The 56914-nt window shown below is 38.8% G+C and overlaps 1 protein-coding gene across 1 annotated transcript; it reads right to left on the bottom strand.

Moving 5' to 3' along the window:
• Positions 1-8118: 8118 nt before the first annotated feature.
• NINJ1 (ninjurin 1) lies at positions 8119-30095 on the bottom strand. The gene is made up of 4 exons (XM_032211026.1): positions 29289-30095; positions 19009-19240; positions 11100-11255; positions 8119-8647 (listed from the first exon to the last, which is right to left on the bottom strand). The coding sequence occupies exons 1-3, from the start codon at positions 29385-29387 to the stop codon at positions 11104-11106; spliced, it is 483 nt and encodes a 160-aa protein (XP_032066917.1). The 5' UTR covers positions 29388-30095; the 3' UTR covers positions 8119-8647; positions 11100-11103.
• Between the last annotated feature and the right edge of the window lie 26819 nt (positions 30096-56914).

Here is a 56914-nt window from a genome sequence, read left to right as displayed (position 1 = left end):
TGAGACAGCAGTGCCAAAAAAAACAATGCAGTCCTAGGCTGCATCAACAGAGGGAGAGTATCAAGGTCATGTGAAGTGTTAGTACTGCTTCATACTGTTAGTAGAATCACATTTGGAATACCTTGTCCGCTTTTGGTGACGATGATACAAAAAAAGTTATTGAGACTCTAGAAAAGTGCAGGGAGGAGTAACAAAGATGATTAGGGGGCCGCTGGAGGCTAAAGCATGATGAACAGTTGTGGGAATGAGAATGCTAGTCTAACAAATGGAAGGACTAGGGGTGACTTGATAGAAGTCTTCCAATATTTAAGGAGCTGTCACAGAGAAAAGAGAATCAACCTATTCTCCAAAGCACCTGAGGGCAGGGAAAAAAGAAATGGATGGAAGATTATCAAGGAGAAATGCAACCTAGAACTAAGGACAAATTTCCTGACAATGAGAACAATCAGTGGAATGGTTTAGGGAAGACCTTCTCTGGGAGATGTTGAGGCTGCCCTTTATGAACATTTCCCCTCTTTTTCTTGTAATATTGCTAAATTTCTCTTGCTTCAAACAAAACAGTGACAGCAGGGACATGCAGCTTAAACTGTTTCTCCAACATCACGCTCTGGTCTTCTGCAGGTGGATCAGTGCAAATACTGATATGGCAATAAAGCTTAACTGACCAAACAAAAGTTCCTGAGGTCCTTTCTCAATGGTAGCAGCTCATTTTGGAAGAATCTGTGTCAAAATTAATTCTTTGAATGTGTAATAGCAGTAGCAATAGCACTTAGACTTATATACTGCTTTACAGCGCTTTACAGCCCTCTCTCTAAGTGGTTTGCAGAGTCAGCATATTGTCCCCAACAATCTGGGTCCTCATTTTACCCAACCTCAGAAGGATGGAAGATGGAGTCAGTCTTGAACCTGGTGAGATTTGAACTTCCAAATTGCAGGCAGCTGGTAGTCAGCAGAAGTGGCCTATAGTACTGCACTCTAATCACTGTGTCACCATAGCTCCTATTATAGCAGGGGTGTCAAACCTGTGGCCTGTGGGCCAGATGCATCATGTGCTGGCCCCGCCCCTACCTGGTTTAGCAAAGGGAGGGGAAAATCCGGATACGTCTCGTGACGCCACCGTGATGACATGAGTTTGACACCCCTGTAATAAAGCAAAGATGGCATGGCTTTGGCTCTGAACCCACCTGGCTTTGTTGAAATGTTTATTTTTACCAACAAACTTTCTTTTAAAGGCAGCATCATGACGTTTTTCACACAGTACAGGGAACTCCCAACTAGCAAGCATGGCAGATATATAGAAGCATCTTGCAGAGTTTTCAATCTCAGGAGCATCTTTTAGCTCTGAATGATGGGGGTGGTTAATTATGCATTGAAAGATTCAAAATAGAGCATTTCCTGATCTCACAACTCATGTGTGTGAATCACAGGGACCATAACGAATAGCAATTAAATGGTTTCCAACAGCATGGAGTATTTCTTTTCCCAACATAACCCATGCAAAATGTTGCTTAAGATGTGAGCAAGGACACAGTACAGCAGACATTTGTGAGTGAGTTGTTCAAGGATATGATTTTAATTACTACTCTTTTCTAAGGAAAAAATACTTCTGTCAAAAAATCAGATTTCTCAGCTTAGTCATTTTTAGAGTGCATTTAGCTCCAAGCTAATAGCATAATGTAAATACCTTTACCCATACAATGGATTTTTCTTTCAGTAAATTATAGAAGGTCATGTGCTTCAGGGAATTAAAATCAGCTTGTGATAGACTAACACTATAAAACAGTACTTGAGGCTGTGGGCCAATAAAGATAGAAGTTGTCAACCAATAGTCTGCTCTCATTTTAATTCACCCACTTATAAAGAGCTGAGTAAGCATTATAATGAGTGTGGTCCCAAGGTGCCTAATAAAAGCTTAGGATATTTCATTATTCATGATTTGTTCTCTACTGAAACGTCTGTCAGCATGGAGTAAAACTTAATGTGTATCAGGAAATACACATTATTTAAATACATTTGGTCATCTGACATTTAGTTGTAAAGGCCCAATAGTAGGAGGTTTAAAATCTCCTACTATTGGCAGTCTATTCTTTAATGTGCTGCTCCAGGAACAAAAAGCCCGGCGTTTGAATGGGTTATAAATCATTTTCAAACAAAAGTCAGAGCAATGGCTTTGTCCTACGAAATCCTGAATGACTTGAGAGGCGAATGCCTATTGGATTCCTTTGCCCATATGAGCTTCCTTGACACATCAGGACTCTGCAACACAGAGAGGACAACACCCCACAGTGTAGATCACTGCATGGATTCATGAAATCTATTCAAATCTCTATTGCATGTGGCCCCAGTGGTTCCTAACTTGATTCCCCAAATTTCCAACAGAGATATTTTTATCCCTTCTTATTTGGCTTTTAAGGGGAGGCGGTGGCTCAATGGCTAAGACGCTGAGCTTATCAATCAGAAAGGTCAGCAGTTCAGAGGTTCAAATCCCTAGTGCCGTGTTCCTTTCGGTGCGCCTTCAGCATTTAGTCACACTGGCCACATGTCCACCGAGACGTCTTTGGACAGCGCTAGCTCTTCGGCATTGAAACGGAAATGAGCACCTCCCCCTAGAACGACTAGCACATATGTGCGAGGGGAACCTTTACCTTTTTATTTGGCTTTTGGCCACTCTTGGAAAAAATCACTCCCAATGGGCACAGCAGAAAAAGTAAAATACACTGGTCCCCCTCCTCTTTGCAAAAGCCCACTTTAGATGGGAGAACTCACATTCAGGATCTGCTCCTTGAAAACTGATTTTCCCAGGATGCAATGGTCTCTGCCGGTTGATTGCACTCACAACTCAGCTGTTTCCTCCCCCCCCCTTAACTCTTGTTGTATCTAAAGTTTGCTTGAAATATAACTTCTCCTATTCCAGGGAGGTGGGGGGGGGGAAGAGGGTTGAAAAGGAAGAGATGGCACTGTCAGCCTCTGCTTTGCTGCTGCTTTGGCTGCCATTGAAACGGGGAGGGGGGGCATGTTATTAGGGAGGGGACTAACTGTTGTGCTGGAGGAAGATTCTGGAGTTTGAACTGTCCACCTTACTGCGCATGCGGAGGAGGTTTCCCGCCAAGGCCAACGGCACCGGCATTCCATCCTGGTGATGCCTTTCGAAGTTATCTCACACCTGACACTTGGGAGAATTATGATTGGACTGTAATTAGGATGCCAAGGGGAGGGGAATGAATCATACAATATATTATTCGCTTTCGCGCCTAAATAATCAGACTTCGCTTTGCTACGCTTCTGTTCATTTATAATTAGTAAAAGTACATTTGATTTCTATCAATGGAGTCTTGTGGTTTTCTTTCCTGATTATCCAATGAAGAAGTGCTGACAGGCACCCACAGCGGGGATTCAACTGCCATGTGTTTGTGACCATCATTCTGGCTTTCTTGACTCCCACCCTTCTTGCAGACACCTCTGCCAAACTCCCCGATTCTTGAAGTTTCCGTCACAATCCTGAAAGGTATACACTAGTTATATTCTCTGGAGATGAAGAAGGAGTTGAACTGTGGGACATTTTCAACTTGTCCATAACTGAAAAGCTGTTACAATCATGTGTGTGTTTCTTCCCAATGAGCAGCATGATGCACGCTTCTAAGAAGTCATAATTATTTTTTTAACTGCGAAATCTGTTTGTGGGAAAGGGAACAGAGGTTATATACCCTGTTGCAAGGCACAGACAGAACGACCCTGCTTTATTTTGAGTATAAAGAGTGCTCCTTGATTCAATTCTTTCCTGCTATTCAAACTTGGAGTGTTACTAGCATCAAATGGCCAAGGAAAAGGAAATGAAAATCACTGAATGGGAAACTTTGCTTCAAAGTGGAAAAAAAAATAAACATGTGACAGAGGAAAAGGGTAAGAGAACGGAGTGAACACAATCCCAAGTTGAAAAGAGCTGAGTAAATAAAATGCTTGGGAGAAAAACCAAAGGATGTACAAGAAAATAAGGGTCTGACTGTGCCTACAGGCTTAGAGACTCTTAAGTTTCAATCTTATTATCTGGGAGTGAAGTCCACCTGGGAAAATGGGGCCTCTGTCTAAATCAGAGGTAGTCAACCTTTTTATACTTACCGCCCACTTTTGTATATCTGTTAGTAGTAAAATTTTCTAACCTTCCACGGGTTCCATAGTAATGGTGATTTTATGAAAATCTAATGAAAATGTTTTTAAATAATGCTATGAAATTTTTTTAAAAAGTCAATTAAATTTTAAAAAAAGGAAAGTGCTTCAGTATTGGACAAAACCCCTACCGCCCACCATGAAAGCTGGAACGCCCACTAGTGGGCGGTAGGGACCAGGTTGACTACCACTGGTCTAAATGCACAAAGGACTGCATGGTGCTTCCAGGCAGATTGCCTCTGATGCTGCCTGTCTTAATGAGTAGAAGGTGCTGTAGTGGGACAACTCCAGTTGCAAATGGAGGATAATCCTCAAAATGTGCTGATTGGATAGGGGATAATTCCTTGATTGGAAGCACCCACAAAGGATCCAGTTAAAATCATGATTTTCAAGAGAGCTATACAATTAAAAGAACTTTGGTACTCATTCAACTCCTGCCCTCTTTATTTCTCATGCACTATGTTATGTTTCTACATTGGATTACTTCATGGCTTTTAAAGATTGAGTTTATTGAATAAATCAATTCATACAACAGAAGTAGTGTGCTTATATGTTGGTTGAAGGCCAGAGAGAAATCTAGATACAAATTCACCCTCAGCCATGAAAGCTCACAGGGTAACATTGGGCCTCTTCCCCCCACTGCCATTTATTATCTATCTCAAACTTGAGTTCCTGCAAGAAAGGCAGAATATATTGTAGGGGGAGGAAGGGAGGGAGGGATCATGCCTGACTGAACCATATTATAGAATCCAAAACAGGTGTGGGTTTCAACCGGTTTGCGGCAGTCCCTGCGAACCGGTTGGTCGGCGAACCCGGAAGTAACTAACTTCCGGGAACGGCGAAGGGCCCACCCGTCCGCCCTCCTTACCCAGTTTTGATGAGTTCTGCACTTCCACACATGCGCAGGACGCATACAGCGCCTGCGCGATCCTCCAGGAGCAGCTGGAGCATTGCACAGACGCTAGTACGCATGCGTACACCGCGCGTGTGCACGAGGACGCCGCCAGCCTCGTTCCAACCGAACTGGTTGGAACAAGGCGAGAAACCCACCCCTGATCCAAAATGATCATGAATAGAAGAGCATGTAGTCCAACCGCTCATGGTTGCAACATGTCATAATCTTCCTCTAGTCTTGCTTCACAAAAACCTTAAAAGGATTGCTGGGGAATGGTGAAATCAAGCGGTACATGTAAAGTAAATCTAAAAGATAAAGCATAGAAGCATAAGCCTTTTGCATCTCAACATTGGCTGAGATGGACTATCCAAGTGATGAAACAACTGGTTTAGATTGTCTAAGGCTTTGCAGCAATTTAAGAGAGGCATATAAAGTTTTTTCAATGACAGTATATTACTTATTTGTTGTGTTTAAACCTGTTGCCTTTCCGATAAGTGTGCTCCTGTGTTACAGAGCATTTCCTTGGGGAGGAAGCCAATTAAAACCAGTCAAATCCCTGTGCCTAGATGTGTACCACTAAACTAATAAAGCGAAGATAGACAGCTGATGTTATCCTTATGATGTACACCAGGATTTGCTTTACAGGCTTCAAATGAATCATGATCAGTGGTGCCTAAATAAAAAACACTGTGCACTATTATCAAAACTCTTTATTGACCAGCAATGAAAAGAAAATGAATGAAAACAGTGCAATGCAGTAACAATCTAAGTACAGGATTCTACTATGAATAGGAAAATCAGAATCATGACAAGTTGTGTCTCTAGTACGGTTTTTTATAAGATATTTATGATGTTCTGTAATCCAAACCATGCACAGGATGCCAGATTGAGACCAGCTAATTTAGATTTATCAGTTTCAATGACAGGGCTTGGATTGCATAGTCATGGTTACCTTTATATCTTCATTTTTTTTTACCACACTCCCATCCTCACAGCTGTGCCTAGTTTACCCCATTTCTTACACCAAGCAAACAAATCAGTATGCTGTAAAAATCTGTGACATAAAATACAGCATCTGAAATGGTAAAGGAAATGGCTGCTATCCTGTGTCTATAATAATATCTTATATACTATATATTTAATGAATTAAAATAAAAAAAATAAAACATTAGTAACATTATATCTGTAGGTAAAAATAGAACGCAGTTTATGCCCACAAATGATAAATTATAAAAAATGTTCACTATATTTTTTAAAGGAAAAAATGTAGTATATATAATATATAACATTCTATAAAAGTTTGATTTACTGGCTTGGTTTCATTAAATACACTTTTTAAAAAATTATTGTTTCTTATGTAGATTGACTTTAAAAAAGCTAATGAGATAATGAGAAAAATTTGATATAATCAAAATTTGGTTCTCATCTTGTGCATAGGATGAACCTTTCTATTTCTACTTTACAGTTTTAAAGTTGGCAGTGCAGGCCAGAGAAAAATGCACTGTGGCTTTTGAATTGTGTTGGAAAGATCTATGAAGAAGTATACACTCTTGAGATGCATTCTAGAATGAGTCTTGGTCATTGAAGCAGGAAAAATGGGGGAAACCTTGGCATTTCTCTATTCAAGTGTTGACAAGCCATTTTTAATATAAAAAAGATAGACCTATCAAGATTTTGCAGTGAGACGTAATCCTTATTAAAGCAGAAAATATTCACCATGGATGGTCCATGTTGTGAAATTTATTTATTCATTAAATTTATATGCCACCCATCTCGCTATCAAGAGGGACTGAGCAAAATGAGCAGAGAGAGATATTTCTCACTGACATTGTGCACAAAAGGAATAAAAAAAGGTGCAGCACCATTTTGGGATTCTTTCAGAATGACTGGACCACAAAAGGAATAAGAGATATACTTTTTATATCCCTGTTCTTCACAAGTGTCATGGTGAAAAGTTGGCAGATGTTTAAGACACTCAAAATGGTGTAGCATATGGAAGAAGGAAAGAATTGAGAATAACATTGCTATTCTGTCACACACAACAACACATGTATTTGATTGTTCCCTTACATCATTCCTTAATTTATGGTAAAGTAGATGGAACTCAAACACATACACATACAAAAAACCCCAACCCCCTAGCAATTGTGGGAAATTACATTTTGGAATGCAGCTCGGAGTTTTGCTCTGTTTTAGTCAGGCAAGCAAATTGTTCTGATCAAGTACTATATAAAGATAAACTCTCTTAAACAATTGATCAAAAGCTATAATAAACAGTAATTCCAGAGGCAACAAATAAACAAAACTATATCGGGGGTGTCAAATTTGATTTCTTTGAGGGATGCATTAGGGTTGTGTTTGACCTCAGGGGGCCAGGGTGGAGGTGGCCAGCTCGACATTACTGGCCCAAGCATTCTGCCAGCAAAAACAGGCTCCCAAGGTCTGTTTTCGGCTGTCTTGGCTTCCTGCAACCCTCTGCCAGCAAAAACGGCTGTTTTCTGTTTTCACTGGCACAACACTGCAGTCTGGTCCTTTGCTGTTTCGAGGGTGGCACCACGGACCAGATCTAAGCACCCTGTGGGCCGGATCTGAGTCCCTGCCCTTCAGTTTGACACCCCTGATCTATATTATAAGGCCTTTATACAAAGTTGTGATGTGCTTCACACAGTAAGTTCATGCATCATGCTAGACTATAGTTGACTTAACCATAATCTATTGAATAACGGCTGGGTTCGCAAAACGTTCTCAGCCATAAACCATGGTTTACAAACCATAAGGCGTGGCTTCACACATCACAGTTGTTCTAAGCAGATGAGAGTATCAATGAAATAATACAAAATTGTAATAAATATATATATATATATATATATATATATATATATATATATATATATATATATATATATATATATATATATATATATATAATATCTTTGGAACAATTTGAATGACTATCAGTGACCATTAGTTAAAGGGAAGTGGTCTTTGACCAAAAAAAATTTGTTTGTCCCAAAATTACCATCACTTTCTGCATTGATTGCATTCATTTTCTTCTTATCCATTGCACCCTACCAGATATAATTATTCATACGAAATTATATAAATAATGAACAATTTGGGTTTTATATCTACATAATTCATTGAGATTTGAAAGTTTTGTAGACAAAATTACTGTTTAATGCTGAAATGCACATGGGTCTTTCACTACCTATGCAAAGTCCATGCTTTCATATATAGATGCTCTCATTCTTGGTTCAGCATTTCTGTGAAGGCATGAGGACTGAGTTTCAATGGTCATAAGAAAGTCTCCGGGATTTACACTGTGGTTTTTCCTGAAGCAATACTATTAGGTTTATGTGGAAAGTTCAGTGCAAGCATCTTTGGTTGCAACTCTTTACGCTACAAATAAAAATCAGTTTTCCTCCAAATGGCAGCCCATCATTTTTATAAGATCAAGAACATATATAAAATGGCCTTTCTGATAAATAATCCAACTCATAGAAAGACATCCTTGTTGAGTTTCTTCATCCAAGCGAAACTGGCACAAAATACAGATACTGTCTTCAGAATTTTAAAGAATGTTGGCCTCTGGGAGGAAAAAAATGAAAAATGAAAAACCAGTTAAAAGGACCAAATTCAGTTTGCTTATTTTCATTTAAAGTAGCCCCTTTAATTCCTTTTCCCCATTTCATCACAGAATATTCAGACCAATTTCTATAGGGAAAATGACATAAAATAAATCTACAACAATAGTTGCCTTGTACATACTTAATTATAAGAATCACTGTTTGATAGAAATGCATGGCTTTAAGCTTAATTGTTTGGGTCTTTGAAGCAAAAATGAACTGAACCGATCAGTATTCATAAGGGGGAAAAATGTCATGGAAAATAATGGAGGTGTCCATAAGAGCGTTTGATGCTGATTATTTTTCATATTCCACCCTTTTTCTATCTCATGAGCAATGTGGCACTTGGTGGCCTAAACTATTTCTCCCAACTGATTCTATATTATGACTGCATTTTCAATATAATGCTAGAAAGTTAGCATGAGTAAGCTTTGGGTTCATAAACTTCCTTCTTATCTACACATCAAGTCTAATGGAGATAAGAAACTTTGCATTCATTTTCAACCAACTGAGATTTGAACAAATCTGAACAAACCATTGAACCATGAACAAATCTTCAACAAACTATTGAACAAACAATGATTTGCATTAGCTGTGGTCTGGGGAAATTAGCCAATTTCAGTTGATTCCAGCTTATTTGTTAATGCTATCAATCTACCTACTTATCCATCAAAACTCATTTAAAATTGAGATTAAAAAGCAGAGACAGAATAACATAGTTGGAAGGAACCCTGGAGATCTTCTGAAATAAGATCAATGTTAAGTACCAACTCAGTGTCCCGGTGCGATAGCTTCTATAATCACTCTGCCATAACCAAAAAGGCTGTTTCCCTTTTATTTTCACATGGAACATAAAAAGTATTTTCTGTGTATCTTAATATTTGGCTAGACATAAACAGAAAGATGTACTTTCTGAAATATTGACTAACTGTAGTTGTCCCACGGTTTTACCATGTGCAATTAAATTAAGTATAATTAATTAAAAATGGAAAAATAGTTTACTGAACATGAAGAGGAAAAATTTCTGATCTTCATGAAGAGGAGTTTCAAAGGAGAGTAATGCATCATCATTCACTCTGTGTGTGTCTCTCTCTGTCTGTTTCTCCCTCCCTTCCTCCCTCCCCATCTCTGTCACTCTGTGTATGTGTGTCTGTCTCTCATTCTCTCTGTGTGTGTCTCTCTGTCTGTCTGTCTCACCCTCCCTCCCTCCCTCCCTCCCTCCCACATCTGTCAGTGTGTGTGTGGGTATGTGTCTCATTCACTCTCTCTGTATGTCTCTCTCTGTCTGTCCGTCTCTCTCTGTGCCTCTCTCTGTCTGTCTGTGTGTCTCTCTGTCTCTCCCCTCCCTCCCCCATCTCTGTCAGTGTGTGTGTGTGTGTGCATCCGTGTGTCTGTCTGTCTCTCTCTCTCACTCACACACACAGACACATATACTGTGGTCACCTTTAATCACAGGTTAAAAGTATCTGGCAGCGGCGTTTTTCCCTGGGAGAAATTCTACGAGGCTGTAATTTACAGGGTGTGCGCATGCCAGGCACCTATGTTTTCAATAGTGTGGAGCACAGCGAGACTCTTCATGGCTGGGGATGACTCTGGAGCCCATCCGGGAAGACGTGGAACATGAGGGGGACCCCTCTCCCCGCGGATGGGCTCTGGACCCCACACATCTTTCACAGCCATCTCGTTTCCAATTGGGGGATCCATGCAGAGGATTTCTCCCCTCCCAATTGGAAATGAGGCCATGCCCGCCCCCTGCCCGGCCCGCCTGATGAAGCGGCAGCGCATTGCTGGGCGATGGGCATGGCGGAGGAGGGTGCGGCGCTGCCCCCTTGCCTCTGGGGCTCTTCTCGCGGGACATGCTGGCTGGCACTGCTTCAGATGCCCCAGCCACCGGCTCCTCCATGCGCAGCCCGGCTCCCAGCACCGCGGGTACCTCATACATTGTCCGTCTTCGGCAGCACGGATGGGCTTCGGACCCCACACATCTTTCACAGCTGCCTCGTTTCCAATTGGGGGGATCCATGCAGAGGATTTCCCCCCCAACTGGAAACGAGGTGGCTGTGAAAGACAAGGCAGCGCTTTGCCAGAGTGAGAACACTTTTCTGCCATTATGAAGTCTCTGAGGGGGTAATTGTATGGGACGTGCACATGCACCTCTGTTTTCTATGCCGTGGAGCTGTGGCGACACTCTGCGTGGCTGGTGATGACTCCGGAGCCCATCTGCGGGGGGTTTCGAGGAACCCGAGGTGGACTTTAAAGTTTAGAGGTCCGATGGTCTTAGCGACCCCTGTGAAAAGTTCATTCAACCCCCAAAGGGGTCACGACCCACAAGTTGAGAACCACTGCTCTACAAGAACAGACTTTTTTCAGATTAAAGCCACTACTGTTTTAGGATACTTTAAACTGGAGCTTACCTTTCTATGCTTTCTGTTCTGGGATAGACGGCTTCTGAACTCCAAAAGCAGTGATAAATATATTGACAACTACTATAACAAACACCAGTCCAGTGGCAAGGTTATTGAGAAAGTCCAGCCTGGCATGTTTTGCAGGATTATTAAGGTCATATTTAACTAGAAGGAAAGAACAGTGACAGAGATTATATTCTCACTAATGAGCAATTACTTTTGGAAATGAAGAAGTCAGTGTGAGGAATTAACATTTCAAAATTGCATGCCAAAGAAATTTTTAATTAAAAAGACGTGCAAAAAATTATTATATGAGCATGAGGATCCTTTTTAACCTAAAAAAAGGGGGATTTCCACATAGTAATAGATATACTTGGTATATGGTAGACTATGGTATACTATTATCAGACTATGGTATACTATTATGAGCCAAGGTGGCGCGGTGGTTAAATGCAGCACTGCAGGCTGACTGCTAGATCAGCAGTTCAGTGGTTCAAATCTCACCGGCTCAGGGTTGACTCAGCCTTCCATCCTTCCGAGGTGGGTAAAATGAGGACCCGGATTGTTGTTGGGGGCAATATGCTGACTCTGTAAACCGCTTAGAGAGGGCTGAAAGCCCTATGAAGCGGTATATAAGTCTACTGTTATTGCTATTATTATTATCACATGGTAATCGTTATTTTTCAATCAACCTGCTGATTGAAATAAAATACAAGAAACACTGAATTCAGTAGCCATAAGAAACATCATTAAGTGAACTGCATTTATCAATCAGAACAATATCTTTACACAATTGAAAAACAATATTACCAGTGGTGGGTTCCTACCAGTTTGGCTGAACTGGTAGTCATTTGGCGGCCTGGGTCGCTGAAACTGGCAGCGACCCAGGCTTGCCATGTCCCCGAACCAGTTCTCCAGGTGGCGCCATGGGCACCACCATCTTGTTTTTGGCTGCTGTGCATGTACAGAACAATTTTTATTGCAATGTGCATACATGTATTCATGAGCAAACCAGCAGTAGTGCCTGCCAGAACCGAACCCTGAGTATTACATATATGAATACTTATTCAGTCTATTATTATTTTCCTGTCCAGAAGTGGAAAACTCTTTGGCAGTCCTCTAATCCAACACTTCCTTTTCACTCCTTCCTACTCAGACTTATTCAAAGAAGGATGAAGAAAAGATGCCAGGATGTCTGCATGCAATATACACTTAAAGAACAAATCAATCACACCCTCCAGGCCAACATCTTCAATTCTTTGGCCATATATACTGCTGACAACCCTGAAATAAATTGATTTGTTTTAAAGGACCAAACCTCCCTCCACTTATTTTCTGGTTTCAGAAGTGAACTTCTTTGTGGATAGTCAAGGAAACAATCTGCCAGGCTCTACTATCATCAACTCCTTTAAAGATGAAGGTAAAGGCTCCCCTTGCACATATGTGCTAGTAATTCCTGACTCTAGGGGGCGGTGCTCATCTCCGTTTCAAAGCCAAAGAGTCAGCACTGTCTGAAGACGTTTCCGTGGTAATGTAGCCGGTATGACTAAATGCCTAAGGCGCACAGAATGCTGTTACCTTCCCACCAAAGGTGGTCCCTATTGTTTTTCTACTTGTACTTTTACATGCTTTCAAACTGCTAGGTTGGACGAAGCTGGGACAAGTAACGGGAGCTCACTCTGTTACGCGGTGCTAGGGATTTGAACCGACAAACTGCTGACCTTTCTGATCAACAAGATCAGCATCTTAGCCACTGAACCACCGTGTCCCACTCATCAACTCCTTTACTCAACTGTATTTTCCCAGGACTGTCCTGCCATGGAGCAAACCCAGAAAACAGTGCAGCTTAAAAGGTGCCAACAGGTACAATGAGTGCCCCCCCCACTAAACCCACCCCAAGCAACTTTCCCCCTTCAGATGTGAATCACAAATCCCAGGATTATGCAGACTTTCAGAGCCACTTCACTAGACAATGTCTAGGTTTCCCTCCCTCTGAAGAGTGTTTTATTTCCCCTCCTCTTTTGACGGTTTGCTATGCTGTTATAATATGCCACACTTTGTTGTTAATATTATTCCTATAATAGTATGTTGAGAATTTCTGCCTCTATTGAATGAATATTCCACGTTTTAATTTGGTTACTTATTAAAATGTATTTGATTTTTAAAAATAACATTTACAGTTTATAATTAATCTAGTTCTAGCGCAAGCAGGGGATTTCTTTTCTTTGTTCCATTAAGCAAAAGACTTCCCAGCTAACCCTGAGGGTCAAAAGTGCATTTGAAAATAGGGCCACTTTGAGGGTAAAGGATGAATTCTGTTCATACCTTGCGCTGTGTTTCCTAGTTGTGACACTTTCTTCCTGCATGAAACCAAAAGAACTAAAAAGTGGAAGTGAGCTTCATGAAATTCAGAAGCGTAAGCATAAAAGAATCACCACTCTTACACAATGCATTTTCCAGGAGCCAGCACTACAGTTAGATTAACACATTCAGGTATTTTCCCAGGCTTTGGGGGAATTCTTTGGAAAGGAATATCCACCAGTGGCAGTAAGAGGCTTTCAAATCAAGCGACTCATCCGGTTTTAGAGCTGACATGTAGCTATTTCACCATAGTAATGGAAACGTGGATTATTATTTTTTAAATGCAAGTTTCAGTATGAACAAATCTGAGTTCTAAGCTTTCAGAGGGAATAACAAATATGCGATATAAAACTGAACTTGAAACTGTTCTTATATATGGGGAAATGTTAAGTTTTTTATTAGAGCATTTCCTCTCATTTTATGTAGGCTAAACTATTCATTTCCCCCCCCCCTTCAACTCAAAAATAAAGCTCTTGAAATTAATATAGGATTTTCTGCTGATAAAATCTATAGCAGGGGAACTAGGGGGAATTTTTAAAAAAAATCAGGTTAATGATAATATTCTATCCCTTATTTTTACATCTCTCACAATGCACATAAAAAGGGGGCAGGTCTTTTATATCACTGGCACAGCTGCCCTTCTAAATGTTACACACACACACACACACACACACACAAACACACACACACCACACACACACCCCTCCTGATTTATAGTGCATCCAAGAGGAAACTTTCCACACATTCTCGACTTGAATGGTAAATTTTTCATTTGTGCTGTCCAGTGTTTTTCTTTAAACATTAATCTGGGAAAGAAGTTGTGACATTTTCAAGTGGGCTAAAGTTCATTTGATCTCATGAAGACAGCAAAGAAGATCAGTTCCTGTCCTCCTCTGATTTTCTCTCAGCCTGTAAAATAGGGAAGTTGAGAGGTATACACTGTTCCCAGCCCTCACAATCTAAAAGGCAGAAGAAAATAGAGGGGAAAACATATAATCAAACTGCAGAAACATGGACTTAGAACATGATCAAAGGAAGAAACTGTGGACGGAGGAACAAGAGGCAGAAAAAAAACATTCTGGTAGTGAAGCTGACAGCTTCCTTCCTCCCTTTTTACCCTACAATTTACAAGGCAGTGTCCTCTAAACAAAGTAACCAAGAAAAAAAAGCAAAAGAAAAAGCTACCACTGTATATCTCAACATGCAGAACAATCAATGCAAGAAACATCATTCATATTTTATTCCTATCGCTGTCAATTGTATCTATCTCCTATGCTCAACCTGCCTTGGTACCAGGAATCTGTCACCACTGAGACCCTGTTAGGGCACAAATGTTTCATCCCTTCACAGCCCGTCTTCTGGATATTTATAAAGTGTTCAAAATTCATGTTTCACAGAATGCATTAGTATAGATATAGAATATTTCTTGTAAGAATTAAAGCAGCCATGTCCTCCAAAAACACTCTTTTGATGTCTAAGTGTGGATATGTGGCACAGAAAACATTCCCACAGAGACTGCGTTCATATCTAAATGGAGTTATTTGTGACAATGAGGGAATTTAACGCTGTCTACATCAAAGAAGGCACAGGAACTAACAAGCTAGAAACCTCCAGAGGATAATATTTCCACATACAATTATTGTAGTTGATGCACCAAGCAAGAAATTGGACTAGATAACTACTGAGACACCTTCTGTGACAATATTAGACCACAAAATAACAACAACAACAACCCAAATAGTGGGATATAATGATAAAAAGTATGAAGATAATTACATAGTGGAGAATGAAATCTATAAGGCAGGCAAAGGACGGTTAATTTTAATTATCTTTATCTTTTAAAATACTTGACATCTCACATAGTGTAAATGGTAATAGAACTGATCGATAGGAAGGCAACTTTAGATTCTAACTGAACTGGTGCACAAGATTTTAGATAAAATGTGAGTATCGTTCAACCAACTGGAAACTAATCACAGTGCTATTTGATCTATAAAGTTTAAAACAGTCACATTTTATTCTGAAAGTGAAATGTTTAAATAAAGAGAAGGTTGGCAAAAAAGAAATGGAAAGAATAAGACCAAAGAGCTTTCTTTCAAAGATATATTGAGGTTACTCGGAGCCAGAATAACACACGTTCATTTATGCTGAAAAGGCAATGCCTAAAGGGTTTAAGAAAGGGCAAATGAGATGAGGTAAGACTATTTTCTATAGCATAGTAGAAATATATCACTTTATTTACTAGGTAACTGGCCAGTATAATATCAACTTTTAAAGTGTTCCTGGTCTTTTATTTTATTTTGACAGAAGTTTCATCATCTAATCTGGTGGCACAAGTATAAGTGTAGTATTGTAGGCTAGCTCTGCCCAAAGCCTGAAATTTGAACCTGATGGGACTCAAGATCTAAAAAAGTCAGTGAAAGAGAAAATACGTGTTTATGAAAATATGTATGAGATTAATGAAAAAAATAAATCTTCCAGTAACTGATGTCTAGATTGTCAGGATTCCAAGTAACACCCCTAACGAAAGAAGACTCCAAGGCTTGAGGTTCCTCAAAGTTCCATTTTATTAGAAATGTCATATTGGCACATCTGGGAAAACCCGAATCTGAAAGCTTCCAGGTTTTCACCACCAAAAGAAAGTTCAAAACACTGCCCCACACCCACATGTCTATCACAGGATCCAATCAGGCACCATCCATACTGGAGATGCCTCTCAGTCACCACATCACAGCTGCAGGACAAAATGGCATTGACTTTCAGAGAAAGCATGTTATTTTGGCTATTTATCACCCATGCTCTGTACAATCCCTCTCTCCCATTTTCCAACAGTAGAAAGTGTGGCAGGCCTGAAGTCCCAAAGATAAAAGATGGCTTTCAGGTCTGACATAGATTTTCCTTCAATATAAGACACAGAGTTTGAAAAGTATGAGTTGGGGAGGACAATCACCTTTATACTTTTCTGGTGGTCTCTCATTAGTATCTGGTTAGCTCATATGGAAAAAGATTGCTGAATCTGAAAGGCCTTTAGACTGATTCAGCAATATATTTTGCACAGGTTCTTGAGTTATGTCACTACAAACTATTGGCATATAAACTATATCTTTATTACTGCCTGCTTCCAGCACTGGATGACTACTTTTCATTTCCTAATACAATACTATTTAATATATACCCGCAAAGAAAACTATGTATGCGTGTAGAAAATGACAGTGTACCTAAAATACTTGTTACAATTTTCTGGTAGAAGACAAGTATAATTCAGTTTATACATTGGGTTAAAAATGTTATTCTTAGGTTTCTATGCAATTCCTAAGCTAAAAATTACTTCTTGGACACAAAAGTAAATATCTATAATCTTGTACCAAATGTATAATTTCCCAGAGCAAATGAATGATAATCTATGATCCCTGAAAAAAAAAAACAGGTTATGTTTTAGCCTCCAATTCCATATAGCTGATGATTATATTACAATTCCAGTCCCCGTTTGACCACCTAAGGAATTTGACTAAATGCGGAAAAATGTTTACCCTTGAATAGAGAGTTCTGTTCTGGGGTTCGCTTTTCACCTGCCACAGAATGCTCCAAGACCAATTATCTCTACTATTGGAGGGTAGAAAGAGCTGTGTTTTAGTATGGGTCAAGAGACCTGCAAATATTCCTTAGTAATAGCTCTAAAACAGCATCTCATCTGTGTTGGCCTGACAAGGAATAATTCTCTTTCATTCAAGTCTTGGTGGTGCAGTGCTTAGAATGCAATATTGCAAACTAACTCTGCCCACAGTATGGAGTTTGATCCTGATAGGCTTGAGATTGACTCAGCCTTCCATTCTTCTGAGGTCAGTAAAATCCAAATTATTGGGGGCAATACGCTGACAGTGTAAACTGCTCAGAAAGTGCTGTAATGTACTATGAAGAGGTATATAAGCCTAGGTGCTATTATTGCTATTCAAACTATTAACACTGACTTGGAAGGAAAAACTTATGTTCTTGATGTAGTCCCTATAGCTGTCATAAGTCTTTTAAGTTTCTAAAATGTTGGTTACTGTTTTTGGCTCTCCCTCTTATAGTAGGAGGGCCTACTATCATTTTTAATTAATAATTCCATCATATGGGACACTATACAAATAAAAGTTAAAATGTCACTCTGCACTCTGTTCAGATTGCTACTTTGAATAACAATAACAATAACAATAGCACCTAGACTTATATACTTCTCCATAGTATTTAACAGTACTTTCTGAGAAGTTTACAATGCCAGCATATTCAAATGTTCATACTGAACTCTGAAAATGGGGATGACAAATCCTACAAGAAATCTGAGAAAATATTGGGAGATCTTTTCTCTCCGATGAGAAATGTATTATTTTCCTGAAAGTTAAAGATTATGAAATTCATTGTTCACAATGCAAAAAAATCTTTGAAACAAGGCCTTTATGTACTTATGTATTATTAGTGGATGATTACTCATACCAAATGATTTCACAGAATTACATAATTATGAAGACTATATATATACAATACGTCTTTATGTAAGAATCTACTTATTCCTCCTCCTACATACTAGAAATAAGCAGTACACTACAACTCTCAAATGTGTTATTCTTTTGAAAAGGATTACCATATCCTAGAGATTAGCGTGATCAAGATCCTACCAGCCTTTGGCAAATTGATGAAGGCTTGGATGAGCTTCAGAACATGGGAGACAGGAGGTTGAGTGGCCCATGAGACAAGATCTTATAATATTGTAGCATGCTTGTTCTTGGTAACCACTGAAGGAGTTTTTTTAAAAAAATATTTTGTTGACATTATGGGGCAGGCATGACACTCTTCCTTTTAGCTCTTTGGGAATTAAGAATGAAACAATGTGAAATACATGTCCCTACACTTCACCTCCATAGTGATGGGGAAAAAAACTAGTATTCATGTGTGCAGAGAGTGGAAACTGGCCCTGGCCAAACAGAAGGTACCACATGAGGCAAGGCATGACCAGCAGAAGAGCTTGGAAGAACCAGCAAGCTGAGTGCCACTAACTAATCAGTGTAAAACTAGTTTGCCCCTTGCGGTACACTAAGGATGAGCGCGCAAACGCCGAATGAGATGATTTAGCAATTTATTTCAAGAGGCAACTGTACTTTCTTGTTTTTCTTTGAAGACGTTTCATTTTTCATCCTGAAGAAGGTTCTTGGATGAGAAGGGAAACGTCTTCAAAGAAAAAACAAGTCCTGTTGCTTCTTGGAAAAGCACCTTTGGGAACAACCATGACCTGGATGACTGAGAATCTCCATAGAACTAGCAATCTAAGCTGTCAGGACTACATTGTGTCTAGCATGTATATATTTCCCATACGCTAAATAAATAACCTCCACAGTTATATCCACATGGAAAGTAACATCTAAAAAAGTCTAATAAAAAGGTTTATTTTTAAATCTGAGGGTGTAAAAAGGGAGTTGGCTATAAAACACTTTTTTAAAAAATTTGCTATTAAAATGGAAACAGTGCCTAAGCAGTTATGATGTGGCACAAAATAAGCAATGATTTAGGTTGCCATACATACCAAGGAATATTAGGAGCACGCCAACTGCAATCTGAAGTGCGAGTGAGATGCTGATGAGAGTGATCAGGGGAGCATAGAATCCGAAAGAGGGTCCTTGCTCCATCACCGCTTTCAGCTGGGATGCGTTGGCCATGAGCAAAGCAATATCCAACATGCTTTCGGCTGCACTCTTCTTATTGGCATAATGGTTCATGTTAATTTGTCTATTTGTCCGAAGCCACTGTCTTCGACCCTGAAAGGCAAAAAAATATTTCAAAGGAATTTATCAGCAAGGATTCAGATAGCACTCTAAACATGATAGGGGTAGGGAAATTAATAACTCTTTCAAATTAGTTAAATGTTTGTTTGAAATTGTAAGAACTTTCCACAGGGGCTGAAAGTAAAAAGGGAACAGTTCAGATTAAGGAGATATAGCATTGGCCACTGCACATTATATTGCAATATCTTAAAACAGGGGTCCCCAACTCCCGGCCCACAGGTGTGTACCAGTCCTCCTCAGTCTATCTGGAACTGGGCCACGCAAGCTGTGGGTGTGTGAAACTTCATTTGTGCATGCGCTCCTCCCCCCCGCCCCCCGGTCTCCGGAGCCAGAAATGTTGAGTACTCCTGTCTTAAACATTCTCATTAAAAATATATTCAAATGGAAGAAGAGAGGAGAAAAAACATGTAGCATTAACAGCAGGAATATAACTGAGTCTAAACATGACATATGTTCGGGAATTGACAGGAAACAGTTTAAGTGCCCATGCTTTAGCATTTTTTTTCTTTTTCTCTAGTTTGTTACTGGGAGGGGGGGAATATACTTCTTTTCTAAACAGTTTTTAAAAAATATGTAAAATCAGAATATATTTCTGATCATTCTCTTGAACAACATAGGTTATGGTTTAGCCAGTAAACATTAAGATTTAGCAATAGCATATTACTAAATACACAAAAAGCCGGGCCAAAAAGCACTTCCTATGGAGACAAACATGTTTCCAAGTTTCCTCACTTACATCAGTTTAAAAAGAATTTTTACAGATTCACTTTACTAAATTAATCATTTTACAAGGATAGAAAAGTTACACAAGAGCATCAAATGTCTATTGAGATTTTCAGTCATCCAGGGCATGGTTGTCCCAAAAGTGCTTTTTCAAAAGGCAAACAGGACTTTCTGAAGAGCCGAGGTGGCGCAGTGGTTAAATGCAGCACTGCAGGCTACTTCAGCTGACTGCAGTTCTGCAGTTCGGCGGTTCAAATCTCACCGGCTCAAAGGTTGACTCAGCCTTCCATCCTTCCGAGGTGGGTAAAATGAGGACCCGGATTGTTGGGGGCAATATGCTGACTCTGTAAACCGCTTAGAGAGGGCTGAAAGCCCTATGAAGCGGTATATAAGTCTAACTGCTATTGCTATTGCTATTTCTTTTTTTTAAAAAAAAACATTTCACTTCTCATCCAAAAAGCTTCTTCTGCTCAGAGCCGAAGCAGCTTCTTGGATGAAAAGCGAAACATCTTCAAAGAAAAACCAGAAAATCCAGTTGTCTCTTTAAAAAGCACCTTTGTGACAAGAGCATCAAATCAAATATTTAAATAGCAGGTCTCATTTGAAAAGAAAAAAAAATACTGGATGCCCAGCTAATGTTTTTTGTGGTACTGTTTTGAGGATAACTAGTTGCTGAAATGACCTTTCCCCCATGTGACACTTTCTTCCATATTTATTTTCCATGTAAGCTACAAATTGCTCCACATGTTTATATAGTAAATCTGCTTGAGAGTTAGTTACATGGTATAAAAAACAGTGAAATAATTGAAATGTTAGCAATGTAGTGCAGCAGCAATATTAATGAGTGGGGGGAAAAAATCCCCATCTTAATTCTGTTCTTTTCCCACAGTCAAATAGAGGAAACAGGCATGTTGTAATATCCTTTTGTCAGGAATCTTGTTTCCGATGTATTCTATTTGTAACTGATAAGAGCTATGAAAATAAAGGATTAATCCAGCATACTAGCACCAAATAGCACTAAGAGTAAAACGTGCAAGAATAAGGTATTACCAGCATGTGCAATTGTCCGAAAGAACAAATGGTGGCAGATAAAGATAGTCCTTGACTTACAGGCCACAATTGAGCCTGGATATACAGCCATAAGTCATTGGGATCATTAAGTGAAGCACCCACATGATTGTTTCACTTAATGACCACAATCCTGGCCCTACTTGTTTTGGTCATTAAGATAAATGTGCAGGTTGCTACCCAAAACACTTGGAGCCTCAGAGGATGGCTGAGGACTATTGGCACTTACTGAAGCTGGGTTAAGCCTGACCTCTGCACTCAAGAAAATATTACTTTTCTTTTTCATTTCTTTTGGCATTTTTCTTTTCAAAGTGACCTTTTGCTATGTAATTCCTCTATATACGCTTAGAATATTGTCTTTTTAATAGTAAATTTATTTTTAAATCAAGAAATGAAAATGAAAAAAAGAAAAATAGTTCTGATGTCAACAAAAGCCCATTAACGGTTACCAGAAATAACAGCATATCTATTTTAACCTTGATCAAATAAACCAAGTTTATATTTCTTCTTCTTTTTTCTTTTTTTTACTTTTAACAATCTTGATTTTTGGTCCCTTCATATGCCCTAGAATTTGATTTCTTTTTATTTTTTTGTTTGTCCTTTCTCACAAAAATTTTCAAAGCTTTAACAAAGTCTCCAACATAGGAAAATTATTCAGGATGCTCTCTTGGTTTGTCATTTGTACAGCCCTTGTAATTATTAATAGCAGGGGTTAGCAGGGGTTGCACTGGAAGACCTCCAAGGTCCCTTACAATTCTATTATTCTGTATTGAGTAAGAGTTTGCAGAGAACCAGATTTGAAGGGCAAACTGCTACACATATTTTTCCAGGGTTTCTTGGCAGTTGTGCATGACAACCTTGTTAGTACAGAAAAAGACAAATCTGCTTCAACAAGTTCCCACAGTTGATATGTGTTCCCCCATATGCATTCTAAATCACATTTAGCTTTTTGAATCCAGATCTTTGCAAGGTTCTGTTTTTTATACGCCTGATGAGGCAGCAAGAAAAGATGTAGAGATCTTTTCAATGAAATGAGAGTATATATCATGACTGGATTCTCCCTTTTCCTCCAATACATTTTTCTGCACTACAATTTGGCATTCTCTGTTAACATTCCCAGTTGAATCCTGAATCATGAGCAAGCGCTTAGACTCAATGACCTCCCAACTCTGTCATTCTATTATTCTGTTAAACTCACTTTCTCTTTGGGGGATTTTACAGCTTATTCACTAGCAACATTTTTGAAACAGTAGCTTTATATAACTATTTTATTGCCCTTCAAAGTATACCTATTATTTACCGCATTTGCCATATTTTACTCCTAAACTTTCACAAGTGTCATTATGATAAAGTCTATTGTAAGAAGGCACAGTTCTAATTGGTATCAGGCTTGTTTCCATCAAACATTACTTTATGAGGTCAGAATTAAAATCATGTTGAACTCAAAAAATTAGCATTTTACCATTCAAAATTTAATGCAATAAATGCAATTATTGGAATGATGCACCAGAAATATGTGTAAGTATTCACAAGACTGCTTTTGCAATCAAGATAAGTTTTAAAACTTAGGCAGAATATAGTTTCCCTATTTAAGACACATATTTAGAATTGCACAGGATATTGCTTCAAGGGAGTATTCCCCCAACTTCCACAACTTTCCAGCATTTCAGAAAAAAACCCATGTAATATTTTTTCAATATATTTATCAGAAAATCCATTAGGTGTAGAAAAGAGCAACAGTGAGAAAAGGGTTTGTTTATTTAATATTTTAGGTGGAGTTTAAGTGTTAAACCACAGTGAGAAATTTCATCATTGAGCCTATTGCTAATGTAAATACTGACCTTTTAATATTAAAAGCATCATTTCATGCTTTTTCCCCTAGACTACAGGTCTCTGCAACAACTCAGGTCTAGCGTGTATGAATAGTAACTTTGTAGGTTAAGATGAAAATGACTGTGTGCCACTGAATAAGAGCCATAAAATGAAATATTGGTCTTTTATGAAAGAAACTTTGTTTAACTCAAAGCAAGGGCATTGAAAGAGGATTCGTATATTCCACCAAGCACTTTCTTTGGATTCATTCTACTATAGTACTATGTAACACTGCCTTGAAGACTCTAGTAGGTTTGTCTGCCATATTGAGGGCAACACTGAAAATGGGCTTTTAAGGGTGAAATTTAAGTCTCTGAAAGACTCAACCTACCATCACCCATCTTCTTCGAAAAAGGATCACATCTATTTAGCGCCATTGATTCTGGTTTAGTACAATCTGTGAAATGGCTTTAATATATATTTTCAATGGGGCCTTTGGCTTGCTTCAGAATCTTGTAGAATTTAGGCCTGTATATATTTTATTTCCTTCTTTGGTTCCTTCTTTGTTCTTATCTCAAAGGAATATATTAGACAAACAAAATGAAAATCCCTTTAAGTACACTAATGTAATTTAAATGGGAATTCTAAGTTGTTTAATTGCCATAATTAACTGGTCCTCAGGATTTAAGTCCATTTATATCTACTTTTCACCTAGATATTTTAACATGCTATGAGAGCAAGAAAGGGCTGTTGTTAGGAATTACACTATCAACACCATACCTAAATATTAGGCAGACATTTTCATTTACATAAAAACCCATTAAATGTTTAATCAAATTCTACTCTGCAAAAAATGTCCTTTAATGTTTTCCTCTCTGCAGAATATGCTTTGTAAGACATGAGGACATCGAAGCTCCTCAACTACAAAATGCCAAATTGACAGTTTTTCTACACAATTCCTTCATCACAAAAAGGAAGTCGAAAGTAACCTTCACAAAAATGGATTATTCATTCCATCACAGATGACGCATCACCATTGTATGATTTTTTTCCCCCCGTGGCACAATTTTCATGCCTGGACTAAGTCATTTTATCCTGAAATAGGACAGTTCCACAATTATATGACAATATACAGTATATTCCATGAAGAATCCCTCTCACTGAGACTGTTTCCAGCTGTTAAACTTATTACAATGAAGAAACCCTTTAGATAGGATTATCAGATGTCTAAATAGGCAAAGGGAAACATTGACAATTGGAAAGGAGAATAAATGGGGAGAAAAAGGAGGAAATACTAACTATTTAACCCTTCATGGCATCAAATTACAGTGAAAAACTGAAAAAATGCACTTAGACCTACATGTGGTATATGAAATTACATTTTCCAATATTAGAAAGGCTGGCTTTTCAATCATAGGAATCTACCAGACCAAGTAGGAGGCAAAAGATCAGAACTTGTTAACTTTCCTGAAGAAAACCTACCTACTGAAACAGCTGGACAATATTTGATTTTAAGACTAAGCCTGCCAGACATGTCCTCCTTTTGCCAGAAGGCTGGTAATCCCCAATTCCAAATTTGGCCTTTGAAGCTTCATGAAATAAAATAGAAAGCTGCAAAATAGACCAGCCCCATAGACATTGAACTGAATGCATGTAGCATGACAATTGAACTATTTATACATTTGGAATTTAAATTCAGTGGGAGTTCTTGGTAGACAAGGTGCTCCTTGGCATATTTACATATGTTGTTAATTAATTGGCAATACATCTGGACACTCTTCAAAAACAGAAAAAAATATACTTAGATGCAAATATTCTTATTAAAGAATGCCGATACAGTTAATCTGCTAAAGTAGTTGGTTAACTACTTTAACACTAAACCAGATGAGAAGACGACCTTTTTCCTTTTTCTATCTTTGCCACTTACCCATTTGTTCTAAAGAATTCACAAGGCAAAGAGATGATGCAACACAAGCAATTCAGTTTTAAAAAGATAAACTACCTTGTTGGAATGGTAATTCAAAAATGTTGTTTAAGATATTAGGAGACATCAGTCCCAACAATCTGTAGAATCTTGTAGTGGCTTGCCAATTATTACAATATCACTGAACAATATGCCTGAACATGAAATAACAGCTGGGCAAGTGGAGAAAGTAAACAAGAATCTGATTCATAGGATTAATGCTATGACACGTGCATTTTCTAATTTCACTTCTGGCTGGCATACCAGTAATTCACTGAGACTCAAAATCATCAAACTAAGAAGCAGACAGTTATTTAAAAAGCAGTACATAAACAAACTTTTACAGATGTCATAGTTCTGTCAAATGCTCAAATACTCACATCTGGCATGTCCTATCTCTTGACAACCTCTGAGAAACTATTTCCTATTTGGTACTGAATAAGGAATAAATTAACCTATGAGGATGTAAATAAGGTGTTTGAAGAAATATAACCTATAACCGCTCAGCTTGAGTTTGATACTTCGTGAGTAACCCAAGCTAAATAGTGTGAATATAGGAAATAAGTCATATTCTTCTGAAATAGGAATTTGCTTCAGAGATGATGGACATGAAGACCTTTTTGTAGAATCCTTGTAACTATTATCCAATTCAAATATCATTTTTTTTCTTGCAAGGTAACATCCACTTGATTTCATATATTCCTGAATTATACTCTTGTTTTGGAACCATTTAAATTCTGACATAAGACAAACATGTATTTTTGATTTATCTACAATATTCAGTTCGACTGATGTTTTAGTAAAGTCTTATCAAGTCAAACTTGACTCCTGATGACATCATGAGCATGTCAACTTACAGGTTGTCATCAACTTAGGACCACAATTGGAACCAGAATTTCTGTTGCAAGCAAGACAGTTGTTATGTCAGTTATCTCTGATTTTATGACCTTTTTTGCCACAGTTAAGCAAATCACTGCAGTTGTTAAGTGAATCAGGTGGTCATTAAGTAAATCTGGCTTTCTCTGTTGACTTTGCTTGTTAAAAACCAGGTGGGAAGATGGCAAATGGTGGTCACATAACTGGAGGATGCTGCAACTGTTATAAATACATGACTTTGCCAAGCACCCTTGAATTTTTATCATGTGATCATAAAGATGCTGAAATGGTCATAAGTGTGAGGACTGGTTGTAAGTCATTTTTTCGGTGCCATTTTATTTTCAAATGGTCAATAGATGAATGGTTGTAAGTCAAGAAAAATAATCTTTAATAACTCGTGTTCACTTAATGACCATGGTATTTGCTTAACAACTGTCCCCAGTCATTAAATTGGGTCAAAGTATGATCATCAAAGCTTACAACAGCAATTCCAGGCTCCATTGCCGTTGTAAGTCGAGAACTACCTGTGCTTCCAGATTACCTCCATTTCAAAAGGGAAATTACTTAATGTTTGATTTTGAGGCATGGATCTGAACTGAAATAAACAAAATTTCTTGATGAACGAAGAAGATAGCATGGAAATCATAGAAATCAAAGCCTAAAACTTGTAAGATTATCAAATTTCAGCATTTTCACTTGAAGATCCTATTATATGTTGGCATTCTCAATGTAGATCATATTAGATTTCAGGCAAGTATACTAATATCATGTAACTGGACTTTTAAATTTTTTAATGTGTGTGTGTAAATTGGGGCATTGTGGATAACATGGCAGATCCCTGTTCATTAATCAAGAGAAAACAATTGAAATTGGAGATTGTCATCAGTTAGTAATTTCCCTCCTCATTGAAAAGCAAAAAAGTAAGAAGGAATCTGGTAGCACTTTTTTCAACTAATGCATTTTATTAAAATTAGTTAATGGGAAAAGATACTGTATTAGACTTGTCCCAACTTTTTACCACACTGTTTCTCTCACACATGGCTCTCCTCGTACAATGTCTATGAAGCAACAAAAGTTAATAGCAAAGAATTTCTGATCTCCCCATACTTAAGGGATTATTGCTATCCCCCCCCAAAAAAAAGTCCATCTGGAAACATGCTTTCTGAAGGACATCCTTTTATTTTTTTAAATAATTTTTATTGAATGTTTTAATCTTTAAAAACAGTATAGAAGACACAAGAAGAAAAAAAACACAGAATATACATAGCAATATACAGTAATTTTACAGCTTTCTATATCGACTTTCCTGTTTAGCTTTTATATTTCTCCCTTCTGCATTGCCCTGAAGGCCATCCTTTTAATGGAGGGACAGTAATGGTTTAGAATCCAGAAAAGGCCCTGCTACAATTTATTATCCCCAAAGACCATAACCACACAGAAGGGATCATGAGAATTATCTCAAAATGTCTAGAGGGAACCTGTTGCCAGTTTCTTTGTAGAAACTGGATTGCATTCTGTACCTACTTAGAGATCCACATGTGTGTAAATTAATTTATCAATCCATATACATTCTTGATGTTTCTGAAAGAATTACACTGGGGAGTGCTCTTCCCACACCTTTCCTAAACTTAAGCTTGGACAGAATTCCTTTCCATCTCCAAACTGAAAAGTAAATGAGAGAAAACCCTGTCTGGTTTTTATAAGCTTGGTGGAAAGCTTCAAGGATTTTACTTCACTAAGTTTGTATCTTTGTCTCCCTAATTTCCTTTTGCTGTACTGATGTGATAAGTGATAGAAAATTGGTAATGTTCCCACAGACTGACTAGCTAAAGCAATATTTATAGACATGACATTTAGACCTCTTCTTTCCCCCACCCATTTCAGTCCTGGCTTTGAAAACAGATGACCGGATGGTGCCATGGTAAGCCCCAGCATAAAAGATACCCAGTTCAGTTCAACCATGTGATTTCTACAAAACTGCTGAAAGAGTTCTAAAGAAGTTCCTCAGAAGGCAGATATATACACACACACAGACACTTTCCCAATCCCCCCCCCCCCGCACTCTGTAACTCCTTAGTTCAGGATGATTTTGTTAAAATAAAAAAAACATAGAACCTTGAGTGACTGTGGCCCTTCCTTGCTTAACACATTCATGCATTACAAAAAATACTTTGCCTGGTCAGTCAAGATATAGATGATAGATGATAGATAGATAGATAGATAGATAGATAGATAGATAGATAGATAGATAGATAGATAGATAGATAGATGATAGATAGATAGACATAGATAGATAGATAGATAGATAGATAGATAGATAGAGATAGATAGATAGATAGATAGATAGATAGATAGATAGATAGATAGATAATTATTTTCTTCCAAAATAAAGGAAATGAAGAACTAAGTTCTCTACGTGTTAAGAAGCAATTGGGGTTAGAACACGTTTAGAACACACTTTTCAGAATGAAATTCTGTGGAAGTGTAATCACTTTTTCTCAAATTGCAGAATACAGGAAGATTTATCATTTATTTATTCAAGTATAGCTAGCTGCCCATTGCACAAAATTCAAACAAAACAATTAAAAACAAAGGCTGAAAACCAATAAAAACAAAAATAAACAAAACCACGGGAGAGCACATTTAAAGTCTTATGTGCATTATAGCCATTTCACCGGCTCCCTATTTCCAGGAGATCCCCAAACCTCCTGACAGGACCAAATATTAAGAGATTCCTGGAAAATCACTTCGGGCCAATCAGATTCCAGCTGATGCAGTCTAGTTGTCAGTGGTGTATTAACCATTAAGCAGACTAAGTAAATTCTTTAGGGCACCAGGGCTAAAGGGGGCATCACAAAATTGAGAAAGAAAAAAAAGCAATGAAGATTTGTACAGTATGTACAAAGGAGGGGGGCACCAAGATTTGTCAGTGCTTAGGACACCAGTGAGGCTTAATCCACCACTGCTAGTAGTCCATCTCTCCCTAGCCTAAGGCTGTGAGTTTATTATAATCCAATCGTGATTCTTCTTCTTCCCTGAAAGCCATATGTTGCCTGGCCACTTGTTTGTCTCTTCCTGTAAATTGGTGGAAAGTCTTCCCAGTTCTGCAATCTTCCATCGCCTTTTTTCTTTCTTTCCACAAGGCTGCCCATTGGCATCTACGCACGGGAAAACAAGCAGCCTCTTGCCAAGCAGCCCCCACCCATCGCCCATTAAATCTTTTCCAATCGAGCAGCCGGAAAGCCGCCTTCGCTTTCTATAGAGATCCAACTTCGCCTCTGGAGGCATTCCAAAGCGAGACGCGATTTACGGGAAATCTCCGCGCCGGGAAGAAGAGGGGGGAAACGGCCCTTCGGAGGTGGCCCCCTCCCAAAAAAAAACGCCCGGCAAGAGGAGATTTTTACCCGCTTGCCTACCAGTGAAAACAGGCCTTTCGGATACACAGGCCTCCGCGGCGCTGGCTGACAAACCCCATGTCCCCGGGGCACCTTCGCCCAGCTACCCGCCCAGAAACAGCTGCCCGGTAACTGCTGAATTGGTTTTTGTCTTCTTGGCCTGCCCGCCCAGAGAGCCTCTTACCTCGTCTGGAGGCGTCGCGTCGCCGCCGGCGTTGCCATTCCCGTTCCCCATTGCCGTGGTCAGCCCGTTCATCTCGTGGCTGTCCGGGGTCGAGCCCATGTTGCTGCGGTAACTGCGGCGGCGCGGTGCAGAAGGAGACGGCCGAAGGCGCGCAGGGGAGCGAAAACAAGGCGCGTGTTAAGAATTCTTGTGCTTAAGCCGGAGCGCAGTTCTCACGGCCGCCCTCGATCCTGCCCGGGAAAAACAGAGAGAGCGGAAGGGAGCGGGGCGAGCGCTGGGTTTCCCCTCCTGACTCGCAGCGCCAATCCAGAGGCAAAGGGAACCGCTCGGCGCGGCTGCAGATGGTGAGGCGTTGCTGTGGCGACCAAAGGGGAGGTTTTTTGCCTAGCTATTGAACGAATTTGTCTGACCTCTGGCGGGGAGGGACTGTGGTGGGCGCCCTCCTTCCTTTTTCTCGCAAGGAAAGTGGGGAATTCGCCCACGTCAAGCGTAACACTCCTTGCCAGGCAGTGATGGCTTGACCCCTATGGGAAATCCCGAAGACGGAGACTGCCTTCCTTTGCTGTTCTCCCAATCTGCATCTTTCAATAAGCTCAGGGGTTTTCCTCTTTCTGCTGTCTCCAAGGGGCCAGAGTAAACATTGTTGCGTCACTAGGGTTTGGGGTTTTTTTTCCCCTCTCCCCTGGGGCAATGCAATATGCAGCGCAATATGGGCGTTTATGAATTAACCTGTAGCCTTTTGGATGGTGATTCAAGAAGAAATTGGATACACCAGCCCAGTTAATATATTTTGAATTAGAAGGACATGATAGCAGCGTTCCAGTATTTGAGAGGCTGCCACAAAGAGGAGGGGGTCAATTTATTTTCCAAAGCACCAGAAGTCAGAACAAGAAACAATGGATGGAAACTAAGCAAGGAAAGAAGCAACCTGGAATTGAAGAGAACCTTCTTAACAGTGAGGACAATTGACCAGTGGAACAGCTTGCCTTCAGAAGTTGTGGGTGCTTCATCACTGCAGGTTTTCAAGGAGACTGGACACTCCCTTGTCTAAAATGGTATAGGATCTCCTGCTTGAGCAGGGGGCTGGACTAGAAGACCTCCGAGGTCCCTTCCAGTTCTATTTTGATTCTGAATTCTGCTTCTTCTTATCCATTGGTATCTTTTTTGGGGTGCCAAGGTACAACTTTTACAAATAACTTTTATTACAGTATTACTAAAGCTCCCATAAAGGGTGGCGAGGAATTGGAAGAATTTATTTTTGTCAAATATTTGTCACCTCTCATACTTTTTTCTGCCTTTTGTCCACTCAAAATTGCATTCCATCTCATTTTTTAACAAGAAGTCTTCAGTCTTGGATGATAGGAAAGAAAAAAATCTAGAGGTGATAGTCTAGAAAAGCATCTTGTTTTGCTCCCTTCTTTCTGCTGCTCATGGAAGTAAATTAGTCAAGAAAAATAAGAGCAACAATGTCTGAGAACTGGTCCTCTCTTGAATCTTCCACAATGTTCCTGATCATGCTGGTTTGTGGCTAACCTTTGTAATCCCCCCCCCTTAACTGCCTCCTTCACTCCCATGATTTCTTCTTGCATAATATAATAATATACCCTCCATATTGCAGTGTAAAATGTTATCAACCCTTTTTTTCACAAGAGACTCTGCTAACCCTCAGAGTTAAGAGGGAGTTCTTTAGAATTTTTACCTGCACATTACAAGCCTATTTTTACTTACTTGAATTTCAGAAAAAGTAACGATATTTGTTGGGATGCAATTTTTCCATACAATTAAAAATAATAATTTCTTCCGCTGTGGCCTCAAATTTTTATGTTTTATTGTAAGCATTTTTAGCATGGCAGTTGTAGCCTTCTGTTTAAATTTAAGAAAACATGTTTTTTTCTTCTTAGTCAAGGCCATTTCTTTGATATGCAAGAACTGGCTTTTTCAACAATTACACCATAGAGCAGGGGTCCCCAAACTTGGCAACTTTAAGACTTGGGGACTTCAACTCCCACAATTCTCCAGCCAGCTATACTGGGAGTTGAAGTCCCCAAGTCTTAAAGTTGCCAAGTTTGAAGACCTCTTTCATAGAAAGTGTATTCTGAAATACACTCTTTCAGTACATTAGTCCTTTTTGATTTGGCTGAATTACTTGGTGATTTGTATTTTCAGGTAGGCAAAGATACCCTCTATCCAAGGGTAAAAGTCTCCCACAAATCCAGGGATCAAGTTCTTATCAGCTGCACACCAAACTTGGATGTCTGAGTTTGGGAGCAGCACTGCAAGATGAATTCGGGATTTATTAACATAAAGGTAAAAGTTTTAAAAGCTGCAAAATGCCCACTTATTCTTTGTGGAAAAGTTTTTTCCCCATCTCCTTTTATCCAAATATTAATGCTGCAATACATTCCAAAATACAAAGCAACTTAAAGCTAGAATAATGTAACACAGCAATCTTTTGCTTGCTTGAAAAATAGAGGTTTCTGGGGACAGCCTCAATCCATGAAAAAAATTACAGCCTACCCCTTCTCTCTTGCTTTTTTTCTGAGTAATAGCTGTCACATATACAATACAACCACAATATTCCATGTTCTGACTCTTTCAGTAAGCTAAATGGCCTAAATATTTATAAATACTAAATCAATTGGAATATAAAGAAGGAAGTTAGAAATTAAATATTTACTTCCTTTTTCCAAGCAACATATTTTCCTTCTTTCTTTTTTTCTTTTGACATTTATAAATAACAAATAATACAGAAGAGAGTTTAGTATTAAATATTAAGCTCAAGGTTAGAAATCTTCCTCATAAAATAATTCAATGCATTTTGTAACTATTTATCAATGGCATACTTAATGTTAATTGTACCTTATGTTTATTACATTTGAAAAATCATATTTAACATTGAAATACACTTTTTTCTTATCTTTAAAGATTTAAACAATCTGTATCATTGCAGTGTTAACAATTTCTGGCTTATTTGTGAGAGCACAATTATTACAAAATTATATTTTCAGTCAGTAATTCTACTGCATGTTGTGATAGACACTTAGTTTTCCATATTGTTGTTTTGTGATCCATCCAGGCTTATGGTATTATTTGGTGATTATATTAGTCTTTTAAATAAATAAAATAAGTTTGGTATCAATGTACTTTATAAAACAGTTGATAAATTGACCCTATGCTGAATAAATGGAATTCAGCTTTTGCTTTTCTAAAAAGCATCTTGGAACAAAACATGGAACAAAAGCAGAACTAGAAAAAAGTAGGAGGAGGAGGAGAAGAAAAAAGAAGAAGAAAAGGAGGAAGAGGAAGAAGGTGGAAGAAGAGGAGGAGGAGGAGGGGGGAGGAGGAGGAGGAGGAGGAGGAAGACTACTCTTCAACTATCTTCTCTGTAAATAACCCTGAGCAAGTGCTGAAATTCAACAACTTTTTCAAAGAGATAATAAATAACTAGCTTAGCTGGGATGACTGTATTGATTTTGTTTAATAGATCTCTGTGGATTGCTTTGTCTTGTTTCCCATCCATTTCCCCTCTCCCAATAAACACTTTTGTTACCTAGAGAGATTTATTTCCACTGGTTTAACAAGGGAATTTCTCACTAAGCGTTGCTATGTGCAATGCCTGTCCGTTCCACAACTATCCTGTTTTCGCACTGGCACAAAGTTTCTTAATCTGTATTTTGAAGCTTTGGGTGGAAAAATCCAAAGCAACTTTGATATATATATTTTCTATGCTGAAGATAAAAAACCTGGCTATAAAGGCTAAAAAATGTTTCAGTTCGATAATCAAACATATGATAGACTATTCAGTGTGACTGATGTCATTCTATCAAAAGTGTCTTGTACCAGGGAACCATAAAAATAGCCAGGTACAAAGGTGTTAATGTGTCCCCAAATCCACTTTGTAACACAGGTACTTTGATTTCCTTAATTAAAGTATTCTGAGTAAGTTATATAGAGAATGCTAATAAAATCACATGACAAAAAAGTTGATAGGCTAGTATTGGTCAGTGGATCATTTAATTGGCTATTGCCTTTTTTGGTTATTAATATTCAAGAACTTTATTGCTTTATAAAAGGATAATGTAGTCTGGGGAAATATTAATTCACATAGCTTAAGATGCAGAGGAAGAAAGCTGGAAGGGATAGTTAAGAACGGCTCAAATTCCATACCTATATCTTTGTATTTTCTATATGTATTTTTTATGTCTTTGAGACAGATACTTGCTGAGGATTTGTGCTGTAATTAACCAAAATCGCACTATTTACCTGAAATCCTTGCCTGTCCTGGCCTTTGAGTCAGTGTTGACTCGTGGCAACCGCCTGAATTAGTTCCTGCAAGGTTTTTTGTTTGTTTGTTTGTATGTTTTGAGTAAGATTTTGGAAGTGGTTTGGCATTGCCTGCTTCCCAGGGCTGAGAAAGATTGACTGACCCAAGGTCACCCAGATGGCTGGTGCCTATGGTGGAACTAGAACTCTTAAGATCCTGGTTTTTATCCTGATGCCTTAACCACTCACCAAACTTTCTATTTACTTGAAAATGGCTAACATTTAATTTAAAGGAGGCTTTTTTCTGAATAGGCCAGATGAGTCATGTGCTGGCGGTGCCCACACCGAAGGGGGGGAGTCGCGATACGTACATGATGCTGCCATGATGATGCAAATTTGACACCCCTAATCTATAGGATTGTACTGTAACTCATTTTTAACTGTATTAACATGCAATTGTTCAGTTGAACTAGTTTCCACAAAGATTTGGAGCCTGCATTGTTAAATGTTTATGGAGCTGCTTACGGTATGTCAGTTGGCTTTTCTTCTGTAGATACTTTTCAGAGAAGTTAGTTCAGGAAATTACACAATCCTCAGATGCAGAAACAAACATGCAATGACTGTAGATATGGATTTAGAAAAACTCTTTATGTTTTTCTTCCTTTTGTAACACCAGCCAATCATCACTGAAGCAATACAAAGGGTGCCCTTTGTGGTTATATTGCATTGTTATATTGGCACAGCGATAACTGAATGACTCTAGAACAGAGATGTTCAAACTGGCTTCTGTTGTCTAAGGATATCCAGAAGATGATTTACCTCAACTTCTCACATTAAGTGTTCAAAGTCTGCTAAATTATTTTAGCGGGATTTCAAGATTGCATTCTGCGACCCTATAAAAAGGAAGACTGTCTCAGAAATCTGGGAATGACAGCCTTATAGAGCTTGACTTCTGCTCACTGCAAATCAGCTGGCCAAACCACAGCCACTCCTGGCCTCAATGACCAACTCCCGCCTTCTGGAATAGTCTGTTGGCCAGACCCTGCTTATTTCTTTCAATCTCTGCTCAAATGGTAACTGAATTCTTATATTGTTTAATAAAAGATAAAAGGTCTCCCCTGTCCAATCAGAGTGCTGATCTCTCTTTTCTAGCCAGGGGAGCCAGGGTTGACCACAGAAGCAAAGATGATTTGCATGCCAGGTCGTGTGGCTGGCATGATCTTATGCCAAGTATCACAGAACACTATTAGCTTCCACCAAAGTGATACCTGTTTATCCATTTGCACAGTTTAATAGTACTTCCCAATATTTTCCAATGTTATTTTTGTAGCAGTATGTTAGAAATACTGCTGTACTAGAAGCTATAATGGGCTTGTGGGGAAAATGTCTGACTATTTGTTGGAGTTATAATGGTAGGCCTCCACTGCATTCATTCTGTATATTTATAAATCAGGTGCTTCGTAATTCTTTTCCATGAATGAATGAATGAATGAATGAATGAATGAATGAATGAATGAATGAATCTTATTATATCCTCTCGCCATATAGCAGAACAACAGTAATTAAAATAAATAAAATTAACCACATACATAAAGTCTGTTGCGGCATCAAAAATAACTGACCTTTTGTCTTAATAGGTGTATAAAATAACTTACATTGTTTTAGTTAAAACAAAATTCACAGCTGCAAGACTGCAAGCAATTTAAATAATCTCTTCCTGGGAATCTCAACACTGGGAGTTTTATAAGTTCTTTCCTTACATCCCAATGAAGAATATGGTATAAGAGAACCCATGACATGAGTTCCAAAACAAAATCTGTACCATAACCGAGAAGCAAATAGATTTGCTGAGCCTGTAGGACCCTAGTTTCTGGTGCTTACATTGCAAAGACATTGGAAAAGGGCTTCTGAGCTTTTTGTCTAAATTAAGTGTAATATGATATATTTTTAAACACAACTGTTAATTAGCAGAGTGGGGGAAATGGTTTCCTTGCGGTTCTGACAACTTAAAGCTCAAAGCTGATCTTAACTACCATAGTTTGTTGCCCTCAAGTTGCATATGATTGGTGACTTTACAGAGCAGGGTTTGCTGTCTCAATTTTGTGTAATATTGCAATATTGTGTAACTCTTCCAAAGTTCTGTTCTGATGCTGGCTAGGAAAAGTAGGAGTGAGTCTAATTCATGTGGAAGGTACAAGTTGGGAAGATTTTCTTCAAGTATCCTGGGAAAAAGCCAAGTTGTTTGACGCTAGTCAGGAAGAGAAAGCTACATGATCTCCTTTGTTGCTGCTCTCTTTTGTAACTGGATATTATTAATAGAGAGGTGACAAAGGCCTTTTAAGATATCCTTCCTTGGCTCTCTGAAGATAAAATCAGTGATTCTTTGGAGACCCCAAGCCTAATTAATCTAGTCAAATGAACTCTTGACACCTGTAACTTTTAATAGATTTGGCACTCTCACTCTTGGCATTTCAATATGCTTGATTACCTAGATGCTTCTCTTATCTTCTTGTGGTCATATGTTTTAGCTTCTCCAATTATTTTAGCTTGGCATAGGAAAGCAAGAACTCTGAATTTATGTTAAAAAAAACCACTTGTTTTTCTTCCTGCTGACAGGAACCCAGCATGATATTATACCATTTAGGTACTGATATCTAGGATACGAGGGGCAGGCTGCTGGGACTTGTCAACCCTCCTGATAATCATTCCTTGCTCCTGATTCATGTGGGAATGGACAGAAATGTTAGAAGAGGCTATGGCCAGATTTTCAGATGTTATGAAGACCATGGAAAAATGAAGGAAATGGGAAGACTAGTTCTGTTTTCTTCAAATCCTCCAGGTGAGGGTGGTGTTTTAAGAAGAATAAATAGGTTTCTAGAAGTAAACTACGTAGATGGTCCTACTAAGAAATGATCGGGTTCTTTGACCACGGATATTACCACATGAAGGACTCCTGAGAAGGGATAGGATGAAAGGTATCTTGTGAATCTTAGACATCTTCTAATCCAACCCACTGCTCAGGCAGGAAACCCTATACCATTTCAGACAAATGGTTGTCCAATCTCTTCTTAAACACCTCCAGTGTTGGACCACCCACAACATCTGGAGGCAAGCGTTCCCACTGATTAGTTGTTCTAACTGTCAATAAATTTCTTCTTACAGCATTGGCTGGAAAGTCAGGAAACAGAAGTACCATCTAGGATTTGGCCTAAGCTGCTTCTGCCTTGTTCCATCCATTATTGTTCCATTTGCCTGATTTTGTCTGCTTGCACTGACAAGTCTACATTGGTGGAATGACTGCAGCAACTTCACTGCTATTTTTCCTACTGCTTATCTAGATCACTTGACATACCCTGGCTGTAGCCCCTCAGCAGCAATTCTTGATGACAGCATCAGAGCCTTTTTTTGGCATAGCAGTAATTGCATTGCAATTTAGTGTTATTAAAAATAGCATTTTGTTAGATATTGCTGTCTAATTCCTCTTGTCCTGAAGTTTTTGTTAATAATTTCCTGTCTGAAGGAGAAGCCTGTGGAAGGTGAAAACTTTCCCCACTACTTCAACATTGTACTCTATCTGAGCTGTAAAAATCCAAATGCCCACTGGAGGGCAGCAAAGCATTAGGGATTGTGGAGATTTTTTGCTGCTTAGATAAGATAGGGCTACATTTTATTTGCATTTGATAATTACAGTACATAGGAGTTTCCCCAGACTAGATAGGACTCCATCTCCCAGAATTCCTTAAAAAACATGGCTGCTAGCTGTGGAATTTTGGGAGTTGAAGTTCTAATCCATTTGAAATATTGATCTATTTTTTTCTACAACAAGTAAATGCTATATAATCGAAGGAACTGAATAATTTCATGTTTTGTTTAGGTGTGGAATGCAAGGACAAGAAACTTTAGAAAAAGCAAGGCCAAACTGGCATTTTATAGTGCTTATTAGTGCTTTCATTCAGATGACCTTTTCTAAATCCCAACACCTAGTGTGAACTACTAGGTGATTTGAGTTCTGAAAATTTTAACAAATTGTTAGATTCAGCATTAATCTGGGGTTTCATGGGATATGCTGCATAATTTATGGACTATGCACATTTCTCATTTTTAATTTAATATGCAACACAGATTGCTTTTAAAAAGCATAGTACTCTTCTAAAAGAGTCCCCCCCCTTTTGTTGCTTTAATAAAGAACACAGCGCCCTCTAGCAGTCACAATATGCAATTAAAATAATAGGTGGAAGAACAGTAGACTCATGAAATTAGATTTAATAAATAGGGCTATCATAAGTTTATTTGGATTTCTGGATCACTTGGTTGATGTTTCGTGGTTATCTGGATGTTTGTAATATAGATATAATAGCTATTTAACTATTGAATATATCACAAGACTTCCTTGCAGCCTTAAGTGAGTGCAAGGAGAAACCAATACTATCGAACTCCTTCCTGAGGTAGTGAAATTATCTTTCATCCAGTTTATTTGTCCCCCACCCACAAAAAACATATATTGCTGTTTTGTTCCACTAAGGCATTCAGAGCTTTTCCCACTGATTATGAGCCATGTTTATGTAACTATTTATGCTGCAGAGAACAAGCATTTTTCTGCTTGCATATAATACTGTAAAAATACAAAATGCCCTTGAGTTGAACTCAACTACAAGGAACTTCATGGTCATATCCATGTAGCTTATTTGGTAAAACTATGGAAGTTGGTCACTGCCTTCTTCTTCTGATTTTTTCCTTCAGTTTTCCTGCCTAAGGTAAAGGTAAAGGTTCCCCTCACAGATATGTGCTAGACGTTCCCGATTCTATGGGGCGGTGCTCATCTCCGTTTCAAAGCCAAAGAGCCAGTGCTGTCCAAAGATGTCTTCGTGGTCATGTGGCCAGCATGACTAAATGCCGAAGGCACACAGAACACTGTTACCTTCCCACCAAGGTGGTCCCTATTTTTCTACTTGCATTTTTACATGCTTTTGAATTGCTAGGTTGACAGAAGCTGGGACAAGTAATGGGAGCTCACTCTGTTATGCGGTGCTAGAGATTTGAACCGCTGAACTGCTGACCTTTCAGATCAACAAGCTGAGTGTCTTAACCACTGAGCCACTGCATCCCTACCTTTCTCTACCTTTCCTGCCTACCTGTACAGAATATGTAAAAAAAAACCTTTTCTTGCCATTATGTGCTTTAACTCTTCCAATCAGCCATCTATTACCATACACCGTTAGAACATGTCTTCTGAATTATCTCAGTGCCTTGCCTCACCAATTCAACTCTCAGCTCATCAGCAAATCCCTTTTGAAATTGGTCAGTCAGAGCCAAAGATGACCTTGAGGGAACTTCTCAATCAGCTGTTGCTCTGCTAGTTAGATCATTGAAGGATGCTTTAAATCTTTGCTTGGAATTTTGGAAATTGTCCAGTACTTAGTCATTGCTTTCAGTGCAGGCCACTTGGCTGCCACTTCTTTCAGTAAACTCAGCGCGAAAGTCACCTTGGTGCAATATGTAAGAGATTCCACCAGTTGACACCCCCCAAACAATTCCTGCTAAGTTGTAAAAGCCAAAAATTGCTTTTCTCTAGATTTTTCTGGCAGAGTCCCATGAGAGTGCAGAAATGCAAATTGAACTGCAAGCTGCTTTACCACTGTTGTCTGAAGTGTAGAAATTTAGCACCCACTCCTCTCCTAGAAGAAGGAAATATTTTAGGAAATATTAAAAAGACAGAATATTTCTCTAAAAGAGAAATGGAAATCTTAAGGGAGACAGAAACTTAGAGCTTCAGCTCCCTTCCCCCAGCAGATATTTTGGTGCACAGTAAGAAAGACTGGGCCAGCCTATCTACAAGACAAAAGACCTCCAATTCCAGGGTGATGGGATAAAGACATGAGCCCCCAGGACATAATAGGATTAGCTTTCCACCCATTTAGCAGCAGGACTCACTGCATTTCAAAATTTCCAAAGGGCATTGCATCACCAACCAAACTTATCTCAGACAATTTCAGCTATGACCCTGCATAGCCCCATGGGAGTTTGACAGCAACCAATAGAATACATATTATTGAACAGGAACAGGAAGCTCAAGTTCAAAGCCCAAAGGAGATATAGATACCTCTCAGTCTCCACTCCATGTGGTCAGCTGCTGAGAACCTCAAACCCATGTGGTCCTGTCCATCAATAAACCATCTTTCCAATCAGCCTTCATGTTTCCAGTGACTTTTTCCTCACTTGGAACTGAACCAGGTAGATATTTCTTCTAATAGAAGTAAAAGGTTTTTTTTTAAAAAAACACACCATGTTAGCTCCATCCTGGCTCTCTGCTGATTAGTTATTTGTAAATCCACTTGGTGGTGGTATTGTAATGATGCTGCAGCAAGGTATTCTGCAGACAATGCAGGCCCCTAAGAGCCAGCTGTCATCTCTGATTCTCTCCCTCTCTTAATACAGAGTAGGAGGCTTTTAAGCTTGAAGTCAGCCCCTTGAGGTAGGTCACATTAAAAAAAAACAGACCTTGCAAGCTTCGCTAGAACTATACTTTATTGATATAAAGAATCTTGCAAGCCTGACTGTGGGTTCATTCCTACCTACCCACCCTTTTATCCCAGCAATTTTATAATTCTTTCTAATGCTTTCTTTGTTTCCTGGGCTTAAAGTGTGTTTTTGTTTTTTAAATTGTTTTCTGCATATTTCCTTCAAGGTTGCACTCTATATGGTATAGCTTTGGATCCCACCCACCTCCATCTAAGCAGGCCCCATTCTGCTTAGCTTCTAGGTCAAAGCCAGTACGATACTAGAACAGTGATGGTGGCAGCCAGTTTAGGAATACTTCTGTTGTGTTCCCCTGCATGTTTCACTTTGGTTAATAACAGGTATGGGAAAGATTCAAGCCAGGACTGTCTCTAGCACAAATCAACCTCCATCTCCCTTTTTTTTCTGCTAGCAAAAGGGGAGGGGTAGGTGCATCTCTTCTGCCACAGATGATTCTTAAATTAGAGTGGTTTTTTGGTTATGTTTGATTAAAGCTCTAATGATCCTTTGCCATTGGCCATCCTGCGTGGAACTGAAGGCAATTTAAACCTATCAGCATCCTGAAAGCAAATTCTCCCCATCCCTGCCCTTAGTGCCCTCTGGGCCAAGAAACGGAAATCAGGACCAGAACATCCATCCTGCAAGAGATTGCTTCCATTGCTTCCATCCGGATCTGTTTCAGTTCTTCCTATCTAATTATAAGAATGTGTAACTGTGTTGGTAGTCCTTCCCTCCTTTTCCCCATCCCCCTTCCCCTCATTTTATGTCATGTATTTTAGATTTGTTGGTTCTGGGTTTCAGAGCTATCTTGGTTTATTGATTATATGTTAGCTACTCTGAGAGTCTCTTCAGACTGGAAAAAACATGCTTCAAATAAATAATGGAAAGTGATTAGGAAATCCAGGCAGGGCATATTTGTCAGTGGCTATGAGCAATGACCAAGAGTTCCACCATCTCATTTCTTACAACAGACGACCAGATGACAATAGCCCCGTCTCATCTTCACTCCTTGGTCCTTGGTCTAGGACCACAAGGACATCTTCCCCAACCCTTCTGGCCAGACAGGATTCCCAAAAAAATGGGCTTTTCAAGAATCCTTGTAATGTTCATTGTCCACCAGCATTCCCGTAGTAAGCACAATCATTTGGCTAGTTAATATTTAAAACTATTATAGATGTAAGATTCTGTTTTTGGCCCTTAATCAATATTCCTAATATATCAGTGGTGTCTGATGAGTACCACTAGCTTTTCAGAAGATCAGATTGTCACTGAAGTGCCTTCCAGCACAGACTGTGTTAGTATGGAACGTTGGGAGTTGCAGGCTTAAAACATGTAGATTTAAAATTGTGGAAGCCTGACCCACAAATCTCATCTTCTTTTCGAACTACATAGGGGGGATTGAGCCTCCATTTTTTGGTAAGTGGGCCATATGGCCTATTTCAGCAAAAACAAAGAAGTAAACTGTCAAGGTGATACCTGTGATACTTAATGCTGCAAAGCTCCCTCATATGAGTAGCATTTAATAGTAGTATGACTAGCATGATTTATTGGTAGGAGTGTAAGACTTCAGCAACCTAGATTAAAATTTAATGTTAATATTAGTATAAACATTTGCAATATTTTGTTATAAGAATGCAAGGATCTTATGCGAGTAAAACAAGAAGGCAGTTTATATATATGCACATCACAAAGCAAAGGATAATAGTGTCAACATAAAACTAAGATTGTAAAGAATTAATATTTTATATTGGAAAGATATAGAAAAAAAATTCCTGATGCCAAATGAGTACAGTGTAGGCAATAGGCAATAGGCTCCCCCTTGCCTGGGAGAGAATATCATAGCTGGGTTCTTACCAGATACTTCTTGAAAGCAGTTCTCATTGGTAGTCTTACTGGCAAAAGTAGAGTTGGTTTGGAATTGGGTGGTGCCTAAGTCGAATTAAATAAAGAATTACATTAATTAAATAAAGAAACCAACAGGTCTGAGGCCCAGTACTCTTTAGGTGGCTCAGATGAAGAGGTGGACGCTTATCCAATCGTAGAAGTTATTAAATTGGGAGGAAAACTTGATGCTGTAAAAGACCAAAACAAAATACAAAATAAATGGACAGGTTAGAAAAATGGGTTGAAAATATTCTAATGATAGAAATAAATGCAACATTTTTCACTTAGGAAACAGAAACCAAATATGTGAGCACTGCTAGGGGATTCCTCAGTTTGGTGATAGTCTGTGGAAAAATGCTGGCAATCTCTCTGATTTACTCTTAACATCACTTTAATTCCAAGGAATGGTGATGCCAAGAAGGAATCCATACCCTAGGCCATTTTTATAGCTGAAAACAAGGGCATAGAAGAATAGAAATGACATGCAGAATGGGAAAAAAAACCTAACAAACAGGACACAAACCACATAAAGATAAAGGTTCCCCTCGCACATATATGCTAGTTGTTCCCGACTCTAGGGGGTGGTGCTCATCTCTGTTTCAAAGCCAAAAAGCCAGTGCTGCCCAAAGACATCTCTGTAGACATATGGCCAGCATGAGTCATGACTAAACGCCGAAGGTGCACGGAACACTGTCACTTTCCCACCAAAGGTGGTCCCTATTGTTCTACTTGCTTGTTTACATGCTTTCAAACTGCTAGGTTGGCAGAAGCTGGGACAAGTAATGAGAACTCACTCCATTACATGGCACTAGGGATTCGAACCACCAACCTGCTCACCTTTCTGATCAACAAGCTCAGTGTCTTAGCCACTGAGCCACCGCATCCCTCTACAACCCATATAGATGTGGTCTAATAAAAATATGCTAATATTCCTAATATGTGATTTCAGGAGATATTTTTGTTAGATGTAGCTTATTTCAATGCTTCTCTTAATTAAGGACTGCCAAAGTCATAATCCCAAATGATTCAGAGTTACAATATGCTTTTTTCCTCTGCTTTAGGCAAACTTACTGCTGAATTGCACACCCAGAAATATTATATTTGGGATGGTGTAGCTGCTGCAGAATAGGATCCGCTTCCCAAAACAGACCGGACACCCTGCTTTGAGGGAGAAAAAGAAGAAACAAGAGGCACCATTCAGACAGATCGAGTCCAGCCACAGAGTCTATTGTGCACTGACTTAAAATGGATTGTAGTAACAATAAGCACAAAGAACAGCTTTGATGGAGGGCTTATCTGATATACTCTGATATTACTGGTCTGATGAAGAGACTGCGGCTTCAGTGAAAGAAGATATCAGCATTTTTATCTCCTTCTGAAACAATGCAGGAGAGCCAAAACTGGCTTTTATGAATATAATGGATGCTTGGAGGAAAAAGAGGAGAAGGCGTACTCGGGAAAGGAGTGTCTTTTCTTTGCATAATTTTTATATAACAAACTTAAAAAATTGAAAACAAGTAAAAATGGTAAAATTATTGTTTTTAAGAGTTTATGTCAGATAATTAATTCAAATACTTGCCGGATATATAACGCAAGTAATCATTTGAAGAAGGAAACTGGTGATTAAGAAAAAATTAAATTAAAAATTAAATTCCAAAGAGTTGGAACATGCCCTTACTACAGTTGTTACGCAACATATAAAAGGCCATCAGTTCATGACCCTGTTACTCTTTTCCTTTCTCTTGTCTTGCAGATGTCCTTCCTCTTGCTCTTGCCTTTGTTTTCAGCTAGTATTGATCCCCCTCTTCATACACCAAAGCACGCCTAGACAAAGATACTTCAAAGATTTAGTAACACGTAGACTAGACTTTGGCAGCAATCCAGCACAGACTGACCTTGGCAGCAATCCAGCCTGCCAAGAGAGCCATGATAGCTTCTCCAGCTCTAGTAAACATGTTGATTCCTGCGACGAGCGTGTGGAAAGTCATTCCTTTTATAGTCTTGAGAGGAGCCTAATTACCACCAGCTGAGTTCAATTATCTCCTGTAACTGCGTAACTGTTCTTTACGCCTATTAGCCCTCCGTTGCCGGGCATCCAGGATCAACTCCCTTGTCTCCTCCCCACTGCTCCAATGCATGACATCAGGATCACACTCCCTTGTCTCCTCCCCACTGCTCCAAGGCTTGATTTCGGGAGCATGCTCCCTTTGGCTCTCAGGCACCTCCTGGTGGCCAACCAACCTCTCTGCACCCTGCTCGGAGTTGGAACCCTGTCCAGGGTTCTCCACATCTTCCAGAGCCAACTCATAGGGCCCCTCGCTGTCAGAATCTGGTGGCAGCTCCAACGGCTCCTGCTGGGCCACAACAGTAAACAAATGTGAGTTCCTTTTGTTTAAAATATTTATATCCCACTTCACCCACTTTCATTTCTATGACGACTTACACAAAAATCCAGAGACCCACATAATAAATAAAACCAATAATATGCAAATAGCAGTAGAAACAAAATGGACATTAATAAGGATATAAGCAGCTGTAAAAACAACAATGCAATAATAAAATCACGCTTTGTATAGATCGTGTCTTTTTTTCCTCCTTTCTCATTTCCCGTTGGCATTGTGTATCATGTTAGGATGTGTGCAGAACATGAAGGAAATCTAACGTGGGGATCTGCTGACAGATATGTTGGGGAAAGGAGCAAAAATAAGAGATAATACTGACTGGTCCTGGAAATTCAGTTTCCTGCTTGCTTGGAAAGGGACATTCAGGAGACTCTAGAGATGAGATGAGGCAGCTTGAAGTCGAACAGATGGTGCTTTGAGATGATGTTTTGGCTCTGCAAGTACCCGGCCTTACTTAATGGAATGGGAGGGGGTGGAAGGAGAAAGGCAGATATTTGTTCCTTCAGCCTATTATCCCGATATACTTTTTCCAAGGCTGCCTTTTTATAACCTCAGAAATCCCTTCAAGGAAGGAAAGATGGAATATGCTGGGGTCCTTTGATTGATAATGTTCAAAAGAAGTTTCCATCTGGAAGAACCCAGAGAGTCAAGGAAAGGAAAGTGTCTAACTGGCATTGGGTGAATATCCCTCTTCTTTTGGCTAAGTGGTGGCATGAACTGCAGTTCTTTGCACGTTGTATGATTCTTCCATTTTACTCCCATCTGTATATTTTAAAATAAAACAAGAATGAAAGGATATTAGAAGTGAGAATGGGGAGAATTTTGTAAATGTATTCATATTAGTGTATACATTACGTTAAATTTATAAATATAAATAAGCAGATTAACATGTAATGTTCAGATCCCAGCCTTTCCATTCTGTTTCTTTCCCCTTAAGTTTCACATTTTTCCCTGGTCAGTCGAATATTTGGTGGCCATTAGTGGCATTTATTTCTCAGAGGCTCTTAGGGGATTTTCCTTTCCTCTGAGTGTTTTGAAAATGATTCTTTGTACTTTTGCAACTCTCAGGTTCCCTGGGATCTCTATAACCCTCCTGTTGTGCTGCTATTCTGGCTTGCCTAAGCAATAACACTCTGAGAACTGATTTGGCCTTAGAAAGTATATGGTATTATTTTTATAGCATCAACAGGGGAGCTATCTGGAATGTGTGTTTATGTTTTAAAGGGAGGAGTGAGTTGTTATTCAACATATAAAACAATTGTTTTAAGATCTGTTACTTCTGTTGCAATATTAGTACAGATATTCAGTTCTTTTCTAATTATTAATACTAAGAGTATAGATCTCAAATTCTGCAGTCCTGGTTTCCAACATTATGTATATGAAAAGCCATCATTCATAGAATATGGATGCAAGGTTATATTGTTAATAGGTCCAAGGTCACATGAAAGTATTGCCCTGGCAATTTGACCCAGAGATTTACCAGGAGACTAAATGAGTTTAATCTTTCTTTGTGTAAACGTTCCATAAATTCTAGAAACCCATTCCTACATGCAATGCTCTTTCAACTAATGCATGAGCGAAGAAGGCTAATGTTTCTTTGAATTAAAATTATGTTACCAGAAAACCCAGTCTATGGTAGAAATGAATTTCATTCTTTCTGAAAAGCCTGAAGTTTGCTTTCATCTTCCTACACTTTTTCCTATTGATCGCAATTTTCATTTTTCTAAAATTTCAATGCCTTCGCCTACTATTCCCCGTTGGCTTTCATTTTTGTAACAAGAGGTTCAGTTAAGCAGAGTGGTGTGCTGAAGCTGGCTCATAGTGGATTACAAGAGCCATTTGTTAAATTTTCTGGAATTTTGCAAGCCAATTGAGAGCAGAGCTGAGCCACTACACCTAGCATGCTTATCAACTATTCTGCAGTTGGTGGCAGTGTGATGGGAATGGGGTCAGCACAGCCCGTTTTTCTTTAAAAAATTTTTTAGGTAATATGGCTAGTTAAGTACTGTCTAGTAGGTATGCTAGCTCCCAGTATCTATATGAATCAACAGTCACTATCTTCATGATATTAACATCTCATAGATCTTCTAGGGACATTCCAATAATACACTCTTTGGTCCTGTCCATCCACTTATATCCATTATCTTCCCTTTCTTCTTCAGTCTTGCCAATCTTTGTCCCTTGTCCTCTTGTTTGAATCCACAAAGTCTCAACTCTTATGGACTGTTAGGAACCACTCCTGTCCCCCAAATTTTTATTCATCATAAAACTTTCTTAGAAGGAAGACAAGTGTTCTAGCAAAATGATTACCCATACTATGTTTCATACTCTGGCTAATTTTTACAGTCAAAAGCCTTGCTGAAATAAAACCTCTTTTGTTCTCTCCACTTTCTATTCATGTTGGCTGTTTGACCTTGTGTCAATTTTCTGAAGCCTGCTTTTTCTTGGGATGTTCCTTGCACCATGGATAGCTTTCTCCTCACTGCCTCTTCCTCCTCCTCCTCTTCTTCCTTCTCCTCCTCCCCCTCCTCCTCCTCCTCCTCCCCTCCTTTTAAGATCATGAGCCAAATTCTGCTTCTGTAAAAAATTGGTGGCTTCAATGATTTGTACTATTTCTTGGATCTCTTTTCTTTAGTACATGTATTTAAAAACATCTCTCTCTGTGGGTCTGTATACACACATACATATTGATCCATACACAGTCTTGTTCTCTATTTGTTTTTGGCAGGTTAAGTTCCTCTCCTCCTACAGCTTTAAACAGATCAATGGACACTTCATCCGTGACTGATCCCTTTCTATTTATCAGCTGGTAAGAATGTCAGTCATATAACCCTTTCTAGGAGATTCAGTTTCTGATTACATTATCTACAATATCTCACTACAAATGTTTCTGTCATTCTATAATTCTATTTTTAAAGTTCTTGGCATAATCTTTTAACTTTCCTACAACTTTATTTGCCAGAATCAAACCCCATTTTATTTTAGCTATAACATTTTCTCTGATCTTCTTAAAATGATCACGAGCCCCATAGAGTGGGATTTATTATAGGGCCCACCTGCATAAGATTACTTCATAAAGGTTTTAAGGCTCACTCTACATTCATTTTTACATCTGTTTGACAACAGTGTTCAAGAGAAAGTGGAGAGGAGAATTTAATCTTTTATGGCAATATAATTCTGCTTGTTGCTATAATCTAGCTTTCTATAAGTGGTATCTGATTCTTATTGTTTTGGTGCTACACTGTCACCATTAATTTAGTCTTCAATCTACTAACAAGTCAATCATCCTTGGTAGCTTCTTCTTGAATTGTTCATTCTTTAGGGAATGAATAATGCTGTGCTAGTCTGGTTACATATATATTAATAAAATATGAACCTGCCTTTATGTATTTCCATATACATGTGCAGATGCTTTGTTAGGTGAGTAAAACACATCCCCAATCTTTCTTACAATTGTAGTTCCTTTTTTAATGTTAATAATAACCAAGTTTAGGGAAAAAAAGATACATTTTCAAAAGAAAAATGCCATAGTTCTTTTATTAGAAGTAGGCTACAGTATTCCTAAACAGAAGTTCTACATTTTCATATGCTAAGCAGCATATTACATTTGTATTATAACAGTATATTATGTTTGTATTTTAACAATAACAGTTTTCATATTAATTTTTTTGGGGGGGGAAATCTCATTGCACCAAAAGAAGGTCAAAATTATCAGTCAGAAAAGGTAAACATTACTCTTAGACTAGCTAAGATTCAGACTGCTGAAGCCATTAGAAATAATGTAGACTATTTTTTATATACAGATAAATAAGTATAATTCTGAAAAAAGGAAAGGGGGGATGTATGTATGTATGGAGGGACGAAGGGAGGGAGTTCAAAGTCAGCATTATATAAATGTTGGACCTATAACCACTACAAATAAATATAAACATAAACATAAGTCAAATAACCATTCATTTGGTGGATACTTTATCTAGAACAGTCAGCAATCCCTACATCACCTCTATTATAATCTCAACCTAAACACATTATTTTCCCATATAAAAATTATATTGGAAGCTTAGAGTTGATTTAACACATTTCTTTAAAGAAACCAAAAACACAAAGAAAAAACCCACTCTCTCCACCACCAGCACCATCCTCCAAATCCAAATTTAGTGGCATACATTGCTTCCACTCTGGACACAGATTTCCTTTTTAAAAATCATTAAAATGACTACCCTTTCCATAGATAGACACACATACACACACACATGTATGTGTCTGTACCTTCAAGTCAATTTTTACTCCTGGTGACTCCTTGGATTCGTCTCTGCAGTTTTCTTGGCAAAGTTTGTGGAAGTGGTTTGCCGTTGCCTCCTTCCTAGAACTGAGAAAGAGTGACTGTCCCAAAGACAGCTTGCTTTGTGCCTAGGATGGGACTAGAACTCATACTCTCCCACTTTGTAGCCTGAGTCTCCTTGAATAGCTGAAGGCTTATTTCCTTCTTGGATACAATAAATGTAATCTCTTCTGTTCAGTTATAAATTGTATGAGGACCCAGATTGTTGGGGATCTTCTGCCCTATCCCTATAATGTTGCTTTCAAATTGTTCCATCCTATCCGTAAGGCAGGGGTGTCCAAACTTGGGAACTTTAAGACTTATGGACTTCAACTCCCAGAATTCCCCAGTCAGCCATGCTGCATGCCTCATAGCTGGCTGGGGAATTCTGGGAGTTGAAGTCCACAAGTCTTAAAGTTCCCAAGTTTGGACACTCCTGGCGTAAGGCATCCTAAAAGTGTACTATTTTCCCTGTATTCATATGCCATTCAAGGACAGTCTCAAAATTGTCAAAAAAAATCTGCCTGGCTCTGTTTTTCTATTATCTTGGGTGAAAATCAGAGGACTGCAGTGACTTGAAACAGAGCCATTAGAAGAGTAAGGATCAGCAATAGGCACCACAATTTCACCTGAATTATTTTCTGATGATTCAGAAGATGGGTGGATAACATTTCACTCAATACATTTGGAGAGAGATTAGCATGCATACTTGGCTTTTACCAACAGATTTGCAGTTTTGCTTGTTTTTAAAGAGAAAGTTTTCTTTTCCTAATCAACAAAGAATATTTAATTGCACAAATAAGCTTGGGGAAAAAATCCATTCAGAGTCCGTGTCAGCTAGCTTTAATCCAATGCAGCTCAGGAAGGAAATGAAAACAATGTACGCTATTCTGTAGAAAATAATGTATAGATGCTAAATTGGATCTATAGTACTGAGAACGTATGAAGAGAAATAAAAAGCGAGTTGAAAATATTAACTGATGAAAACTATAATTTCCACCAAAAACAGATAGCCTTTTATTTCTTGTAACCCACACAAGCAAGCAGGAAATGCTATGTGAGGATAATAGATTTAATTGGAATGTAGCAGCACCCACTACAGCATGTCATTATTTCCTGTCTCTGAAGATGAGTCTGGTTTTTTTTTAATTCCACCCCCATAAGAAAATGTTAGGGTAACTGACTCTATATTTAAATAGTGAGATTTAGGCTAGTTGTGACAATGTTGTATTGTCAAGATTCCCCCTTTTGGGGATTTTGGTTCACTATACGCTGACTGGGCAGTTATGAAATTCATGGTTGGAGAATATTTCTGGGTTAAGGCATTATATAAAGTATATAGTTCTGTTACACCAAATACGTGAGTGTTTTTGTTAGTATACCTAGAATGAAATGTTACAAACACTGGGAACAAATATTTCCAGTATTTGTAACACTTCATTCTATATACCAGTAGATGGCTGATAATTGGGATACTTTTTCCTTGCAATACAAAAACAAAGGACAAGAATACCCCTAAAATATATATATTTCTTTCCTTACTAGAAGACAAGACAGGTATAAACAAAGAATAGCAATAGCAATAGCAGTTAGACTTATATACCGCTTCATAGGGCTTTCAGCCCTCTCTAAGCGGTTTACAGAGTCAGCATTACCCAACAGAAACATTACCCAAAGGCTTTATCAGAATGATAGATACAGAATGATAGATCTAGACAATTATAAGCCTAGCTTGGTTCTCGACAAAAATCTAGAATAAAATTAGCTCTTATAAAGAATTGATAGTGGGAAAAGATTTTAGAGCCTACATGGCAAACCTTATCAGGTGTGCATCTTATATTGTAATTGTATGGGTTTTTCAAAGCATGAATGACAACTGGAAACAGTGTCAACCTCAATTCTAGGGACATACATACATACATACATACATACATTTAAAGTCACAACCCCTGGTATGCCCAAATATGGAAGGAAGATCACTACTTCCATTCTCTGTCCTTCGGCTCGTCACAAGAGACCATCCAGACAGAAACCCAATATTTTTTACTGTTGCCTTTTTGTTACATTTGTTATATTTGTGCTGATAAATAAATAAAGGGAGACTAGTATACATCTATTTCAAGCTATTTAGCTCTCATCAGCTAGCCATACCCTTACTAATGTAACAAAAAGGCAACAGTAAAAAATATTGGGTTTCTGTCTGGATGGTCTCTTGTGACGAGCCGAAGGACAGAGAATGGAAGTAGTGATCTTCCTCCCATATTTGGGCATACCAGGGGTTGTGACTTTAAATATATACCTTTCACCCTGGCTTGGCTGATAAGGAGTCGAGCTCTGTAGCTCAGTGGTTAACACATCTGCCTAAGAGGCAATACAGCACAGGCTCGATTCCCAGTAAGGGTATGGCTAGCTCATGAGAGCTAAATAGCTTGAAATAGATCTATACTAGTCTCCCTTTATTTATTTATCAGCACAAATATAACATACATACATACATACATACATACATACATACATACATACATATATATATATATATATATGCATCCTTTTTATAATAGCAATAGCACTTACGCTTATATACCGCTTCATAGTGCTTTTACAGCCCTCTTTAAGTGGTTTACAGAGTCAGCATAATATTGCCCCCAACAATCTGGGTCCTAATTTTACCTACCTTGGAAGGATGGAAGGCTGAGTCAACCTTGAGCCGGTGAGATTTGAACTGCCAAAACTGCAGCTAGCAGTCAGCTGAAATAGCCTGCAGTACTGCACTCTAACCACTGCGCCATCTCGGCTCTTAACTTATAACTTATCGATATAATGCACTGGCAATTTGTGTTTGTTTCAGCCACCATTATCAGAAGTGGGCTTGTGTTGGGAAAAACCTCAAAGTACTTTTCCTGCAGCTTTTGCTGTAGCATTCAATTAATTTCCCTGAAGGTAAAACAGAGTTTGAATTTTATGAGCAACACGATGTTCAGCAAACAAAAGGCAGAATATAAAACATCTCCAATTTACTTTATATGACATATGTTTCTGCCCTTGATAATTTAGCTGTGGGCATATAGAAAACAGGCCTTTTAATCCATAGTTTGAAGATTGCTTTAAACCACTTATCATACAGCCTTTGTAACTGCTAGAGTAGATAGTTTCACCTTCTTTTGGCAATTCATTTCTTTAGACTATTTCAACAAAGCAATATAAGTAAGCAAATTTAGATTCCAAAGGTTTGAATTATCAGATTCCTGTTAGTTATACTGATTTTAACAACTTTTGCTCATCTTTGTGTTTATTCTTGCAATGCACTTTTTCATTCCATGGTAAAGGCAAACATTTGTTATTTTAAAAAATATTCTATTTTGGTATGACATATGCTGTTTATGTATCATACAAAATAGCTCTTTTAAAGCAATTTAAGAAGAGGAAATGGAGGGGAAATGGTATATATACCATCTCCCCAGCAAACTATAAAGTTTAGTATTGGCAGAATAACAGACACCTGAAGGCATTGTTGTTGAAGAAAAGTAAATAATATAAAGCCATATTTATGAAATAGAAAGAAACCATGACTACATCTTTATATCGATCTAGTTTATCACCTTGACTACTAATCTCCCACAGGTTAAGAACTTGTGGTAACACCACATTCCAGGCTGAAACATTACAGTATTTTTCAGACTATAAGACGCATCGGAGAACCATGATTTTGAAGAGGTAAATTAAAAAAAAGTTTTTGCACTCTGCAGGCCTCCCAAACCCTCTGCACGCCACGTTTTTTGCAAAAAAAAAGGGGGGGGGACATGCAGAGCTTTGGGTGGCTTGTAAAGTGTTCCTGGGGACTGGGAGGGTGCAGAAATGAGCAAAATGGCCCCTTTTTTCTCATTTTTGCCCTTCCCAGCCCCCAGGAGCACTTTACAAGCTTCCCAAAGCCTCTGCATGTCCATTTTTGGAAAGGGGGCTGGGTTTCGGTAGGCCAAAAATGCTGTTTTCAGTGTATAAGACACACCCAGATTTTCACCCTCTTTTTTGGGGAAAAAGGTGTCTCTCATACTCTGAAAAATACGGTAAATATAGTCAAATGGACTTTTATATTCCTAATGTTCAGAAATAATGCTTTCATCAGTAATTGACATCTTTGTATTTTTATGATTGAAAATCTATTCAGAAGCTCCAATTCTTAACAGAAGAGTAAAAGTACAGGGGGTCTTCAACTTACAACAGTTCATTTAGTGACCGTTCAAAGTCGCTGATAAGTGACTTATGACCCTTTTATGATGGCTGTAGCATCCCCATGGTCATGTGATTAAAATTCAGGTGCTTGACAACTAACTCATAGCTATGGTGGTTGCAGTGTTCTGGGGTCATGTGATCACCTTTTTCTCATTACAAGAAGATCCTTCTAAGGACTTTACCTAAACCTCTATCCAGATGTCCTCCGAAAGGTGCTGGACTGAGACTTTCTATATAAAGAAAGGCCACAGGAAAATAGGGTGAATTAAATCAGACTACCGTGATTGTTGACCAGGAATCTGGAGAAACCCTAGAACAAGTGTGTCAAACCTGTGACCCATGAGCCAGATGTGTCATGTGCTGGCCACCCTCATCCCCAGTTTAACGAAGGGGGGAAAAGTCGCAAGATGTCAAGTGACGACGATGTGACAATACGAGTTTGATAGCCCTGCCCTAAAAGGCATGTACATACAGATGGTTCCATTATTTCTGCAGGCCTTCACTGCTGTGAAAAGTCCCCAGGGGCACACCCAATGCCCTAGAACACCCTGGACCACCCAGTGTCCCCCAAAGTATCAAGAAATACAAGGGACATCTTGATATATCTTATCTCCTGTGCCTGTCAGACCTGGAAGCAATATTTTACATTGGGCTTCAGGCCTGCCACATTTTCTACTATGAAAAAATGGGAGGGGGGTTATATGGAATATGGGTGATATGTAGTCAAAATAACATTCTTTTCTCAGAGAGTCAAGGACACCTTGCCCTGCAGCTTCAGAGCCAGTGCCAGCTTTTCTGGGTGATTTCTATTATCTCCTGTGTGCCGACAATTGAGCACAATTTCCATTACTTCCAACCTGTGCTCATGCTAGCTAGTGCTGATACATGCCACACAGGGAGTCCTCAACTTATGATGACAATTGACTCCAAAAGTTCTGTTGTTAACAGAGACAGTTGTTAAGTGAATTTTACCCCATTTTATGACCTTTCTTGCCACAGTTGTTAAGTGGATCACTGCGGTTGTTAAATCAGTAACATGGTTGTTAAGTAAACCTGGCTTCCCCATTGACTTTGCTCATCAGAAAGTCGGAAAAGGTGATCACTGCAAATGTCATAAAGATGAGTCAGTTGCCAATCATCTGATTTTTGATCATGTGATCATGGGGATGCTGCAGTGTAAGTGTGAAAAATAGTCATAAGTCATTTTTTTTCAGTGCTGTTGTAACTTTGAACAGTCACTCAATGAATTGTTGTAAGTCGCGGACTACTTCTATACATTTGACAGGAAGGCTGAATTAAGATTTGATTTTAATGACAACAGGCAGAATGGTGGCAAACTTTGCCCTTAAAAGCTCCTAATGTAGTTCAAATAAATACCATATCCCAACATTTCCTCCATCTCCCTTCCACTACCTTGATTGATAGCTTTAATGCAATTTCTCTGCAGTATATATTACTTCGCAAGCAAATGAAACAGGCATCCAAAATAAAGTTCTTAGATAATTTTTCTTCCATGATGAAAAACTGAAGACTTGGGGAATCTACTTCCTTCCCATCCAACTGGATTTGTTTCCTAATTCTAGCTTGCCTGGGCTACAGGTTATCTAGAACAATGGCCATAAGAAATCTGAACCAACCACCTTATATTTTCTTCAGGAAAAGATATATCTTGTTTCTGTCCTAGCTAGAACAGCCAAGTTAAAAAACTAAGGTGACCTTCTTTATCCCACTACCCCCGATATGGGGAATTGAATGCCCAGAATTCCTGGCAAGCATGTATTTTGGCCTTGTTGATTGGGAATCCTATTTGCAGAATATCTGACGTGTCTGGGAAAGGCTGGCTTAATTCTCTGCTACTTCCTGGCAGTCTCTGATGCCACAGAGATATAGCTATTGGGGTTCTTTCCATGTCCAACATATGTCTCTTTGGCTGCAGATGCTTCTGAACAGTTCCCATGACTGCTTCATCTGTATGCATGGGGTAATGGAACCCCATAGATTTATTACTACAACTGACTATAAAGCATCTGCTGTCCTATCTGCTGTTGGAAGGGAAGGGAAAGAACATTTTCAATGATAATACCAAATCAGTTTTTCTCAACATTGGCAAATTTAAGATGTGTGGAGTTCTACTCTCAGAATTCCCCAGAGCCTTGCATTTCCCTTGCTGGCTGGGAAATTCTGAGAGTTGAAGTCCAACGCATCTTAAAATTGCCAATGTTGAGAAACAGTGACCCAAATAATGAAATTCTGATGTAAGGGAAAGAGCAAAACTTTGCCTTGCTCCTCTATCTTTCTCTATTCCCCTCTCTCTCTCCCTCTCCCCTCCTTCTCCCTCCCCCCTCTCTCTATCCACTCCCTCTGCCTCTCTCCCCCTCTCCTCGCCTTTTCCCTCCCTCTCCGTCTCCTGCTCCCCCTCCCTCCCTCCCCCCTCTCAAAGATAGTTTCAGATATTTTTGGAGCTCTTATAACATTAGATAAGCTAGGGATAATTCTCGCAAAGCCATAGAACAGCTAGATTGTTGATAGGCCAGATATCTTGCTTTGTATGTATTTGCAATTAGCCTTTTTAAAGTTTTTACTTTTCTAACTTTAAAGTTTTTACTGTTTTTAATGTTTTGAAGATCTCACTATATATTTAAATTGTGAGCTACCCAGAGTCATTTTCTGAGATGGGTGGCTATAGAAAGCCACTAAATAAATACAATTTGTTTCATAAGAAATTTCCCAATGCTCCTTCAGCTTCTCCAGGTAGACCAGGAAATATTCCTGCTTACCCATGACCAGTCTAGGCTAACAAAACTATGCCAAATGGACAATAAATTGAGTCAGGCAGTAGTCTATATCTAATCATTTAGCCAATGAGGATGTGAAGCAGAGTTGTGTTAGCCTACAGTATTTAGAAATCAAGGGAATTCGGTAACATCTGTTCCAAAAAGGCATAAACGTTGATATATATTTTTGTTCTGTTGAAAGAAATGTCCCTCTGGGTTCGGCTCCAAGTGGGGAAGAAGACACTGGAGACATGGAGGCTGCTTGGAAAGATGGTTTATTGTTGGACAGGGCCACATGGCTTGAGCCCTGACCAGAAAAGGTGATCACATGTTTCAATGTTGATGGAGAAGAAGAGAGAAGGGCTGAGGAAGGGGCTTGCTAGGCTTTTATACCCTGTTCAGTCCCACCTCTCTGTTTCCTGTTCCTGTGTAAGAAATGTATTCTGACTGGTTGTCAGACTCCCATGGTGCCATGCAGGGGGCTACTCTCTAGGCTGTGATGAGTTCTCAGTTGCCTTGTGGTCAGTTGAGTAATATCCCTTCCCCCTACAGCTGCAGTGAGGAGAAGTCTTTATTATGTAAAGTGGGCTAGCTTGGCCATCTTAATGGCCCATTAGCTGGGGATGGGCAGAAAGCTATAGGCAACTATTGTCTTTTAAAACATGTTTCTTTTCACATCCAGAGAAATATTCTGCCTTTTCAATATTTCCTAGGATATTTCATTTTTCTGGGAGAGGGCTGGATGATAACTTCCTACAATCCCTCCTTTTTTTTTTTTCAAAACATGTGAGTGGAACGCACATGTTTTGACAAAAGATTACAATTGGTCATATCAGGGAGACTTAATTTTTCTGATGAAAAAGCATTGAGAGAGACAGTAGAGGATCTCTTCAGTGGCTCCCAGATAGCTTTCAACCATGAAGGTCTAGCAACCAGGGCACAAATTTCTGGAAAGAAATTTACAGTATCCAATTTTCCATGCCAATTAGTATCAGATATCATTTTCTGTGAGCTTTCAGACAGGTTTTTTTAAAAAGCAGAAATCCCAAAAATTATTCACAGCCTTGCTTTCCCTTTAAGTTACAGGCTGCCCATTTTAAAAGGGATGGTTCTTCAACCTGCCCTGGCTCTTATTTTAGTGAGGCCAAATTGAGTTCAGATGGTGTGCAATCCAGGTTATCTAGTATTTGTAAAATTACACAGAATGAGCCTGGGGACTCCTGGAGACTCCCTACT

This window comes from Thamnophis elegans, chromosome 2 (assembly GCF_009769535.1).
Source record: "Thamnophis elegans isolate rThaEle1 chromosome 2, rThaEle1.pri, whole genome shotgun sequence".
Taxonomy (NCBI): domain Eukaryota; kingdom Metazoa; phylum Chordata; class Lepidosauria; order Squamata; family Colubridae; genus Thamnophis; species Thamnophis elegans.
The sequence above is the reverse complement of the archived record's forward strand: the minus strand, read 5'-3'. Positions and strand labels throughout refer to the sequence as shown.

Coding starts and splice junctions, on each gene's coding strand:
- NINJ1 (XM_032211026.1), bottom strand. CDS start 29,387: ATGGGCTCGACCCCGGACAGCCACGAGATGAACGGGCTGACCACGGCA. Junction 19,241..29,288: donor ACGCGACGCCTCCAGACGAG/GTAAGAGGCTCT, acceptor TTTGCCTTTCAG/GGTCGAAGACAGTGGCTTCG. Junction 11,256..19,008: donor CGTGCTCCTAATATTCCTTG/GTATGTATGGCA, acceptor CTTTCCTTCTAG/TTAAATATGACCTTAATAAT.